This window comes from Mercenaria mercenaria, unplaced genomic scaffold (genome assembly GCF_021730395.1).
Source record: "Mercenaria mercenaria strain notata unplaced genomic scaffold, MADL_Memer_1 contig_1234, whole genome shotgun sequence".
Lineage (NCBI taxonomy): Eukaryota > Metazoa > Mollusca > Bivalvia > Venerida > Veneridae > Mercenaria > Mercenaria mercenaria.
In genome coordinates, this window is record NW_026459215.1 from 1 (window position 1) to 65,992 (window position 65,992).

The 65,992-nt window shown below is 32.5% G+C and overlaps 1 protein-coding gene across 1 annotated transcript; it reads left to right on the forward strand.

Annotated features, from left to right (window-relative positions):
* Positions 1-11,869: 11,869 nt before the first annotated feature.
* On the forward strand, positions 11,870-46,017 carry LOC128551533 (carbohydrate sulfotransferase 15-like). Its single transcript, XM_053532425.1, has 9 exons — positions 11,870-11,986; positions 17,245-17,753; positions 17,997-18,108; positions 18,662-18,808; positions 19,636-19,770; positions 20,133-20,289; positions 20,828-20,996; positions 42,881-43,046; positions 43,520-46,017. Exons 2-9 carry the CDS (start codon positions 17,259-17,261, stop codon positions 43,702-43,704), a joined length of 1,566 nt encoding a protein of 521 aa, XP_053388400.1. The 5' UTR covers positions 11,870-11,986; positions 17,245-17,258; the 3' UTR covers positions 43,705-46,017.
* Positions 46,018-65,992: the final 19,975 nt, after the last annotated feature.

Genomic DNA, 65,992 nt, shown 5'->3' on the forward strand with positions numbered 1-65,992 from the left:
TTATTCCAAGAAAGACTGCAGACAAAGAGCAATTTTGATAAGGCGAGTGACTAATTTCAACAGTTCAAGAAATGAAGGTCTGTCCATGCGTATAAAGTTTTTAAATGCTGTCGGATCTTCAGCATCAAGTTCATGTAACAGAGCGTTATATGCACCAAATTTATCCCTCCTGGCTATCCATGACCTCACCCATTGTCTTCCTATCAAATCATCCCTTCTAATTTGCTTAACAGTAACACAAATTATTACTAAACAAACACACAAAAAAAGGTCTTCTTCAAGCGGTTCCATTGTGCAGAAGGAATGTTGGAAGAAAATTAAATAAAGGATAATGAGTTGCATAAACCATTATTTGCCGTGTATATGTACAAGGTGTACTCCTTAAAAATGTACACTTCAGGATTATACAGCAAGGAGTACCGTCTAGATGGGCCTTTTAATGTCATGCTCTGTATCTATTGGCGCGTTTTTACACACATCAAAATAGTCTAGTCCAGATTTCAATAAATGTGAGAGGTACAGGCATTTTGTTAGTACGTTTTTTAGTATAATTTGTGTATGCTGAATTCAAAACCATATGTTAGCCATCTGACAAATGATTTTTTGTAGGTCATAATGGCGGAAAACAAAATGGCCGCCAAATTAAGATATTTCTAATATAAATATGTAAAAGTACTATAATTATCCAAACATATGTGGGGTTCTTTATCAAAGTTATGTGTAACATAGTAACAGATTAAATTAACAACACTTTTTTCAAAGATAAATAACTTTTAATCCAAATGTGTGCTCCGTTAGGAGATAAAAAGCATTTAAAAACCCACAATAACTTGACAATTTCGCCAAAAAGATGATTATTAAATAATTCACGTTGGTTATAATTGCAAAGCTATTGCTGAATACAGTACACTAATTTTATATTTGGAATGATTTTATAGGACAGAAGCTAAACTGTTTATCATATAATTATTTCAAAATGATATAGATTGAAATATTTGCTTTCACAGTTCCAGTTCATGTTAATGTCATGTTCATTTCATGCCTCGAGTTCATACAGCTGGTAATGCTTTTGTCGCATATACATAATTTATATCTGTGCTTAAGAGCCCAGTCTTTTACATTTACATCTGAGGGTCCTACATGCAGGTGTACACTTGCAAGCAATGAACTCAATACAAGCTTGAGGAATTGGATCACGGGTAATAAGAACTGGCTTAAGTGTGTCATCTGTCACCTTCCATCCCATGTCGGAAGGTGCAGCAGGTCTGCATTGAGGACAGTTGATTGGTTCCATGCCAAGGCTTGATAATGAGCTCTTCTAATGTCAAATGAGTAAGCATCACTGGTTGGAGGTATGTGGGCAGGACTTAGGCCTGCCATAGACCTGCCAAACATTAACATTTTGAGCACTGTCAGTACTTACAGCATCTTGGCCATACATTTTGCAAATAAAATATTCAGTTTTTCATTATTTCATCAGACAGTTGTCCATATCCAAGACCTATCAGTTTTGCACAGGCTGTAAACACTTCAAATACAGATCTTTAGAGATTCCACAGAAATTTGATGTTGTGTCTCAGCCAGTGAGTGCATGAAAGGCAAGTAAATTTCTACGCAACTCTTCAGTTATTGAGGATTTATTTAACACTGTGTTCACTTAAATGTATTTTCGTTTTTTTTTCACTGTTCCAGCCATTATCCATACTGTTGCATTTATTTTCTGCAAGTGGCATAGTTAGAGCAAATACGTCAGTATCTCTGGCAGAAACAACAACATTGTTACAATTTGATCGTTTACTGCAGCGAACAGCATGGAGAATGATTCCTGTGTCAGCTTCCTCGCGTTTAGCCTTTAATTCATCCAAATTAAGTTCAATGGCAGTGGTTTAAACAGTTTCTTCTTCTTAAAAGCTGACGCCAACAACCAACGTCCTTTCTGTAGGCGATTGCATGATCAGCTTCTGATAAAAATCTACTACGTCAATTTTATTTGCAGGAAGTGCTAAAAAAAGGTACACTAGATTTCAAATAATTCATTGAAACCACCCATTCCAGGGCACTGCCCATTTCAAATCCACAAGCTTAAAGTAAAGAGCCTAGTCAACAGTTATAACTGAATGCGACTGTCCCAGTCTTTCTTATATATGCATACATTTTTGAACAACAGTGTCGATATCTCATTCTCAGTAAGATTCAGCGGAATAACATAACCAGTTTCAGGATCCATTGATTCCAGGTTGTTGTTTTTTTCAGCTAAAGATGTGTCTACTCTTAGTATGTCTCTGTAGCTCTATGTATGTCTGCACTATAAACTAGGTTAACTGAATGTTTTAACCTAGTCATCTAGTGCAATGTACTTGCAAGATCTATGTGTTTAGGGTTCCATTTTTTACCATCACTCACTCTATAAACAATATTTTGTGCTTCACTTAATATTTTTGTTTGCCTATCAGATTCAGGATCTTTGTGGTCAAATTCTTCATCTAGAAGCTCTTAGCCACCATACGTTAAATACAGAAACATGAACAGACACTCCGGAACACAGTTTACTGAATCATTTTCAGTCACACTCAGTCCAGAATGTCCTTCCAGAGAGAACAAATTAGCCCTTAATTTAAGTGCTACGTGTACTAATGACAAGAAGTCGTCACTGGAATTATATTTCTGTACTGTCAGCCGTTCATCACTATTACCAGTAATATCATGATGGGCATCTCTAAGCATTGACGCAGCACATTCATATAGAACAAGAAGTGCATTCATTTCATCAGAATATATATGTAGTGGAGTTACAAACTAAAACTGGTTTCTCAGTTTACGTTGTAGGGCTTCTTTGAAAGATGATATTCTAGAATTAAATGACAAAGAATTGTTGAAGAAGTCTCTTCAGTACGTATGCGGTATCTGTTCCAACTGTCTGAAAGTTGCAGTATTTGCTATTTCATTGCAGCATACCCACGTTCATGTATAAGAAACATTATGGCAAGATCTGTATTTGAGTTGTCCGACTTGGTTTTGCGAACTGCGTATCTAAAAGAATTTAAATATTTTTATGTTGTTTGCCCTCTGTTGACACCAGAGAGTCATAATCGCATCCTTTAAAATACTATCACTGACTAGTTATGTTTTTCATGCTTTTTTTTTTTGTTTTTTTGTTTTTGTTTTGTTTTGTTTATCCCGATAGAACATATCCATTTCCCAGTTTAGTAGTAGTATATGATAAGTTTTATGAGGATGCAGCTTTATCTGATGTTTGTTCTATATTAAACTTAGCTTTGACTGAATAGTATGTAATAGTTCTTTGTGGACAAAATTAGAATAACACTTTCTATGGCAACGTATTTTGTCATTTTCATCTATTTTTTCAATTCTACTAATGGCTTCATATTTAGAAAAAAATCTCTAAAAGAAATCTTGATTCAGCAAACTCTTTTAGAGATGTTATGCCTTGAGGCTGTTTAGTTTCAAGTTTTGTCAGATTTTGCCTCCTGACAAATGATGCATCATTCTGTGCTATCTTGAAATGGTCTCTTGAGATGCAAAGTCTTGTCTATTCTTACTTTGGAATATTTTAACACCTATGAAAACAAAATAATATTTATTACTTATCATTCACAAGCAATTATAGTATATAGAAAGCTAGCTTTAACAGATTCTTATAAATGAACTTACCACAGATACTGTAAGTTAAAATAAATACAATATCACCAAATTGTAAAATATAATGAAGTATATAAAGCAAAGCATCTCTAAAAATATTTAGAAATAAAATATACATGTAAATTTGTCCTACCTGTAAAATATCCTTCGAAAAGTCCTGATTTCATGAAGTATTCTTGACACCTCTAAAACTTTAATGATCATGAAAGAGTGTGTTCTTGTCAGAGTTAATTTGCATTGAAGAACAGGTAAAACACAAGAGTTTAGATAAGGACTTTAACAAAAACATGATTTGGCTCAGATTGTTATTGTGATAGAGACCTGGATTGTTTATACTAATTAAGTTCACATTAGCCTTAATCTTAATCCCTGTCACACTTAATTGTCATCAATTATTATGATGCTAAGTATTAAAAAGTTGATTATTAAATAAAATGATCTTACAAGGATAAAATACGTTCTACATGGTATTTTGTTCATTACAAACAATGTCATGGTAATTAAGTTTTAACTTCCCCATTGTTTATTTTTTCTTAAATGACTATTTTAAAACTGCAAAACCATTTCATCAAAAACATCATTTTCTTTTTGACATTAAAATTCCAGCGGAAGTTTTCAATCTAATACTTAGTCTCATTTTTCTATTCTATAAATGATGTAGGGTTATTTTTTATATTTTTTTTCTAAATTGTCTTCAAATTCCCCTTTTTGAACCCCGTAATGTTCACATTTTTAACTTGTGATATATTTTATTGAAAAATGTTTACTCAATCATACTAATAACATGAAATAATTTGTTGAAACATATCTAAAGATAAAGATTTGTATTATAAAGTAATATCGACGGAAATTTTTTTTGTTAAAAACAGTGGTCATTTTTGCCCCCATTTTTAACCCTTTCAGAGGCATTTGCCAGATGGCCAACATATATTTTTGGATTCAGCATACCCAAAATATGTTAAAAAAGTATGTTGGACCAAATACTAACGAAATGCTTGTAACTTCTTAAATAAGCTTATATCTGCAAAATCGGACTACACTGAAGTTAATTTATCCAAGGCCTGGTGTTGTACCTCTTGATTGTATCTAGTACATTTTATTTCTATCATAAACTTTATTAAATAAACGATGCAATGTTGTGTTTGTCATTGAAAATTTATGTCTTTAAACAGTATATAAATTTAAAAGCTGATCCGTTCTTAAACAAGTTTTATTCGAAGTGGGTAATGTTTTACTGGTGAGGTAATATGTTTTATATATGCCCAAAAACAAAGAAAAATATCAAACAGGGAATGCCACGCACCAAAAGCGCAGCCTCCTCAAAACGAACCCCCCCCCCCCCCCCCCAGCACGCAAACGCGTGCACCACACACACACACACTCAAAGCTTACACATCAGGACAAAACGAACAACACACACTCAAAGCCAACACATAAGGACAAGACGAACAATAAGCATATACACACGCGTGCACACAAAGTCAACACACAAGGACAAAACGAACAAACAAAGGAACACAGTGGGGCACCGCCTTGGAACGGTCAGTGGCAAAAACACCACTGGGGAGCTTAAACCGGTTTATGGTGCGCACCCAACCTCACTCTTACCCCCACCATGTTCCAAAGACATGGGACAGTGTAAATATATAAAAAGCAAACCTTAAGAACCAAAAACGTATGTACTCAATGCCTTTTCAGAAGACAGAGCAACAAGAGAAACACCCTTAAGGGCCCGACGAAACAGGCCAGAAGACAAATATCAAAACAGTTCAGTCCTGGTAGGATTTAAAAACTGCTCATCATAGAGTCCTCTCCCTCTTCCGTCAGACGCAATCAAAGAGGGAAGCGTAGTGTCCAACTGTAAACGGGTTGAACACTAAACATGCGGTATGTCTCAAAACAGTTGGGTCGTAACCTCTTTTAATAAAACAGTCTCGTAAAATGTACATGTTGTATAATTCAAATGTATGACTGTTTTAAATATTTCTATAAAAATAACAAAGTCGTATGCATTATTCCGAAAACTTATTTTTTTTTTAATTTACGGATGAACCCATGTATAAGAATAATATCAAATAAACTTCCTTAAATAAGATACTCAGAGTGTGAAGGGATTTATATTAGTTCTTCTTTGTGGCCATACAATCGGCTTAGGTTGCATAAACTTCCATAAGGAGTTTTCCATTATCTATTCTTTTGTTATGATTTATATTAACATTTAAACGTGCACTGATGGTCGCATAAGAACACGCATACTTTGAAACCCTATAATTGACCTAAACATACTTATTGATTCAAGAAATCCAACACCTCTTCAGGGTGGTGTTTTATTACAGACACTTGTGCATTCACTTACTTCGTTTACATTCTTGTAATATTAAAACAATTTTAGACAATTAAACTGTTTCTTTTTTGGTTTTAGTGTTACAGTACTGTAATTCAGTGGTTATCATGTTACAGTACTATACATTTAGTATGGTTTTGAAGTGTTGCAAACCTAAACTTTCATTATGATGTTGCAGTAATGAACTTTGATAATGATGTTGCAGTAATGAACTTTGATTATGATGTTGCAATACTTTACTTTGATTGTCACGTTGCAGTACTATACTTTGACCATGGTTTTCCAGAACTAAAACTTTATGTTGTTGCAGTACTGTGCATTGATTATTATCTTGCAGTACACTGTACATTGTACTGTAGTTTGATAATGGTGTTGCTGTAATATACTTTGTATACTTTAAGTGTTGCAGTACATAGTACTATACTTTGATTATGATGTTGCGATACTATACTCTGATTATGATGTTGCTCTTCTATACATTAATTATGCTGTTGAAATACTATACATTAATTATGGTGTTGCAGTACACTGTACACAGTATTATACTTTAATTAGGGTATTGCAGTACTAAAATTTTATTATCTTGTTGCAGTACTTTACTTTATTATGATGTTAAAGTTATATACTTTGATTATGGTACTGTAGTATTAAAGTTTCATTATGGTGTTGCAGTACTTTACTTTGATTTTGCTATAGCAACTGAACTCAAATTTTCTTGTCGTCAATTTTGTCTCATTGAATAAGAATTTCAGAAATTCTGTAACATACTGATAGTTATGTTGTTATGTAATATTAAATAGCGGCTTATCTTTTGTATGAATATGTGTATCATTTAATCATTTTATAGATATTATATCCTTAATGGCATTTTGTAGATTAACATTAAGCACATGCAAAGAAAACAGTGTAAACGTTATTTCCTATACGCAGCACCACTCTCTATGTAATTAAGGTAGAATTGAATAAACATTATATTGTCTTAATGTAATGAATTAGTTGCATTAGAAATGAATAAAAATAGGTATGTTTAAACATATTTACCTATATAAAGAAAGAAATCCGTGTTTTGTGAAAATTTTCAAATTAACATTTTTTCACAAAAAGTGGGTGGGGTAAATTTACCCCATTCTTTTCACATTATTTACCTAAAAACTTGAAATAAATGGTTTATTGAATATGTATTGCCTGTTAAGTCTTATTATTTACAAGTTATCTTCGACGTTTACATGTATTAGTGTATCTACCGTTATACTACCGATAAAATTCCATTCCCAAATATAACAGTGAAGATTTGATCAAAATTACAGTGTCCTTATTGAAATAGCAATTTTATGTACTTCCCCAACTTTCTGGACAGGGGATTTTTTCCTGGTTATAGTTTAGACATTGTAAAACTTGGAAATACACAAAACAAAACTTTTGCAATTTTGTCTAGGTTAGGTGATTTTTTTGGCTAGACTGATTAGACTATAAGCGCCGAAAATTATGTAATCCATAAGGCTATGTGCTCAGCCTGATCATATTTCGACGCACAAACACATTTTTGAGTGAAAAACTATGCTGAAATTTACATTTTATTCTGTCAATTACTTTGTGACCGCAACCGTTTCTAAAAATAAAATTGACACATCTGACTTTTATGTGTATTGGCCTTGTAATGACATTATGGATTTTTATCATAAATACACATGTTTATTTCAAATCAATAGTGAAATAATGATGTCTGTGTGAAAAAAAGAGAAAATAAAAATTATCTGAAATGTTCGACGCTAACAGGTCTTTTCATCAAATTTATTTAAAAAAAATGATTGCTCGCAGGAAGTCGATCTTTCATCTAGGTAAGTTTCGGTCACAATTTTAGACAGAATATTGCTTGCGTGTAGTAGCTGTCGATTTTGAAAAAAAACAAAAAAACATGACCTCCTTAAAATATTTTTTTCTGTCTTCTGTCCGGATTTTCAGGTAAAAGTTGGCATTTTTTTTGTTCAAGATATATATTTCAAAAGAGAGCTAAATCAATTTCAATAGGCGTTTTATCCATCAAATTTTGTTATTCTTCAGTAAAAACTCGCAAAATGGTAGTAAGGAAAAGCACTAAAATGTCAATATTTTGGCTATAGAATGTACCTTAACTCGAGGACACGACATCTTATCTAGAGAACATGATATTCTACCTCCAGTGCAAAACATTTTACTTCAATTGTATGGCATCCTATGTCTTATTTCGAGAGGACAACATCTTTTATCATACCTCTCTATTGTTTACAATGATAAAATCCCATAACCCGAGAAAAAGATATTTTGACTATCCAAACCTTTTACAACCTTTATAGCATGTGACTAAGCGAAAGTGACTGTTAGGTCATGTGACCGCGCTGATGTTTTGAATATCATATAAGGTTAATTAACTGTTTCAAGTTTTTATACCACTTAAAGAAATTGTTCTTTGTTTCATATAAAATTCAGCTACTTCAGATCAACTATGATAAAGTTTCTAGATTTTCAATAGTAGACATATTTTCCTCAAGATACCCATATATTTGCTTCAAAAAACGAAAAGAAAAAGGGGTGTTGAATAGTATGCAGTGAAATTCAAGTCAACTGAAGTAAAGGTACCCTCATATTGCCGCATAAGAGAAAACGGTTCGCAAAATATATATACCCTACTTTCGTTTTCAAGTAAACTACTGGAAATCATTCGAATATTAGCATGAAATTTGTCATATTTTATGTTTAATCCATTTCGCGAATACACTAATGCGCATCTGGCCCCCGATTTACGCGCAAATGTGCGAACACACGGAGGCACATTTTTTACCGGATTACAGCAATATAACCTCATTTTTTAGCCATAGGATTGCCTCAGATAATTACATTAGTGACGTCACTATTCAATGTGTACACAGGCAATAACCGCGCTAAAGACGAAACTGTTAAATTAAATTAATCAAAAACATTTTTAATCATTTTATGTTCCAAACTTTGTTCGGTATAATAAGATAAATATCATATGACAGCGTATATGGCACTGTTATTGTCAATCCTCGAAACATAATATCACCATTCGCCTTCGCCTCGGGTGACATTCTGCCCTCGGGTTGACAAAAGCAATGTCACACACGCTGCCGTATGATATCTATATAATAGTGAGTGTGCAACATCTATCTCGACAGTATGGCATTATATTTTGAGCGCAAGACATCTTATTTCAATCGCATGACATCCCATCATGCGAATATGGCATTTTATCTCAAGCACACGATATGTTAATTCGAGCTCATGAGATCACGTCTCGATCAATTGACCTCTTATGACGACTGAAATATGTATGATATATGCGATATAGAAAGGCCTTACTACAGAGGGATCGTGCTCTAATATGTTGAAAGACAACCAATGGAAAACTGATTCGCATGCCAGAAATATAAACTGCACCGATCTTGTAAACGTATTTGCATTTGTACAAATTAGACTTAAATTTGTACATAAAGTATTCCTGTGTACCAGTGAAGCTGTGGAAAAGAATGATTTCCTGTCAAGTGAAAATGGGTTCTATGTCTGTGTTGGAATTTTAGTAAAGGTTATAAGGCGACTATCCAGTTTAAGATCCTAAGTGGTCCTCATTGCACTATTTCAAATACCAAAAGGGGTACCTTGATATCTTCTTTACCTTTAGTTTCTTGGCATTGCCTCCTAGTATTACATTATTATCCTCCCTGTCCAAGTTGACCCCCTCAGTCTTCAACCCTCACCCCACAAATCAATTTCCTCCTCCCCTTAAAATTACTTCTTTACTATATTTTAAACCCCTGTATCATAATTAATGATAACAATATTATTATTGTTCATTCATTCCCTTCCCCACCTTTAACCCACCCCTATCACAAGACTCAAATAAACGACATTACCATACCGTATCATTTAAGTTGAAACTTTTACATCTCCCTGTCAAAAGCACTGTCCCTATTTCAAAATAACTGCACTTTTTTTCTTGCGCTCAAACAGGCTCTAGCAAACTATAAAGGTAAGGTGAGCTTTCAAGGGCCATAATGGTCCTCTTATTTCAGAGTGTATAAGAAAGAAGTATATAGATAAATATACATGTTAAGACTGCTGCCGTTAGAAAGAATGCATGTATAACTTCCGCTGGGCTTAAAGCTAATACCACATTATTTTTCTATTTAAGATCCAAGCCTATTACAAAATTGATTATAAATGCATGTCTTAGTTTTCAATAGGCAGTGTCGACATTGAACTTTCATGTTACGACATATATCGGTGTACAAATTCTTGCGACATTTTATGTAAAAATTGCGACTTATAGTGTCAGATGATTTTGCGACAACACGTTTGCTAACGGTGGATGCATCATTTATTTTCATTCTTGCGACGTTTAACTTAACTTGCCATGTCTAAGGCCAGTGCGACAGTTAATGTTGCTGGAGTTAGCAAATACTTTGGGCCGTATATTTTATGCAGGATTCTTCAATTCCTCCCTGACAAATCATATATATATGGGACCACTCATTGGCCACTCATATCTTTTTCTAGCACTTTAATGAATACTGCTTTGTGAAAAATACATCTTTCCTATAAATGTACGTAAATACATATGTTTTGATACTTGTAAAAAATATGGTCATTATATGTCATTCACGTTCGTTATAGCACATTCTAACAAGACCCGATTTATTTCCATATTAAACAAAGAAAACTGAAACTATATATTATAATACGAAAAACAACAACACAGTTAAAAAATAAAGAGCTCTATCTCTCCGCAAAATAGTTTCTGTGTATAAATATTGCCATTTAAAAATAGTTTTATACAAATACAACTGCAAGTGCACCGATGCACTTAAAATTCGCCTGCCTGACACGTTTTACTTTTCAACAAATGCTAGCTATCTGACACCGGTACGTATCCCTGAATTAATTGTACCTACAGTGACGTAATAATCACCCGGGGTCACTGACAGCGACAAAAGCGAAAGTGTGTGACCTCTTATATTACCATACGATATGGTTTTATTGCAATACAAGGCCTCCGGCCAAAAATACAAATAATATTACTTCAGATTTAAGGTAACATTATAAACATACGTACATTAAAACAATACTTCTTGATCAATGTAAATACATGCTATTACATTAGGCGCAATTTTGCTAACCTTTGTAATACAAAATATCACGCAAAACATTGTGATACAAAACATAGCAACATTTGATGATAGTGCAAGTTACAAGTTACTGTCTCTAAGTTCAAACGCATTGACCAAGAATCTTGCCAAAGAGAAAACACTTTCAATTCTAACGTCAGACATTATAGTTTTAAATAAATGTTCACAAATAACTGCTGTAATCCATTCATTTCTAAATTATCTAGCTCTCACTTCGTTATACAGCGGGAAAACAAGCAGATAATGTAGATATTTTTTTATTATATATATCAATTTCAAGTACTCATCAGATCGTTTATGGACACAGAATAAATAATAGTAGAAATGACACAACCTTATTTCGTTCCAATTTTACACTGGAAGAAACCTGTTAGACCGTCCTTAAGTTTTATACAAGATTTTAATTGTTTATACCTAGACTTGAAGACTGAAAGAAACTTACTGCTGTTATTTATACCTTTCCGCACAAGTATATTTTACAGTTGTACGTGGATACAATTATCAAAAATCTTCATATAATCAATAAAGAATATATACACACGACTGTTTTATTTAGAATGATATTTTTAAACTGTTTGTAGGCTAAAAATGGTGTCCATGGTTGAGTAACCACAGAATGTTAAATGATTACTAAGGACTTTCATGAATAGCTTACTCAGACTGTTTACAACTGAGATGGCTCTATAATTGTTCGGATTGGTTTTTCAACATTTTTTGTGTACCGGTGTAATTATACTTCCACACCATTCCGGTGGAATATTACCAGTAGGAAATACTTTATTAAATATTTTGTTTAGATAAGGTAAGATAATGTTTGAGTACTTTTATACATTTCGATACACGTTCCGTCTATATCGGCTGCACGCGCATTATGAAACGGATGCAAACCTTCACATAAAGTATAGGCTGCAAAATATAATTCAAGAACACGTTGAAAAAAGCGAGAACTTTCCAAATTTTTATAACAATATAGCGCAAAAATGAGCCCGGAAGTCAAGGAAATTTTTCATCTGATTTAATTATAAACACATCCGGAACATTTTCAGAAAATCTGAAAAATGCTTTTGAGGAGAGAACAAGTAAAATGTTTAATAAAAAGTGTCATTTTTTTCATCATGCATTCAGGTTTACACGTGTGATAATAAAAGTCTGAAGGAAAACGTTAAATGGCAGACAAAATTAAAATAGACATCAAATCAAATTAATGCTGTTATTTTCTTTTTTTTTTTTTTTTTTTGTGTGTGTTGAATTTTTTGTGATTAACTTATTTTTTTGTCTTAAATACACAAAATTCTTCGTGTAATTTTGATGTACAAAATCTAAAAACGGAAACTAATAAAGCATTCTTTGCCTTAAAGCTATTGAAATTCAAATTTCTAAATTAATACTTTTTGAAATTTACCTTCAAATGAAGAAAAATAAATCGTTTTATTTGTTCCATAGTTTTAACTTCATAAGCATCGTAGTAGATTTTCTTTACGACAAAAATTCTCATGCTGTTGTTTTTGTGTATAACCGTATGCATTAGCAGACAGCGCTGAGACTTAAATAGGAATGTGTTGAATATGTTTTGAATTAAAATGCATAGAGGCTACATGCCTATTTCTTGAATAATATAATGCATATCCTTTCTTACTGTGTTTGTTATTTCTCCTACCTAACAGTTTAAGTCTATCTCATTCTATTATCTTTGTTTCAAGATGTAAATGTGCATAATTAACGCATAACTTGTATAACAAGTAGGTATATCAACATTACATTTTATTACAAGTAGCACTATCAACACTATCATTTATCAAAAGTAGTTGTGAATATATAACAAGTTACCAGCTGTAATATAATACCTGATAAAACTAGATATCATGAGTTCGAAAATGGCTTGTGACACAAGACTGACTTTTGTAAATATTTGGGGTGTTCGCGAACATTCTACTACTCTAGACATGATTGAAAGTTATATGTTTTCATACTAAAAATGAAATTAATTGTCAAAAATAAAATGTAGTTTCAATTTTCCAAGAGTGCAAACGAAAAACGTAGATACATGCTAGTTTGTAATAAACACGTCATCCTGAAGAGATGCTGGAATTCTTGAATTTCTCATATGGCAGCAAAGAAGAACTTACACTTAATCCTTTACACTTATAACAAGTTTATTTGATATTTTTATACATGGGCTCACCCGTAACCTCAACATTATATTCAAATATTTTACATATGTATACAATTGTAAGGATTCATACACAATTTCAAAAAACTACAATTTAATTGTATTTTTGCAGAAATATTGAGATTTAAAATATTCAGATAATGTATTTGTATAACATGAACATTTCATTAGACTTTGGTATGGAGAAAATATATTATTTCACCCGCTAAACATTGCAACTTCGACGATAACTTTTTTAAATACGGATGAGCTTTAAATACGATAACTTGTTTAAAGACACTAATTATCAATGGCAAATATACAATAAATATTTTGAGACATTGAATAACTATATACAGATAGGCAATAATTATAGATGATATAATATTGCAACGCATTACACGCCATATATATTACAAAACCAGGCATAGCATTCAAGCACAAATATCTAATTACATTTTTCAAGATTTTTTTAAAATATAAAACTGGCATACTTGTTCTAAATCAATAATATCCTAATCCTAGCTAGTTTATATTTATTTATTGTCACCGTGGATTGGTCTCCAGTACTGCTGACATTAATTTGTTTGTTTTTATACAGTTTGAACCACATTAACCGGTACAAAGTAAAACACTTGTACTGGTATCAGAACTTTCATATAAATTTAATATATTATGAACAATAGTATGTGAAATGTTGATTTAATCTTTGGTTCCTAACAAAGGTGCAAAGCATTGTAAAGAGCGGGTTTTCATCATCCGCTTCATTTTCATTTCAATCAAAGTTTATATCAAGAACTGTTGAAATGGCGAAAAAGATATGTTTGTAGTCATTGAGGCAGCTGCAAGAGGCTGTTTTGAAATAGTTGTCCTCTTGTTTATGTAATTGCAAGTAGAAAGCTGATTATTATGAATGTTAAGAAATGCTTACAGGAGACAAATAGTTATATTAAACAATACGTTTTAAAGTTTTGGATATTAACTACTTGTAAGGGTTTGACATGATTACTTGTAATAAAACATGTTTGATAGAACTTCTGATATAAATACTCTAAAGCTTTATATACCTTTTTGAACGTAGTGCTTGATAACAGTTAAACAAGAACAGTTAGAAAGGGAATGTATTTCATTCTTCAAGACGTAGGCATGCATCTGTTGTGATTTTTAATTTAAAGCAAATTCTGCACATTCATTTGCTTTAAATCTAAACGAAAGTCTCATTTTTTCATAAATTGTACATAATATAAATGTTGCCGAATGGAATTTAAAAAAGAGAAAATAAACGGGTAACATTTTTTAAATATAATAAATTTTCATATATATATGTATGTTGTATAACTCATAAAATTTAAAATAGAGAGATTTTATCTATTACGGTGATGCATGTTAACTGAATAACAATGTATATATTCGACAAGTCCATAAATCTATGCATTCTGTGATTCGTTTTTTGTTTCTTTTTTTTTTTTTTTTTTTGGTTCTATGTTTAGTGAAACATAAATATATTGCCGTTTTTAACTGATGTGATAACATACATATATATCAATGACGTTAAACATATAGCGATGTACATTTTTAACAACAAGGTTTCTCGGATAAATTGCATTTAGCAAATGTTTCCAACGTCTGCAATTTTCCTGTGGGAGTCAATTTGAATTCTCGAGCCTTGTTGTTTTTATTTTTATTATTTTCTTTTGGTGTTGTTAAATACAATATTAGCAATTTTAACATTTCTGTGACAAGGGAAACTGAGCATGATAGTCTTTTTGATGATAGTATATGATGGCTATGACAAATAAGAGAATACACTTGTGAAACAGCATATGTAGTTTCTTTTTTATTTGAGTGTAGCATAAACTATTGTTTAAAATAGACTTTCTCAATTTAAGATTTCTCCGCTATCTGACCGGCATGCTCTAAACTCATCATCACATTTAATCTCATGATATGAAATGTATAAAAGGTGGTTGAAAAATAACGCTCTTCTCGACATATAACTCTTGTTTGTAGAGTTGTGGTCAGTTATTTGAAGGCTGTCGTTTCTGTTGGATAAAATATATTTTCACTTTGACAACATACTCAACTTAAAACTTAAAGAAATAACTGCGACCAACCCACTACTGGTTTACTTTTATCCTTTAATAAACGAGATTTCATGCTCAGTTTGTCCACTGTGGCGGCCGTAAATAGTCTCCCCGTACATTCAATCAGGGCTGTTATATTTTTATCTTCTCAGATCATTCAGCACGATTTTTATGTCGTGTTATTGGTACAGCTTAGTTTCTCAAAATGACCATTACGGCCTGGGTGGTTCCAATCCTCCCGCTTTCATAGCCTTGGGTATTTTAATCACCCCTTGGATATGGTGCCTGCTTTTTAGTTTTGTCTTTTGACAGTTACTGCGATACGCAGGCTCCATAACCTCAGATCCCCTTCCCAAATTTCAGTTTGTCTAGTTCTGCGCATTGTTTTCTCGTTTGGGGCAAACTCTTTACTTTATCTGGGGAACAAACGTCTCTCTTCATGGAATTAAACGCCTCAACACGGGTATCATTGATGGCTCCACGTTCACCACCGTTTGAACACATCTGCGGATGTCTCTAAATTGCTTTTAAAACATTTAATTGAATCATCAAGGTATCTTGAGGATATTTTAAATACGGACAGCCTGTGTTTTTTTTTTAAAAAACTGGTGAAACAATTTTGTCTTGTATCATAGCTCGTTTTTTTTTTCTTAACAAATTGGGTGCAGGTAATTCGTATACACTGACTACAGGGTGCGGTATTTAATACCCGCACTCTAGTTACCGCACTGTTGGATAGGAAAGTATGCCAGCGTGTCTGGAACAGTAGACAGCGGAGTGTATTTTATTGATTTTCTGCTCTCGCATTGGTTTATTTTACCTGGGCTTTACACATTTGTAATGCAAGGATTTAACGTACTTACTGAACTGATGTATATGGCAATGAGGAACGCCTACAACTACCATATATGGAATGCTATGATACAAAACAGAAAGAGCATTAAAACTCTCTGGTAAACGATTTAAACTCGGGGGCTACGCCCCCTCATACAAATCGTTTACCCTAGAGTTTAAATGCTCTTTCTATTACAAAAACTTAGCAAAGATACTACTTCAGTTTTAAAAGCGTTACTGTGGTACCTACATTTAACAATTGTAAACAAAATATAATAGGAAAGGGTAGATTTCTCGGAAGCACACAGCACCAAAAACACAGCCTCAGAGCCACGCAATTGCAAGTTAGGTCAATGACAAAATGAAGTTGCAATGGAATATATTACAGACGGGTTGCTTCAAACATTTAGCAGGTACATATTATTTTATGCTAAATATAGATAGATGGGGGAGCGGTTATGGGTAAAATCGGCGGTGGGGAGAAAATTTAAAGGGTAAAAAAGAACAAAGATGAATATACAAAGGTAATGCTACTATTTTAATTACAGTGACACTAAAACATAAAGAACTATTGCGCAGACACTCAAGTACAAAAGATAAACACACAACCACACCCAACTAAATAACATAGAAAGATAAGCAATTAAGATACAAGAAAAAATAATAAAGAAAATACAAACGCTCCCTTCCCACCTTGAGATGTCCCTCGAGCAACCTCTTTTGGTATTGGAATATCATTGCCAAACATATGCACGCAGTGGTATTGGAATATCATTGCCAAACATATGCACGCAATGTTTTAAGTTTGGCATGTATTGCCTACCGGGTTGGATGAGTATCAGTCTGGAGAGTTTACCAGAGCAATCGAATTTACAATGCTACACACTTATATATTTTTCTTTTCTGTTTAATTTGTAAACAATTCCAGTTTCTTATTAAAAAGGAAAACTATATAATGATATTATATGATTATACATTTAAATTTCTTTTCAGAAACGTGATCTAACATGTGGAATACTTTAACAGGAAGTAACACAAGAAAACGAACGGTATTTTTAATTTCCGTAACAATATGCATATTTGTGATATATGCACAATGGAGTAAAGCCTTTGGTATATTTTCTAATTCAAAAGGAAATTCCAAACCCGACAATGTAAATCTTTTTTCAGAGAAGCTACGTGCAGCAGCTAACAATCAATTGACCTCCGTAAAGAATGTTTCAGATAAAAGAACCTCACTCCCAACATTACAAGACTCAAACTTTGAACTTAAAGAAATTAACAGTTTTGACATCACGACTTTAACAAATGTGACAAATGCTACAGAAATAGAACAAGTCAATAAGACGCTCACACTCCTTTCAAGACAAGTTGGCTCTGACAGTGTAATTGATTGGAGCAAGTTCCAGCATATTTCGTTCAGACAGAAACCAAAGCAAAACATGTCAGATTTACCATATTTTCTGAGGTTTGAAAAGGCTGCCTATGATATCATGAACATGGTAAGTAACAAATTATGAAATCACTAGGACCTACCACTCGACAAATTGTGAACATATAGGTATGGACAATTTAATAACAAAATTGCACCACTAAGTTAAACAGTCTGTTTGTTCTGATAAATTCATCGAAAAGGGCCACTGGGTTTGAATTTTTGTTTCCTCTTCGACCGAAGAAGACTACGATTAGCAGTTATTTTTTGCCATATATCATTTGCAAATCAATAATATTGGATAATTCTTCAGGAACCAATAACATTTGATCCGGCTTTCAAGAACCCGTGTTGGAGAGGTGGAGACAGTTTCACATCTCTAAACGATGGAAGCCTACACTGTTTGCCTTATTTTTATATCATTGGTAAGTAAAGATCTTGGTCAGGTAAGAGATATTTTTGTTAAAGTTCCTCTTATTATGCAGACTTATTTTATGAGAGGAAGTTTATTGTTCTCCCAAGAAGCCCGCCTCATACAATGTTGCCAGCAGATGTACATCTGTAATTGTCCTCTACTAATGAAGATTTTATGTATTAAAAGTCGACAGCAAGCAGTCAGGGCACAATTTGTTGTTTGACATATGTCTAGTGTTGGTTACGGATTTACGACAATTAAAGAAATGCAGTAAATTTTTGTACCGGTTTCTTGTTAGTGTTGTTTGCTTTTTACAATCAATGGTTTGTCAAAGTGTTTTGTATATTTTCAGGCATTCGTCCATTTTCTTGTGCATATTTAGAATTGTTATTTTTCAATAGATTTTATTTATGCAAACTTATTGTAATACGCTGGATATTCCGACTTTTAGTGTTGTTTACACATTTTTACATTGGTATTTATCATTTTACTATTCAAGTAAATTTATTGCTCAAAATAATCAACATAAAACTGACATAACTATACTTGAACACATCAATCAGGTGTAAAAAAAAGCGGTACCACAGATTTGTACGTAAGAATGAAGAGACATGCGGAATTCTGCGAGCCTTTTCGGAAAGGGTCACAGTGGTTTCCAAGGTTGAGATTCGGCACCGATGTTACTTCTCGTATCAACAACTACGTGCTGTGTATGTATATGTACACTCTTTCTATGATTTTCTATACACATCTTGTTTGAACCATTTTAAATTTTCTCCTTTTGAACATCATTCGATGCAGCTGTTGATCACAATAGTATGGTACAATGGAAACTGAAATAACACGCTTCTTTAGAAGATGTCTTCGCACATACATGCTGTCCTAATAAACCGCAAATCTTCGTCTTGGGGTGCAAAATGTGACAATTGCATATTGACCGTTACATTATTTTATATTTGTCAAAAGCAGATTATAGTGCAATCTGCCTCAAATTAGTATGTTATTATTTTACTTTAAATATGTCATCTTGTCTGTGGATAAAGCCTGCAATATCAAAATGACTGCCAAAATAATTGTCGGCCGCACGAGCTATTCTCAGGCAAGTCCGTTTCGGCAATCAAAGTAACTCGCTCATATGTATCCGTACTAAATTCCTGAGTGTCTTGCATTTTTACATTTGTGTAGTTAATACACTGTGGTCGAACCTATTTATATTCAACGGTAGTTGCAGTAACTTTTAAATACAAAGAGACTTCTAACACTCATTCAGCGTTTTTTTTTTTTTTTTTTTTTTTTTTTTTTTTTGCCGATTGAAGTGTCTCCGGTAGTACTGGCATAGACTTCGTGAGGAGGTGATTTATTGTATGCATTACTGTTCCAGCCATTCAAGGTGGAGCTCTCGTAAAATAAGTAGCCTTTAACTTTTTCACCAATAGAACAATATCTTGGAAACATTGGTATATGACAACTATAAGTTATTGGAGTTATAATGAAAAACTTTATCAAAACAATGAAGGTGAATATCTGGTCCTTTCAGCCATAATACAAAGAGGCTTTGATCCAAGGAAAGTAGAATTCTTTATCTCGCTGTTTGACAAACCAGCCTTGTGTATATCACGGAGTCTATCAACACGAAGAGGCAAGGATCCTCTTCGTTATAAAATGGTAACAGGTAATAACGTAACCATGCAACGTATTTTGAAAAGCTTCTATTTTCTTAATAATGCCTCAAAGTACAGGCGTTTTATCCTTATATTGTAATTGATGTTTGTATGTTTGTCTGTTTGCCACAAATTAGCACCGTAAGCTTTAGGAGGAACATAGAAATCTTAAACAACAATGCGTTATTCTCAGTACAGTTGGTGAAGGTTTTTCATTGTTCGGATGTAGTCCTTGGCCGCATTTTAACTTCTGGGCTAAAAGCCGGTGCCTAGTATGTATATATGAAAGATCAAATGGGCAATTTCTAACTGACTTAATGTACATCTAACTTAACATTGTGCATCCAGAAATAAGAGTTTTTATTCTCTTTAGCTGAAGCTAGTCCATCGACATTTCATATGCATACAAACTGGGAGCGGTTACCAGGCAACGAGAACTTAAACGATCCGCGTTATACAAACTTTCAGTACATCAAACACATTACACCCAACGTTAAAATTATCATCTTGTTTAGAGATCCCACAACAAGGTGAGTATATAAAATAACAAGCTTACATAACAGTTACAGTAAAATGCATGAAAAAAGTGAGCTGATTAAAAAACACAAAAGCCACCAAAAGGTGTACCTGTAAGTACAAATTTATAGGTGCGGGAGCACTGTTTTACCAGTAGGTGCATTTTATGTATACCTGCAATTATATTTTGTTAAGACTTTGTTTTTCTTTTTTCATTGCTCATTGTCTTTGTATTAATAAAATCTGGAAAGTAGATCCCTCGAAAAGCACCGAAAACAAGGCAAACAGTGAAAATTGCAGACTCGGTTTGATTGAGTCTGTTCATGAGCAGTAATGGAAAATGCAACACTGCCCACGCCCCCTAGCACCGGCTTAAGCAGTATTCAATCTTCAAATCTAAATGAGTTGAAATCAATGATCCCGAAGGACCAGAAAATATAACAACACTGAGATGAAGTCAGGGCGACTTTTTTACGGCCGCCACACAACACTTAACACCCGCTGTTGTAAGTCTTAGTTTTATGTTAACTGTAATATTTCAACATTTTTCAGACTTTATTCTGACTTCTTGCACACCACCAGGGTATGGTATGGTAGGTATTCACCTTACGTGTTTCACAGAGATGTTATACAGTTGATAGAGGCTTATAAAAGTTGTTTCCGCCGCTTTTCGCAGAGGAGTTGTGTATATAATAATACCCTAAAACAGGAGCTCCGTTCGGTAAGTCGTCAGAAGTAATGTCTACTACCTGCTATTATCTATTATCTGCCAATTAAACAAATTCATAAGTATACGTTTGTACGCTATTATCTGCCATTTCAACACCATGACAATTCTACGTTTTATAGATGTTAAAGCAGAAGATATATATTTGTCTCAAGACTAAAAATGTGGATCGTTTCAGCGCAATTCAGTTTAAATTATAAATGAATGACATACACTTTAGGCAGGAGAACAAATGCATTTTAGAATATATTTCAAATGCGAGATTTATTTTGTACTATAATATATACAAAATTTTAAAACACAAAAATGCAATTCGTTTAGACTGTAAGTGTTGATTATAAATTTTAAACATGGGAATCAATTCACTTTATACTCTTTGTTAGTATATACTTTTAACACGAGAATTCAATTAACAGTTGCCTATGAATATCGATAATGTACTTTAAATATGATATTTCATTTACTTTTGACAACGATTTCAGATTATATTTTTTAATAAGTGAAATTAATTGCAAATCGTATGCATTTAGACTAGGTCAACTATTTCACATTAACTCCGAAATTAATAAAGATGGTTTCAAACATTGTATTAAGATCTTTCACGACAGAAATACAAATAAATGATTTATTTATCATGCCATTTAAATCAAAATTCTTTTACTATTTTCGAACTTGTATGAACAAAAAAAGATATTCATAACATAAAGTAGATATGGGTAGCCATATTCTATCTCGTTTATTAAGAGCTAACTGGTATTATTACTTCACTTTAATGCAAACAAGCCTGTATGTCGTCGTCATCCCCAAATGAGAATTATACTGTCAATAATATAGTCCTTCGCGGTTCAGCCATTTGCAGTCTTTGTTAGTTATGTACCTAATAGCGAGTAAAGAGCATTTAAGTCTCCTTTATTGGGATTTTTTATATCGATATTATTAGAGCAACTTTATCCTCCTTAGGATTTAAAGATCGTTTATTCGGTGTCATAAGGGGAAATTAAACGTACCTAAACCGCGTTTATACAGTTAAATAAGTGGAAATCACGCTCCGTTCATTCGGTATTGTTAATTCACTTTATCAAATAAATTTAGGGCAATTTACCTGTCATGGGAATATCTTTTAAGTTGAACAAAAACATATACACGTTTGATGGTGAACACAACAACCATTATTTTCTTATATGTAAATAATTCATTGATATGCTATCGTAACATAACAAAAATGAATAAAAATTAAACCGATCTGATTAGCCAAATCATAACAATAAATGATATAATAAAATCTTAAAAAGATTCTTTGAAACGCAACAAAGATGAATACAAATGTACTAGCAGACCCGGTTTGATTGAGTTTGTTCATAAGAGGCCATGAAATGTGCAAAACTTATCACGCTCCTAGCTTTTTTACAAAAGTGACCCCTGACCTCCAATACCAGGTTTGACCTTGACTTATTTTCTCTTCCATGACATTGTCTGACATATATATAGTAAAATGAACAACGATCAGTTACTAAATTTATTTTAATGTATACATGTCAAACAAGGTCAGCCATGTAGATCTAATCCCTATAAGTCAAAGGCGAACCTATTATCAAAGGTCAAATTTGTGCAAGAATTCGCAAGAAATAGCAATTTTGCAATGATTTTTCTTTATTGTGTAGGTTATTTTTGTCACTACTAGTAAAACTGATCATTATTCATTTTAAAGAATATATAACAGACAATATCACTGTTGAAATAACAATGAAAAATTAGTCAAGGTCAAACCTGACATTAAAGGTCAAATGTCATTTTCATGTAAAAATTCAAAATACAGCATTTTTGATTTCTTCTTCGTTAAAAATTATCTTGTCATTTTTTTTCATTGAAAATAACTTTGTCTTATGTTTATTTGTAAGTCAATGTCAGCAATGCAGATCTAATTTCAAAAACAGTGATTGGTAAAGCTTATACCAAAGGTAAAAGGTGAAATATGCGTGAAAGATCGCAAAAATAGCATTTTTGCAATACTTCTCATTGTTTAAAGATATTTTGTCATTATTAGTAACTTATGGTTATTCCTTGAAGTTTCTTACATGTATATACATAGGTCAGTGTCAACAATGAAGATATCATAAGACATGAGTCTAGATCAGACCTGATGTTAAAAAAATTAAAATTTATTTTCGGGTAATAAATTCAAAAGATAGCACTGTTATTTTATTTCTTTGTTCAAACATATCTTGTCGTTATAACTTGATGTTAATTCATTTTAATGTTAACCTTTATTTACTTACTTCCTTACTGCGTTCCATCTTCTTATGGCCGTTTTATATCTTATGATTAGATGCGGCAATAACTGCACCGTATTCTGCATGTCGCTGGCATCTCTCCATAGCTTCGTCTCAAATGGGATGTCTGTTGGTCAAACTTTCTGCCGTGCTTCTACCAGATAGGAACAGCTCTGCAGAATGTGAACCGGTGTTTGTTCCTCTGATCCGCACTGACAATTAGCTGTCACTGCAACACCCAGCTTCTTCATATGTTTTCTCAGGCCACAGTCCAGTGCGCAGACGGAAGACAGTTAATTGGCTGTGCCTGTTTAGATTGTGTAGACTGTCCTGATTTGGCAGGTAGCCTCCATTTATGTTCTTCCAGTCTGACGCAAAGCTGTTCTTCCACAGAGTCTGAGCTTCTCTGTATGACGTTGGAGGTTGGGGCAGTATTTGCCTGGTTGCTTCCTTCGCAAGTTTGTGCGCAGCTTCATTTCCAGCTATGCCCACATGTGCAAGAATCCATCGAAATGCTACATTGTTGTTTTCAGACAGAATATTGATGTTTTTCAAGAGCTGTCTGGTTAAGTTGTCTGATGGACCTGCTGAGAGTGCCTGAAGAGCTGACTTGGAGTCTGTTAGGAATATAATGTCCCTTTTCTCCTCGCTCATACAGTTCGAGTGTCGCCGATGTGAGGGCTTGCATCTGGATCTGTAGTTGGCGCATCTCTTGCCGACTGGATGAGAGAGTGTGAGAGAGGAGTTGTCTGAAAATTTGATGTAGGCACCACTACCAGCATTCTGAACTGCATTTCCCACTGATCCATCGGTATATGCTTGGATCCAAGAGAGTGCTGGATAGCGGTTATTGTTCATTTCTAGCGTAAGAGATTGTTGGTAAGCCTGATGTTGCTTTCCCTTTTCTTTTACTCCTGGCACCTCCAATCTGATCTTGGGAGCACATTGTCTGGGAACCCATTCATTGGGCTCGAGTGGCTCTGCCTCTGTGTCCAGTGCTGCTGCTTTCCCTTTTTGCAGTTCTTTGACGATGTGGTTGAGACACTGTATTTTCAGTCTGTTCTTTGCTCTGCTCTCGAGTTTTGGGTGGAGCGGGTGGGATAGTAGTCTCTTTGTCTTCTCTGCATGCACAAAAGCTTTGTACTCTCGTCTTGTCCCTAATGGCTCAGGGTTGGCTGTCTTTTCCATTTATCTTATTAGAGTTCTTTTCATTGCTGCGGGATTATCCTCAGACCTGAAATTTAACCTTGTCCAGTTTATCTTTATTGGTTTTGGAAGCAGTTACCAATGAGGTTGATGCGTACTCTGCTACTAGCCGTACGTTGCCTGTGTAGACTTGCAGTAGGATCTTTGCATTTGCTCTCCAACTTGTTCCAGCCAGTTTTTTCATAATGACGAGTTTTTTGAAGGCCCCCTCCTTTGACCTTTAATGTCAGATTTGACCTTGACTAATTTTTCATTATTATTTCAAGAATGATATCATCTGTTATATATACTTTTAAATGAATAATAATTAGTTACTAGTTTTGAAATACCCTAAAACAAATAAAAAAATATCATTGCAAAAATACTGTTTTTTTGTGTTTGTTTTTTTGCTAATTGTCACGCAAATTTGACCTTTGACCTTTGATAATAGGTTTGGCTTTGCCTTATTTGGATAAGACTTACATTCCTGACCTTGCTTGACATGTATACATTAAAATAAATTGCTAACTGTAAATTATAACAAGAGCTATTATTTTTGAACAAAGTAATGCGTAAGTATGCTACAATTTGATCTTTTACAAAAAATGACCCATGAGCTTTAATACCAGGTTTGACCTAGACTTATTTTCTCTTCCATGACATCGTCTGACATATATACAGTAAAATGAACAACGATCAGTTACTAAAATGACAAAACAAATACTTTTAAACAATAAAAAATATTACAAACAAGTGATATTATTGCAACATTTTACTTACTTTTTTGACCTTTGACCTTTGATATTATGGTTGACCTTTGATGTTTTGAAATTATATGTTCATCCCAGACATCAACTAATTTTTATATATTAAAATGGACTGATATCGTTGATCAATATCGACAAAATATTATTAACAAAAAGAAAGTTAAAGAGCTATTTTTTCATTCTTTTACTTGAAAATGACATTTGACCCTTAATATCACATTTGAACTTGTCTGATTTCAGACGATATCTTTATTACTGACATTGTGGGACATATATACATTAAAATAAACCACGAGCAATTACAAATAATGATTAGAAATAGCTGTTATATTTCAAACAGGAAGCTATTCATGCAATTTTTCACACAAATTTGACCTTTGATTTTTGTTATAAGCTTTACTCTTGGCAGTTTTGGGGTTAGATATGCTGACTTTGCCTGACATACAGACATTAAAAAGAATTAACTTCAGTGACTAATAATGTGAATACATGTTAAAAACGTTAGAAAAAGTAAAGGTAACATTTTTTCACATTTTTGCATGAAAATAAACTTTGACCTTCAATTATCAAGGTTGACCTTGACGTTTTGCAATAAGATTTGCATTTCTGACATTGGCTGATATATAAACATTACATATATAAAGCTGAGTGACTTATGATAACAAACTCATTTTTAAGAATAAAAATAAATTTCAAATATGGCAATTTTTGTGATTTGTTCATGAATTTGACCTTTGACCGTAAGTAACAAGTTTGTCCTTCATTCCTTTTTGATGAATTTCTTTTTGCTGAAATTGGATGACATATATACATTTACTGACAATCAGATAGCTACTGTAATTAAACAGTGAAAAAACTGGTAGATGTAAACATTACCATACCCCCTAAATTTTAACATGTGAGTTTTACCTCCCCTATCACAAACATATGTAAACAAAATATAGATAGGCACGGCTTTGACACTTAAGAAATGGGTTTTCATGGAGGATATGAAATATTGTTTCCAAAAATGTATAAACTTCTTTTGGCCTCAATTGTTGCAATAAAAGTCCGTGAGCTCTCGGACCAAATGAGTCAGATATATTTTCCAACCATTGTATTTGATAAAAGCGATATACACATTACACTGATAATAAGTGTACCAAAAACTAAAGATATTGAATGGAAGCCATTTTTTTTAGTAACAGTCACCCAAAATAACTTTCAAAGCTAGTCAGTCAGATAAACTTGTACACAAAACCTAGTCCTAACTGAAGAAATAAAGCGAAGACCACCTTTTTGATGATCACATTGAGGAAAAATTATATCTAAAATGAAACAGAAGTCTAATTTGAGTAACTGTGACCTTGATCTTGAACAAGTGACATTAAAATTACATTTTTAGCACCAGTAAAAGGAAAAAAAAATGTCTTTTTAGGATTTGAACCAACGCCCTTGCGTTCCACTGACCATAGTAACTATGGGCCCAACGCTCTACACCACTGCGCGACATTTAAATTTTTTAAGTCTGAAGATTAAATAAGGTATCTAGAACTTCTGCTTGATCTCAACAAACCCATAAATAATCCCAACCTTTTTTTTTGAAAAGGATTGTTTACAGCCTGTTCAGTTTAGCCAAACTTTGAAGTCGGACAACAATTTTGTTCTAACAATAGAAAAAAAAACTTCTTATGCATCAAACAATGCAAAATAGTTCTGAGACAGTGTTTTATTACACATGTTTGTGCAAGCAGGAAATCAAAATAAAACAAACTTAACCAAGTTTGTATTACGTTGAATCAAATTGTTGTTACAACTGCATCACTTCAAGCAGTTGTGGTTAAACATATTAAAAATCATTGCGCAATCTATACTTTTCCGGAGTGTTGATTTAGTTAACTAGCTCTGTAGCTCAGTCGGTTAGAGCGCCAGCCTAATAAGCAGAGACGCACTAGCTTTCCACATGAGCGTTCGGATACCAGTACTGTAATTTTTATTATTTGTTATATTTATTTATATTCTTGTTCATTTCTCTGGAAAATAAGTTGATGAAGTTATTATGCAATATCTTACCACAAAACGAGGAAAAAAAAAACGGTGTCTGTAGTCTCTTCATTCCTATTTCTAGCTATAGTGTAAAAAGCGATTCCGTAATAATGTATATTAACTGTCTATGGCCACATCTGTAAAACCCTATTCTTGCAGTGCTATCAGCGCTTTGATATCTATAAGCTACCTTTAGGCCAAATTTAGGTTAAATTTAATTAGATCAATGCAAACTGAAATTATACAGAGGAAACCATGTTTTTCTTGCAACAATGACATTGATTTCAAGCTTATTGACTCTCATGTGCAGACTCAATTTCTGTTTCTGTGCCAAGTTTCATTTGGATTAGTCATTCAAGTCAGTAGTAATATACATGATGGTTTTAAGCTAATTTGACCTCACTTGACCCTTGTCCCGATTCTATAAGTGCACTTTGGCTTTACCCTTAACTTAAAATGCTAAATCCAGTGCACTTGGTACTGTAAAAATCTTTGTTTAAACCAAACGAAAACCTCTGGTTTAACCGAATGAAAACATCTGATTTGCTGGACGTAAGTGGGTTGAAGGGACCATGGTTTACTTACACAATTAAAAAGAAAAAAAACCCGGAAGAAAAATTCATACACTGAAAAACAATTTATAATAATTTTGTCCTTATTAATTAAAATAGTTTATAATTGTCTGTTGATTTTGTCTTTGATTATGAATATTTAGTATTTTATACAGTAAATCATACAACGGTAATTTGTCTTGTAACCTTTTAATGAAAAATAAACAATAGTAACCGCAGAGTATACTTGTTTTGTCTTGATATTGTATGTTATTGTATTTTACATTTGGGATGTAATTAATTACTTCTTTTGGTGGAGGAAGTCCAAATGGGTCAAAGTACAAAGTATTAAAGTAACAAACCCAATGTGTTCCAGGTCCAACAGAGTCGTCCAAATTTATAATTCCGCATTCATTATTCAACGTTCTTTTTGGTAGATTATTTCTACTAAATACCCTCCCGCCCCCCCCCCCACCCCCCACACCCCTGAAGTTTTTAATACCAAGTCGTTTAACACATTGTTCAATTTCAAAGTTAGAAATTGGTTTGTTTATAAATTTTATTTTATTTTTTTACTATAGGAATTCGTCTGTAAGGTCTTTTTGATTAGTCAGTTTGTATACCTTTACCACTTAACAAGGATGTAATCAAAGGTATTCCGGGATTAGCAGCCAGTATACCTAGGAACCCGCCGTCTTGTTTTTGTTTTTGTATTAATTTAATCACTCCAGATCCTACTAGTTGCTTTCTTTGATTAGGTGTAAGATATGGTGATATCATATTTCCCTTATCATTAGCTACCGCAATCATACCATTTCCAAGTATTTTACTAACACCAGTAATGGCAAGTCCTGACAAAGCTCTCCAACGCCTAACGGTCCTAATATTTTTGCAGCTATTTTTGCAGCTACCGGAAGTACTGTCCGGCCTAGCAGACCAGCCAAAGCTCCTAAAAATCCATCATTTTGACCTTGACTGGACATTTGTTTTTTTGATATTGTAATTTCTAACCCCTCATTATTCCTAATAGACTTTTCAATTCGATTAATTTGTGTTTTTGTTAAAAGTAAAGAGAAGTTTCCACGTAATTGTTCATGTTTTAATATAAAAGTATGAGGAATATTATTATTATAAGCCTGTGCTAAGTCTTTCTTTTGTCCGTCTGTTAGGTTTACTTTATATTCAATATAATTTGATGTCATTATATATTAAATTTATAAAATTTAGTTTTATATTTTATATATATTTTAATTAAACAATAACAAGTTCATTTCCAATAGTATTTATTTTAACTGTTTCTTCATACAATATAATTGCATAAATACGATATCTTGCAGTGGGAAGTGTATATAAACGTAAGTGTAATGTAATATGCTTAGGATCTTCTGTCATTCCTTCCTTTTTGAATTCTAAGTTAAGATGAACAAATCCAAACAAACTTTGAAAATTAAATTTCTTTAAGAGACTTCCAGTAGTTTTATTATTTTGTTTATAATAATAATTAAGAACATCATCATCAATCTTGATATACTTGTATATTCCGTTTCTGGATAAAATACACCATTACCAACTTCAAGACGACAAGATTCCAGCTTTTAATCATTATCTGCTGCATTAGCTTTAAATGTATCTAATAAATGTGATTATGTTCTTCTGAATTACTTTTATCAGGTCGTTGTAAATAAACAAACACATGTTCGGGTTTTGTTACACCAGCTATTATTCTAAAAGTTGTATTAATCTGTTGCGTATCTGTTGATTGTGTTACCATTTCACGAAGATATGTCCAACTTGTTGCTTTCATATATTTTTCAGAAATAAAATTAATTCCATATGGATTAAAAATTAAACGTGGTATCCACAATTTTTATCTAGTTACAATTACCCTACCCGGATCAGCAGCATTAGCTCTAAAAATTAATTCACCATCATTTGTTAATTGTAATGTGATTTGTATTTGACTTGGGGGTAACATGTTTTGTTCCAAACCCTGAAAAAATGAATAATTATTTAACGGAATTTTAGCATTTACCTCATTACCGCCCTGAATTAATTCCTTTCTAAATTTGAAACCTGGATTATATCCAGCTTGATCATTCCTACTCTCAGCAACAGCAGTAGTATCTAAATAAATAAATTCATTTGTTCCAGTTGATTCTGCATAATCCTTAGATAGTTCAACTAAATCCTTTACATTTATTACCTTGTATAAATTATTACAATCATAAACAATTTTTCCATTTTGTTTTACTTTAAGCTGATCAATTATTGAAGCTGCATTATTAATTAAAGCAATTTGATCTCCATCAGCATAATTATTACCATTAGCAAGTTTATTAACTTTAAAACTTACTTCAAAATAACCATTAAACCAATCAAAATATGAGCTTATATCATTAATTGTAAAGTGATACCCACTTTTTTGTTGTTTAACATTATTTCCCAAGACAGAAATTAAAGCTGTATGTAATTGAATAGGAGTTAGTTCGTATCTTTCACAATTTTGTTTTGTTCTAAACATGTATATTATATATATTATTTTATTTTTTTTATAAATTAATCTATTAATTCGTTTACGCTGAGCTGAAGCTGCCGCAGACATCAGGGGACCAAGGTCCGCTCCCGCACCTGACAATAATCTATTTAATCTTATAGTAATATCCTCCTCCTCATTATTTGAATTTGTTTTTTGTAATTCCTTAGCAATTAAATTACCAACAGCAGTACGAGCCTGAGGAGCAGGTTTTTTAAAACTTTTATTTTTTTCTGTAATTTTATTAGCAGCTAAATTCCCTACTTCCGTTCCAATCTTTTTTGTTTCGCTTTCAAGTGCTGCTTTTTCTGCAGTTTCCAGAGCTTTTTTTCCAGCAGTGCTAATTGAAGATGCAACTCCACTTGAAAACAATTTCGTTAAAGTGTCAAAAATACCTGTACCGTGTATAATTTCTTCTCCGGTTTGAGCATCAACATAAATAAATATTCCTTTATTTTTGTCATAAACATTTTTGTACATTATATAAAACTAAATTTTATATTTCTTTTAAAATTAGTGTAAAACTTGTTTCAACCCCATTAAAATAATTATTCTACCAAATTCACCTGTAATATATATTCTAATTGAATTTATAATATTTTTATTAATTTCAGGAGTTCCGACTCTGTTTGGTTATTTTGTAAATGGATAAGCTCTTGTTCAATCTGCAGTACTTAAGGCATAGATAATATAACTAAAATTACCATCAACAAGTGAATTATCAATAAGATCACAATGAATGTAAATTGTATCCACAGAGTTAGTTATATTTGGTGCTGTAGTTCCCCATTCAGCATTTCTCAATACCTTTTTCTCAAATCCAAGCAATGTATGAAAATTTGACATTCTCAAATCCAATATAAAATTATCTTTAATTGAAATTAATATTTTAAAACTACTTAAATCAAATTCCAAACTTATTTAGGCAATGTTTGATTTATCAAATTCAAAATCACCATTGGTTATTAATGTTTCCCTTATATAAGTATTGATGTCCGTATAACTGTAAGAACCATTTGTAAATATGATATCCTTTCATTTTTTTCCATTATTATAACGAACTCGTGTATTATCATATTCATCACTAATATTATGCCAAGAGTAAGTCATAGTGTTATTACTATCCAAACCAACAACATCAGATTTACTTTTATCTAAAATTGAAGAACGACTAAATCTAACTGTAAACTCTCTTGGAGTATTTTTATTATCATTTTTAACAGCTTCAGAACTTAACACTATTTTTTGTTCCATTTTATATATAATTTATTAAACATATTTTTAATAAAAGTGTAATTCAAGAAAAATATTTTTTATATTACATTTCATGTTGTTCTGGTAACAATTTATTCATTTTTAATAGTTCATCAATTATGCTAATACCTTTATTTTTTAGTTCTTTATTATTATTTCCAGCATCAATTGAACCACAACTAAACTCTAAGTTACTAATCAGTTCTTCTGGATTACACGTACAAAGACTTAAATTAAAACCTTCACCTCTAATTACTTTGTTTAAATTTCATGGATCTTTTATTGATAGGTAATCCTGATTTTTCTGTTAATTCTTTAAATATTTTTCTAGAAGGTATTGAATGTTTTTTATTATTGTTACATCTTTTATTAATTAAATCAATTAAATCATCATCTACTTTAGTGTTAATTACTTCTTTTCCTGTTCTTTGATCCTTAGCAACCAATTTATTTTGACTATAAAGTTTATTAAGATCGGTCAATAAATTACCATATTGCCCATTTGGTGAAACTTTATATTTTGTCTTAGGTAAAGTGTAACTTTGTTTTCGATTATTCCTTTTCTCATAATTATTTCTATATTGTTTAAATTATCCGACTTATCTGTAATTGTTTTTTTTTCCTTCTAATTAAATTCTGAGTTTTTTTTTAATCTACTTATTGCACCAGTTTTACTACCCAATTTTTAAATATCCTTTTTTACATTTTCTATGATAATCTCTACTTCTTCCCTAGTCATTTTTTCTTCTGGATCTCTAGATTTGCTGTGAAAATAATCAAAGACTTCTTGTGGTGTGTTATATTTTTTTCTATCTAAAAGATCTAAATCAATTTTTTTATTAAGATTAAATTTGATATTTTTTGGTCTTGCACCTATTTTTTCTTCTGATTCTCCAGTTGTTTCATCAGATGTTTCGGTTCTTCCCATCTTTTCTCTTCCATAATCTTCTATTTTTTTTAAATTCATCTTCAGGAACCAATTCGGCATATTCATCTCCCGAATCTATTGGTGTATAGGGAGCCGGTTTTAAAGCTTGTTGTTTTTCTTCCTGCATTCCTTTAGTTGATTCAGTAATACCTTGTGTCAGATCTTCTGATATACTTTAACGCTAATTGCTCCTTAATTCCAGGTAATGATTTTAACTGACTTGACAATTCTTATTTTTGACTTTTTATTCCTTCAGTAATTGGCTTATAAATTTCATTATACATTTCTTGACTAGTAGCTTTTCTTTTTTTTTCTCTTTTTATTTCTTATCTTTTAGCTGTTACTTTTTGTTCAACTAGGTTGTTTTTTTTCTCTTATTTCTTTAAGTTTTGCTAACATTTATATAATAATGTAAGATATTGTAAGATAATGTAAGATAATGCAATATTATTATATAATGGAAATTCCAAATTATGATAAAAAAGTGATAAATCTAATAACTTTAAACAACATTATCCTTTTATGCCGGATTCAGAATGTTAATATGTGGATCTTCTGGATCGGGAAAACAGATACACTAATGCATATGTTACGGAAACCTCTTATATATTATGATAAATTATACCTATATGCTAAAAACCTAGAACAATCTAAATATCAGGATTTAATTAAAATCTTAAATGAAATTGCAGAAAAAAATAAAATAGATCCAAATGAAATACTTGAATATTCAGCTGATCCCAACCAAATAATTGACGTTAATGACCTTGAATTAGAAAAAAAAAGTAGTAATATTTGATGATTTTGTATGTGAAGAAAAAAAGGTTCAAAATGAAATAACAAAATACATTATTCAAGGACGTCACAAAAACTGTTCTGTTGTTTATTTAAGTCAGTCTTACTATAAAACACCAAAAGATATTCGAATTAACTGTTCACATTATATCTTGTTTGAAAGTCCAGGTAAAAGAGAAAATGATATGATTTGTAATGAACAAAATATAGATAACAAGTATTTTGCTAATGCAACAAAACAAAATATGATTTCTAATATATTGACAAACCAAGGAAGTTTTTAAGAAAAAACTTTACTGGTATAATATAATGGGAGTTTTTAATAATATAGAACAATTAAGTATAAGTAAAGTTAGATTTGATATTGATTTAAGTGATTATGTTAATAGAAAACAATTTAAAAAGCTTAAAAAAGAAATTGACTCATATCTTCATAAAAATAAGGAACTTGATAACACAATGAACAGAGCATTAGATATGGGAGGTAATAAAATAACCAACCTAGGAAATCCAGAAAAAAACAATGATGCAGTTTTAAGACGGTTTGTGTTAAAAAAAATTCAAAGTGTAATAGAAGACTATAATCTTGACGATAACAAAAGCATTAAAGTTATAATACTGTTAAAACTCACCGTTAAAATAAAGCAAATAACTTTGTAGATTTGTAGAAAACAGTCTAATGAACACATTCGCCCGTTATTTAGACTTGGATGGCGAAATATTGCTGAGATACGAATGGATATAAAACCATGAAATATTTAATGATCAGCTGGTCACTAATTCACTCGCCAGGCTTCGCCGAATTCCGTAAACCAACGAAGACAGTGTCACGTGACAAAAATTTAAATACGTCGAAAACAACAATGGCTGACCGGCCGTGATAGAATTTTGTGTAAAGACGGCGGATAAATGCAGAAATTTACAAATATTTTGCTTTTCGATGCCATTTCTACAAACAATGCATTATTGTTATAAAATTAAGCCTGTTTTCAAATAAAAAAGGCAGTTTACCAGAAAATGCGATACGAATGTGCTAGACATGTTGTTGTTTTGTTTCTTAAAATAGATTAGCGTGGCTCTTTGTACGGTCCCGTACGAACAATCATTTAGCATGGCTCGTATTACGGTCCCGTACGTTTCACAATCAATGTGTCTACATCTGCACAGTAGTCCCTAGCTAAAAATTCAGCTCAGAGATGTTTATATAATATGCTGTTACGGATCTCTGAGCTAAAATGAATCCGTACTGACACCTAACCAGGAATCGTTCCAGAAGTCTGTCACGCTACAATTTTATCAAATGCAATGGACTCACATTTTACTATACAATATTTCTAATAAATTTTCCTTTTGATCTGGCATAAATAATCCATGCAACATAATTTGAACACAAGTTTCAAATTGGTACCCCGTCTGCAATATTTTGTCCGTCATTGCAGTTGTCACCTGATCAGGGTACTCGTTTATATAATATGCTTTTACGGATCTCTGAGCTAAAATGAATTCCGTACTGACACCTAACCAGGAATCGTTCCAGTAGTCTGCCACGCTATAATTTTATCAAATGCATTTGACTTACCTTTTACTATACAATATTTCTAATAAATTTCTCTTTTGATCTGGCATAAATAATCCAATATAATTTGAACACAAGTTTCAAACTGGTGCCCATGTCTGCATTATTTTGTCCGTCATTGCAGTTGTCACCTGATCAGGGTACTCTTCATTTTGAAAAACCAATAGGCTGTAGAGACTCGTTATTTATTGACATTGTCTGTGAAATTGTATGTTGTTTTATAGATTTCATGTGATTAAATTAAATTCATAAATAGCTATAGGTAAAATTTTGATACTGATTTTCAAGAATAACCACGTGCTCTGAACTGTTGCATGACATCCTGAGTTTCTCACGAGAGACTGTGCGAGATGTTGCGGTTTGATACTGGTAAGTTAAACAAATGGGGTTTCGCCACAACTAAATGAATGCGACCATCAGAAAATAAAAACAGTGTCAGTTAAGTTATGTTAGCCAGAACTAGATAATCCCCATTGTCAATGACTGTGACTGGGAGGCGACTGTCTGGTCGACACTGATGATTAAGCATTCATTGAAAACACAAATTAGTGTGCAGTATTAAAATCAGCACTATTATATACACCAAACTGGACAGAGGAAATATTGGAAAGATTATGTTTATCAGAACGAATACCTTTAAATGTATGGTTAATTTGAGTTTAATTAAACAAAGTATCTTTGTAATTTTTATGAACTATTGTTTTCTTAACAACATGTTTTTTGATTCCTTTACATTTGTTAATGTAAACTTCATTTTGTAATAAATATGAATACATTTTACTTCTTAATCCAATTTGAGTATAAAAATCAATATAAACTTTTAACCAAGGACTTTCGGCAAAAGTTAATATTCTGTGTATTTTTGTTACTTTAAACCCTAATTGTGTATATAGTTCAAGATTTTTAAAATGAACAACATAATTTCGTTTTTTTTTTATTAAAGTTGGAACTAATTTTTTACATAACTTTTTCCTATTTCAAATTCTGTTTTAATATTTTTACTATAATTTGAAAGCCATTCGTCTGGTATTTTAATTTTTTTCAGGAGCTAAAGGATAATCGCTGTGAACAGTATGTAATTCTTTTGGATATTCAAGAACACAGTAATTATAAAGTTAGTTTTACCTTTTGCAATTAATTTCTTATATTGTTTGAAAGTGACCCATTTAAAATTTCCAGAGGGCAAAGGTCGGCACATGGCCCAACCGTAAAGGTTATTGGCATCAAGGTACATAATGTATTTAGATTCTAATTTAGGATCGTAATCTTTCATATATTTATTGTTTGCTTTGCTATATCTATATGAAATATAACTTATTCCTCAGTCCCTTTTCAATAAAAAGATACATATCAATATCAGTTATTAAATCCAGATTTATTATTATTCCTATTCTTCAAGCATTTTTTCAATAAATTTATAAACTGCATTAGGACCACTGTAAACTTGTGTTGGTTTAGTATAACTGTTATCATAACAACAAACAACTTTATAACCGTAACAACAATCTATATGTTTTTGATATGGTTCAGTGAATAAAGATTCAGGTGATGGTAAAGCTGTTAAAACTTTCTTGGTTATTGATTCAAAATCAGCATAAATTACACAAGGTACTGCTAAACCCTTATGATCATTTTTAAATTGTACTTTATTTCCCTCTTTTGGCATTTTTACACCTTGAACACCATTAATAGCTAAACAATTTGGAATATGTTCATTTAATATGTTTTCTTGAGAAAAATTTTGTAAGCATGATTTACAGAAATGTTTTTTATTTATATGCTTTGTTTTGTTAAACATTAATCTATTAAAGTCTTTTATCCAAACATAATGTTTGACTACAGTCCTTGAAGACGGTTTCTTTTAACCCTCGGGGGCTTTAGCCCACTGACAGTCATCATCAGTTATTTCTTTATTATTAATTAGCAACATGTCACACCTTTCGGAATACTAATATTTTGAAATGTACAATGGATTAATACTATTTTCTTCATAACCGAATATATTAAATGAAATATCATTCTGAGTTTCTATTTTAGGTATTTGATTTAATGTAACAGGAAATTTTATTCCTTTATAATTGAGTTTTTCTATATGTTTTTTTTAAAATTTGAAACTCTTTCAGAATGTTTTGTTTCAGGAAATTTATAAGCTAAATGTCACCATTTAAAACATTCATAATCATCATTCTTTATATTTAATAATCCTTTCATTGGATGTTGTAATGGTTTTTGTAATTCTAAATAACTAGAAGCAGCTAATGCATTATATTAATATCTATTTATATTATGGGTATCAACTGACTCTATTCTCCAGCCACTTCCTTCTGAAATCCAATTACCAATTCTATTTATTATTTTATCAAAGGCTTGGCTTAAAGTGTTTTTTATTTCCTTTGTATTAATAATAATTAAAGCCTTTGATTGTAAATAAGCTGATTTATATATTGTATCTGTTTGATGCTTGCACTGCTAGCTCCGCTTGCACTCATTTTTACAAAAGTCATTTTTAGTACAATATTTATTTTTATACCTTTTAAAGTATTAAGTTCAGATTTAGGAATAGCAAATGAGTCTTCTATATTTAAATATAATTGATTTTTCGGATCATTTCTATATGTAATTTTAATTTCAAATTTCTTATAATATTGTTTTGTAGATCTCTCATTTTCCATCTATATATTATAAAAATTCGTTAAGCAAAAAACAAAAAAAAAGTAAAATTTAAGAAGGAATAAAATATTTAAATTTATATCTTTTTCCATTAGTTTTTGATATTCCACTTTTTACTCTGTTTTTCTCTCCACAGCACATTTTTATTAACCCAGAATTAATATTAAGGTCTTCAGATGCTGCATAAATACTTTTATATGTTTTTTCATTATTTGTATCTTATTCAGTTGCAATAACTTTTTGGGGTTTGTTTCGATGATTATTTGGTCTGGGACAATCACAAAATCTTACATTACTTTCCTCTTCTAACATTAAACAACCACAGTCCTATTCAAATGAATTCTTCTCAAAAAGATAAGGATCTATAACATTTTGTAATTTATCAATCACATGATTTTTATATTCATCGCTAACTATTTGATCAAGTTTAGATTTAATAACATTTATTCTTTTAAGAACTTTTTTATATGAATTTATACCTTCATTCATTATTTATCCTAAAGTGCTAGATAATTTTGGCATAATCATTATGTCTACTTTTCCATTAACCATCTATATAACATGCTTATAGAAAAAAATTCTTTAACAACGCACATAAAGAACATTTAAAAAATAGGTAATATTATCTATATCTTTTGAATAAGATTTTAAAGTTATTTTTTTCTTAATTGTTATCAACTGTTAAAATTTTAATACCTTCTTGAAACATTCTGTTTAACCTTTCTTCGTTAATTTGTGTAGTTTTTCTAAATAATCTAAACCAACTCTGTTTTCTTCAGTTCTGTTTCTTTTTTGAAGTCTTTTAAAACATATTTCTGGGTCGGTTTTAACATAAACAAATCCATCAATTGGCTGTTTTCCGTATGTTTTTATAATATGATCAGTTAAGAAAAGATTGTATACTGCCCACTCGGGGTCATTTATAACACCGTTGTCGTGATGTTGTTTTGTAAAAACGTTACTGTTAGTTAAATAACACCGTTCGAGGACAGAAACACCATCAAACTGTTTAGCAGAAGATACCATTTTTATATGACTGTTTAAAGTTGTTAGCTGAAAAGGAAATAAATATTTGGAAGGTTCCTGAGCAGCAAGTTCAAAAAGGTTATATGAATTATAACTTGGGTCCATAACATTTTGCCATTCATGAATTGGTTCTGAAATTAAATTAAAATTAGGATTATATTCTTTAATAATATCTAAAAACGTACTTTTTCCTGATGCAATGTTACCTTCAACTGATATAATTTTTCTCAATTTTATCAAATACTTATAGAAAAAAAATATCTTTAATATAACTCTTGTTCTTTTTTATTTCTATATCCATTAAGTTTAAATTCCTTCATATACGTTTCAAAAGGCATTGAATAGTTTTCTTTTTCTTTCTGCATTTCTAACAGTATAGTAAAAATATCTTGAATAACTTTTTTCTCTTCTTCTTTATTTACTTTTCCAATTCGTGCTTTTGTTATAAGTTGTTTTATTTTGTGGTGATGTAATTTTAAAATAGCTTTTTTGTCTTCAACTTTTAGTCTATTAATAAATATAGTAATAATTGATGGAACAGCGCCAGCAACTGCTACAAATATAGGAATAGCTGGAAAAAGTGCTAATGCAGCCGAACAACTAAAAATACCTGCTGTAATTTATAATCCTGTATTTACTCTTCAACAAAATTTATAATTTCTGTAGGCAGCATCAAGTTTAGTTAAGTGAAAAATTAATTGATCTGTTGTATCTATTTCAGTAGAAATTAGATTTTTATTACTCATTTATATAATATATTTTTTTAATTAAATTTCTTCCAATTCACTAAATGGTACCCAACTATTAAATTTTTAATTGTAACCTTTCCATTTTACTAAAGCTTGTTTTTTCTTGTAGTCTCGTCTAATAACTTTTTCTGTTCTAAAAACCTCTTGTTTAGTAGGTAAAAGTTCCTGCTCATAAAATAAACATTGAATTATTTTATTATTTAAATCTTTTTTAGTATATGTTCTGGGATTTGTATTATTAATTTTATAAATTATAAATATTTCCTCTGTCCAGTTTGGTGTATATCCTTTTTCAAAATGTCTTTTAAGTTTGCTTAAGCGAACTCGATCACCAATTTTAAATTTTGGTTTACTCTTTGGTATCTTTAAATTACCATATAAATTAAAGTAAACAGTACCTTTGTTTAAGTTTTTACTGGCTTCAGTCGGTGTCATTTTTATACTAGAGTGTTTTGTTTTGTTATATTTATCAACCATTTCCTGTAACTTATCTAAATAAGTATAAGTATTATTTGCTGTAAAATATTTCCACATTATTCTTTTTAAACTTCTATTAATGCTTTCAATTATTACAGCCTTTCCTTCATTAAATGTATAATACATGTTAATCTTATTTTTATTGAAAAATGATTCAAACTTTTTATTATAAAATTATTTTGCTTCATCTACCCATAAATTTGTAGGAGTTCTACCTTTTAAAATTATTTTATTAATTGCTTCACTAACAGATTCTCCGGTTTTATTCTTTAATGGAATAGCCCATGCATATTTGCTAAACACGTCAATAACGGTTAACAAGTACTTTACTCCTTTATTATATTTTGAAAAAGCTTGCGTATCAACTAAATCAGCAGACCAAGTATTATCAATGTCACGGACAATCACTCGTCGTTTCGTAAATTTTCGTTTTATCGGTTTATGTAATTCTTCTGCTAATTCATCACTCCATGTTATTTCCGGGTCTTTTTAGAGTGAGCTTGTATTTACCCCCTTTTCCCGTTTTTTGACTTTCGTCCTAGCCCAAGTTTGTATTTTGTTTTAATTGCAGGCTTTACAACTAAATGTTTTGCAATCTTTTCTCCAAATGTTTTTGATTTAGTGTTATTTAAGTTGGAAAGCATTTGCTTATCGCATTTGGCCTTTTCAAATCCGCTGGCATAGCAAAAATCATGAGTTTTGCATACTGCATCCAGTTTATTGACAGGAGGTCCATTATCTAAAGCATTTCCGGGCCCGCAATAGCGAAAACCTGGCAAAAGTAAACCTTTCTTAGGTAATAAAGGTAACATTGCTTTGTGAATATAAATTGCTCCTCCGGCAAGTGAATCTTGATCCCCGGTGGCTTGCCGCCGCTTCGCTGCATCTCCAGAACGTTTAACAAACTCTGTTTTTATATTACCGCAGGATGCACACTGAGCTCTTAACATAAGTCTACCATTTTTTGTTGTAACATATTGAGGATTTATACTATCAGTAAATTTCCTTTCTTTTACACAATATATTTGTTTTTGATTTATTTATATTATATGTATTTAAAATTATTAAAATCGAACTTTTACCAAACAAAAATTTGTTGGTTCCAGCGGGACTCGAATCTACGCCTTCCTAAAATTGTAATTAACGGAATAATGATAGTAATTGAATACTCTTTACTATAGGCCTAATACCTTAACACGGTTTATGTCGTATACCATTATACATTGATAACATTACTTTTATTATTATAATTATAATTTCGTCTGCTAAATAGTCTAGTGTGTATATGCTTACGATAAAATGGAGTTATAGGTTATAGAGTCAGTATATGAACGGGTAAATATCTTTTTTATATTCTTTTCTTTTTTATAACATATTAAGAATTTAAGACGTTGGTTTGTTTTAATTATTCCCTTTAATTATTGAAGGTAGTCAGTGGTGCAGTAGTTAGCAGGTTGGACTACAACGCCAGCGGTTCGGGTTCGATTTCCGGTCGCGGCTGATATCCCGACTAGTGTTCAGTGCTGGGTGATATGCTTAAATTGGTACTGTTTCCAGCAGTATCGGCCTAGGCTGGATGCTGGGGAGGTAAATATGACACCTGCCATGGACTCGTCTGGAAATATGTTGTTCCATCCATTCCAGGTGGGGACTTTCGTCGACTACCCACGTTAAACAAGAAACTTTACTTCAAGGTTTAATTATACCTGACTGATGATAATACACGTTGGATCGCTTCGGAACAATATATTTTATTTTTAAAATCAATGTATTTTAAAGTAGAAAATTATAAAAAAAGTGCAAAAGCCACGTCTGCTACACATTACTTTTAACCCCGACATCGGGTAATATCAATTATGTGCGCGCCCGATGCCGGGGTGAACATTCAGCCGTTCTAAAGCAACCTCGCCTGTCGGTTCGCCTGAAATGAAGCATTGGTCCCTCTTAAGCCGTCCCACCTGTTGGCTCACAGCAGGATCACCTTCAACCCCATTGTTCGTTGCCTCTCGAACCTTCGAAACAGAGACAAGAACGAGGTAAGGCAAGCCCGGTGGCTATTACAGATTATAGGAAGATATCTATTATGCGCACAACCTTCAATCTGTAATAGTCTCAGCTGCTGGCATCAAGCCGGTGGAACAGACCCAATACCGGACCTCTGAATCACTCAGGCTGTCCTTAAATAAACAAAGTAGGGTCATACTAATCCTACTGAACGTAGCATGTAACAACCGCAACCTACTTAAAGTATTTAAAAAAATTCCTTAAATATTTAATACTGCCTGTTGTGCAATCCGCTAATCAATAAGGTAGTAAAGGTTATGTAAATACCACGCGTAAATCAATAAGGACAAAATTATTATAAATTGTTTTTCAATGTGTAAATTTTTCTTCCGGTTTTTCTTTCTTTTTAATTGTGTGAGTGGACCTTGGTCCCTTCAACCTACTTACGTCCGTCAAATCAGATGTTTTCATTCGGTTAAACCAGAGGTTTTCATTTGGTTTAACCAAAGATTTTCACAGTACCAAGTGTACTGGATTTAGTACTTTAATTTTAGGGTAAGGCCAAAGTGCACTTATAGAATCGGGACAAGGGTCAAGTGAGGTCAAATCGGCTTAAAACCATCATGTATATTACTACTCAAGTCATTGAACGGAGAAAACCCGCCCGCCCTGATAACGACATTCGGAAATCAAATAACCATTTTTCATTATTTCAATTTAATTATTATTTCTAAATCTTTGTTAAAACATATTGTCAATGATCTCCATGCATTTTCACATCTTTACAAAACCCAGTTCATTCTTCAACAGCGGGATAACCGCCATTGTTTTATTAAATATCCCAGCAGCGAATTAGCGTGGTCAGCATCAATATGTATAGTAGTCCAGATATGTTGCGTTTACATCCTTACTTTTGATTTTTTTTTCAAAATTTCGATCAATAAATGTTCTGTATTTTACATTTAGCTAGAATGTGTTAGAAGTACCTTAACTCTGTTTTCAGAAAGGTGTAATCTGTATTTTACATTTAGCTAGAATGTGTTAGAAGTACCTTAACTCTGTTTTCAGAAAGGTGTGATACTGGCTGAAAGTTTTAATGCCGGATTTTATGCCGTGTATATGAAGGAGTTGTTAGCTGTGTTTGGAAAAGCTCAGCTTTTTCCAATTTTAATGACTGATTATATTACAAAGATGGAGAAGACACTACGAAATGCATTCAGCTTTCTTGACATGTGTAAGTAGCATTAATAATACTTCTTTGTCACGGAATTTAGTGCTTTTTTATATTTTACTGGTATCCTTGATTAAGTTGTCTAACCACGCCGTTGTTTTCGTTTAATAGAGTTCCTGCCTCTCAACGCAAACTCCTCAGCGAAATCAACTCCATCTTCGTTTGCTTCTTAACCGAGTAACAGGATATATATACCCTAGTTATAATGTATTTTGTATCCTATTTATGAAAGTTTGTAGAAGTCATGATTTTGGATACTTGCAAATATTTACTAAAATGCCATTGAAACGCTTTCAAACTTGAAGTAGCTGATTTGAATCCCGGTGTGAACGGATTAGGCCGCAGTCTCTACATTTCCTGATTAAATCGCAAATACTGGCTTGGAATTCAAGAAGACACATTTTCTATCAAAAATATAACAGAAAACGATACTTATCATAAACCCTTGTAAATATTGCACATCTCATCTTTTTCAGCCTCTGTGAGCTCAAGAACAATGCGAAGAATGTTAAAAATTGGTCCGCAAAATGTTTCAAATAAGAAAAAGGCTGGAATAATGCTAGTCGAGACCAGAGATATGCTTTATGAATTTTATAGACCTTACAACGAAGATATGGTTACGCTTATGAACGACACCCAATATTTGTTTCCAAAGCCCTAGCCTGTTGTAACCATGAAAAGGTGTCATTATCATCAGTGCATATTGTTTCAATGCAGTGTTTCCCTTTAAAAGTTTTTATTTAATAACAACGCCGTGTATAAGTAAATGTATAATTTAGTTGATACATATTTTATTGCTAACAAATCAATACATGTTATAGTACTAATAAATACTAATAAATGATTTTAACATAAATTAATGAAAAGTAGAAAAACATGTTTAGTGATGTATACATTGAATTCAGAAGCAAAAGGGTTGGGCCACAAGTTTTCCCAACATTAGCGACGGCCCTTCCTCAAGAGTAGGTTAAGGTAACAGATGGATATAGAATCTAGTATAAACATATATTGTTATACAGAGATTGGTTATACCAAATAAAAAAATAAAAAGATAGAAGTATAATTTGATAAAGACAGACAAAAAGCTGAAGAAATAAAGAAAAATAAACAAATGAAGGTTTTAAATTTTACCACCCCGATTCTCGTGCCACGTGTGCGCCCGGAGTTTACTGTTTTGATCAGCGAATTAGTTCTTACTAGTATGGAAAGGTGCATAAACAAATTTAGTTATTGGACGTTTCAAAGCGTTTGATAAATTTAATAAATCGCTGGACTTCTTTGAAACGAGTAGAATTTTCTTCATCGCTTAAATTATCAATACCAAAAAGCAATTTTTTACTGTTAAGGTGATGATGTTGTCTAATATTGGTAAACAGTTGGATTATTTGGTTTATGTATAGCGGACAGCGAAATAAAAAGAAATGTTCAGCATCTTAACAAAAAATGCCGCACGAACATTGTGGATTATCGCGTATGTGATTGTTGAATAAGTCGTTGTGTAAGCTATTGCATTTATTTCGTATTATTGCATGATGTACTTGCAGGAAACGGTCTCCTACGAGAAAATATGTTGAAAAACGGGTGGGTTAAATAGTTGTATTAGCTTTCTTTTACATGAGGCGAGAGTTTCTGAATTTTGAATTTCTATATCTAAGTCATGCCAAAGCTTAATAGATGATGGTAGTACTCAAATTGTACGAATTTGTAACACTAACAATACTAGGTAAAAGTTCATTTAAGCAGCTCACTAAATCGCCATTTCTTTGCTTCTTTGAAAATAAGGATTAGTTTTTGCAATTTACATCTATCGAATAATGAAATCCAGGCAATTTCCTTTATAAGGTTATTTATGGAAACAGATCTTGCTAAACCGGTAACTGTTCTAGCAGCATAATATTAGATTTTCTCAAGTAATTCTTTTTCATGTGTTGTTCAATTGTCCCAGATAATAGAGGCATACTGTAAAATTGGCCTTACGTAGGAGATGTAGATTTAATTGAGAGTTGCTAGTTTAGGTTTATTTTTTTTTTAAATCATTGTCCCTAATACTTTAGATGCTGAAGAAGCTATGTTAGAAATATGTGCGTGCCAAGTGCCATCATCACAAAACGTTACTCCAACGTGTTTGTGTGTTTTACAGATTTTATTAACCCTTTCGCTGCCGAGGAACCAATAACGTCATGTACACTTATTTGCCAAGGCACTTTCCTGGAAATCACCTTGGTTTTGACAGAATAGTTTAGAGGCTTTATTGTTCACATAATGTATACAAAACCTATAATTTTTAGAAAGAAAAATAATAAATGCATACAAATGAACAATTTTATTCTACAAAAATTCTTGTTTTACTTTAAAATATGCTGACGTAAATGCGGGACGGGTATACCCGTCCTACATGTAGACAGCGAAGGGGTTAGATGGGGAAGAATCACTGTAAACAGCTAAAAATATTTGAAAAATCTGCTTAGTTTGTAAACCAATATTTAGAAAACAAAGAAATATAAAGTACCTAATTCCCTTATAGAATCTTCGACCTTTTGAGGAAATATTGGAGTTGTTTTCTCTATTTTACCCAGCAGTTGAATTGCCGTCCGCCATTTTGAAATGTGGAAATTTACAAGTCACTAAGGTCATTATGGACTTTCCGATGTACAGTATTCTAAAAGTACTGCAGCAAACACAGATGGGAAACATTCTTTTGATATGATTGGTTGCTCTGAGATAAATTCATGTGACGTCATTTGCATTGTTTATAGATTGGAATGTTGGGAAATCCCAAGACGGATAAACCCGTCTTGTAGGCAAATAGGCTGACATAGTAGTGGACGGGTATACCCGTCTTGTAGGCAGCGAAACACATGCATAATAGTAATATAGTTAATGCTCAACTAAAATATTCACTGTTGAAAAGACACACTTAATAAAATCTCAGAAACAAAAGCAATACACAGATATCTGAATTAGATCTTTCGATGTAAACTGAAGAAATTGCACAATGCTATCATGTGCACAGAACTGCGGAAGTGGAAGAAAATCAATATAAATATATGTCAAGATGATTGATATAAACAAAGTAATTAAATATAATAATTTCATAACATTTAGACATATCACGAAATATCGTAAATATCATTTGTAGCATTGCATTATTTGATTGAACAATATTTACATTTGTGAATGCGGTTTTCAAACAAGTAAAAATAGTCCCATGAGAATAAATTGTGTACCCCTTGTCGCAGGTTTGTTTTTATATTGTTATGAAAGATATTTTAATAAACTACTCAATAATTGATAGGGGTCACTTTTGTTATCTGTAACTAATATTGTTTTGAATTACATACTAAACAGTTTATGATATATTAAGTTTTATCATGCCATTACTATAACAACTGCCTGATAAAGCCTGTCTGAGAAAAGCAGGTTTTCTCAGGACAGTGGCTTGAGAACACTTTGCACTGTTTAAACCTATGATTAAATCCAAGGACATCAGATTGTGTCCATTTTGCATTTAAACATTATTACGCCCTCATATGACACTGAAGTAGGTCTTTAAAATCCCAAAATATAAAATAGCGGAAAAAAAAAACAAATGCTAACCTTGTGTTTCGTAACCGACATCTCTGTTCTGCTGAACACGAAAGAATAATTTCAATTTGTTGCCAAGTGAAATTTTATCCGAAGTTCAGTTGCTAGACGGACACCCATTCTCACCAAGCAAACGTTTGAAGTGAATTAAATACACACGCCATAACGCCGCTTGGCAGAAAAAAAAATAGGCAGTACCGTTTCATCTACCGTTGATTTTATTCCATAACAGTCCATTCCAGATGCAATATTTCATTATGTATGTGCAGTGAGCTAAAATCCTGAAGAACGCTTTGCATGAGTCATTTTCCGTTTTCTATGAGCGTTTCCGTAATAAAAACTTTCTTGTGGTAATTGCAAATATGGTAGGCATACACTATACATTAGTGTCATGGTCTTACGTACGGAGGGGCACCTGGGGTCTTCCTCCACCATTAAAGCTGGAAAGTCGGCATATGACCTAAAATTGTGTCGGTGCGACGTTAAACCCAACAAAATATATAAATAAAATTGAAGGAAAAATAAAATACAAAATGAAGTCCAGCAAAACAGCGAAATTTAGTCAACCTCTAGGTCTACATTTTGCTCTTTATTTCTATTAATGGTAGGATAAAGTTGTTAATAAATTTATGGCATGATTAATAGAATAACAGGTTACTGTCTTTTGTGAAAGGAATTTCTCAGACTCGACTAGATATGGTCCGGAAGGAGCTTGGCAAGCCTCGATCCGTGCGGGACCATATCTAGCCGAGTCTGAGAAACACTTTCTCAAAAGACAGTAACCTGCTATTCTCTATTTTATGTATTGTTTATTTGTAAATTAGTCATCATTACTTGAATTATTGTACTAGAACGTAAGTGTAAAGTCATCTAAGCGGGAACATTTAAAAATTCGTAAGTAAGCGGATAATTTGTGACGATTGCTTCGGGTCTGAACAACAATATATCGGTATTGTGCATGTGTTGCGCACTTAGAACGGCCGCTGCAATGAAAATGTGATACATTTCCGTCGATATGGAAACGATTCCATATGTGTCGAACAACGCTGTGGGCCACATTTAATGTGCGGGCAACCTGCCTCTGGGACACGCCTGTCTGCAAAATACTGACCGCATTATTCATCTTGTTAGGTGTAAACCGCCTTCTTAGGTTTTGATTCACTATATTGAATGCTCACACAAACGCTGAATTGCAAAGTTTTAACAAGAACATGGGAATTCAGACATGTACACTTAGAATACATGCCGTCAAAATCTTGATTTTCGAAGATTACGAAATCCCCGCGCTTCGTGTGTCGCCATATGTGTACAAACCAATAATTCCCTTATATGGAAATAAGGCCAACACTATAAACGTTTTTTGGCTTAAATTTATATCCATGCACATCTTAATAACGCTATCATCGGATAAAACAGTGACCCTTGTCAAATTTTGAGTAGTATATGTTGAGCCTTTCTCCAAATAAACAGACATACATTATATCTGCATTTAATATCACATCACCATATCTGGATTATATAATAGATACTGCTATTTTGCTCAATAAGTGGAAAATACTAATCTCCGTTTTTTCCATTTATACTAAATAAACAATTTGTACACTGCGTTTTCATTTTTAGATTTGCATCTCTCTATTTATAAAAGTACAATACCTACCAACATTCATGATAAGACGGATGGTTTTGATTTTAGTATTGTACATATTCTCATTTGGATACGTCAGGCAAATATACTGTGTAATATATTTTACTCAATTCATTCTGTTTGCGTGACTGTGTAGTTATGTTGAGGATTTCAATAACCGTAATCGATTTGTTATTAGAGAGTTTAAGATTTCAACCTTCGCCTTCCCCTTCAACGTCTCTTGCGAAGTTAACGTATGTAGTTGAAGTTCGATTAAAATTTCTTGAGATTTCAAACTTTAGAATGAACATTACTTCTTTTAATCCGATCATTCAATTTATCCGTAATCATGATAGTTTCTTTTTTTTTCTTTTTTCGTTCATTTTGATATCAGTTGTCCGAAAGGTCAGTGCTTTTACTTCTCGCGCACGGTAATTGTAACAATAACATGTTAATGTTATCATTGAGAAAAGGGGAATCGGGTAGTGAAACAATTATCCGTGACAAAATAGTTGTACTTCTTTTGAATCGTATTGACTATAAAGAAAACCCTGATTAACCATGAAGTAAATCCTGAATTACCTATAAAGAAATAATCGACTGTTCCGATAATGTTTTCGACATCGTTTTCTATTTATACAAGAGATTTTAAAATAAATGAAAATTAAAACAAAACATTTCAATTAATGCAATCATCGCATGGATATTAGTGCGATTACGATAAAAAAAAAAGACGAAACGATGTGAACAATGTAAAAACTCGTCGGTGTTGCTCCGAATATTTAGGTTTTATATAAAATAATGTAAATAATACATAAGAGGAAATAAAGATGATAATCATATCAACGTACTTTAAGTGGCAGGGGCCAGATTCGCATTTGGCCCGGGTATGTTTTTTAAATAAAATAGACAGATGCACTTTAAAGGCATTTATATTCAACTGGTTATTTATGATGCTTATATAACTGAGGATTCCTTAGTAAGAGTAGTTATTGTGTACAGCAAATATGTGCTTGAATCGATTTTCCTAGCTCCGTGTAGACGACCGGGTCAAAAGTCTAACCTGAGGTAACGGAATTCAGACGAAATGGAAACGGTCATCCATCCATCCAGATTGAGCTCAAAATTGCGGAAAAAGTAAATGGTTATGAGAAACTTTTCTTCTCACCATTATTTTCGTATGGCCACATGTATACATGTGTTTTAGGTCAGTCATTTGCAGATAATACGGAACAGGTCGCGCAAGGCGTGCATTTTGTGCCATTTTGGCCTCAAAATTTAGTGTCCTGAAACCTGCGTTTCACTCGTTTTTATCACAGAAGCAACAAAATCGGCAGGCTACAAATTTTACATAATGAAGTGTTAAGTCTGTGCAATACATTTGCTTAACACTTGCCTTGAATTTATCACAATTGGATTTTTCATGATTTTTTTCGCACTGGTATCAGCGCAGATTTGTGGAATTTACAAATCTACTGTCCCTTGCCCCCATTATTGTTGATGGTGTTCCTGGAAGATAATACAGATTGGTTAATATTTTTTAAACAAAAACATTAGACACCAACTATTACAAATGCATTTCTTGATGTACTTTGAAGTTAAGTGAAATATATGCGATGAAGCAAACACAAAAGGCATGACCATAAAATATAAAGGACAGATTCATCCGTCATGCTGTAGTACCATTTTATGTTTATAATTAGAACGCAATTGTCATATTAAGTGTCCGACAGAAACAGATTGATTTTATTTGGAAGTGAAAATAAAATGTTCCACCAAATGATAATCGCGCGTTATTATTCATTTTTCAAGTAAAATGACTGACATGCCATTTGCCTCCATTTTCAGTCTTTAATGCCGAGTATGTAGACAGAGTAGATGTAAAAAGACTGAAGTTTTGACTTTCGTGATATCACATCTTCGAACGTTCAAAACTTCACTTCATACGACAAAAAGGCCCATCTGGTATAATCGATATCGCCTGGGGACACAAATGTGCCGTAAAAGTTAAAGTTTGAACTAAATATGAAAGTTTCTCAAAATCAGTTGATAACTTCATACTTCCAGTTTCAATTCAATGTATTTAGTTAAAATCATTAGCCCTACAAAACTTCATTATTCTTATATTGATTGATAGTGTTTCGCATCAAATTTAGTCTAATTATACATATGGATAATCGAATAATTTAATAAGCAGAAATACTGAAACTAAGCTTTTTATTTCAAATAGTAATAAAGAGACATCTAAGGCTTACTTGAAATTACATGGAAAACTTTAGTAGCAACGTCTGATATAAATGAAATACACGCATATCCGTGACGTTTTACCCCAAATATATATAAGAGACGTTTAAGGGGAAGGCGAAGGTTGAAATCTCAAACTCTCTATTAACAAGTTTCTTCATCATTGCTACCGTTTTTACAGAAACCTAAATAGGTTCCTAAATGTTACTATAGTAATTCAGATTTGGTTCTAAAATTTAAGTTATTTAAAGACAATTATGCGAAACTCATTTTTAGGGAGGATGTTGTTTTAGAAAATTTTAATATTCTAAAATAAAGTTTTTTTCTGCATTTTTTTTTTTTGTTTTTTTGGGGGAGTTTTAAAAAAAACGTACCCCCCAAAAACGTTAGCCCCCCCACATGAACAACCCCAAAAAACAAAACCACACACACACACACACACTTACACAAACACAAACACACCACAAAACACACACACAACACACGTTTTTGGAAACGCCCTTTCCCTTTTCCATATAAAATTTTAAACAGGAAATGAAACCTACTTTCTGCTTGTTTCTCGAATAAAATTTTTTTAATTTTGGGGAAAAAAAAATAAAATTTCAAAGGCCTTTGTGGGTTGTAAGTTCTTAAATTTGAAGAAAATTCGGGAAATTTTTTTTTACCATATATCCAACACATGATAAAATTCCCACAAATGAAAATAAATACAGTAAAACACCCCTTTTAAATTAATACCTTTTCTAAAACCATGCATTACTACATAAAATTTAATGAAATAAAGTAAAAAAAAACAGTTTTTCTTAACCTTTGTGTAAAAAGAAAGAAACGTCTGCAAAAACACGCTTTTTTGATTTGGTTTTTTTACTACTAAAAATAAAAAAAAACGGGTAGGGGGGCTTATTTTTTAAAGAAACCTTAAAAATCGTTCTTTGAATAGTCTAAAATTTGGTTACCGGTCGGTTTGATCAGTTTATTTTTTCCTGGGTCACTTTTTTTAAAAGGGGATGGTACGGTTTTAAAGTTTTTCAAAGGAGAGGGGAAAGGGAAGTTTTTTTTACGGCCGGGGAAAGCCCAAGGTTCCTCAAGTGTCAAAAACCCCTTTTTTAATTATTTTACAATGCATCGGTTTGCTTTGTAACTTGTTTTTAAAAGGGAAAAACCAGAATGAACTTATTTTTTGAAAATTTTTTCAGCCCTTTTCTCGTGCTTGTTTGTATAATTTTGTTTTAAAAAATGAAAGGGGCAGAAAAACCTGAAATTTCGTACATAAAAACCCAGTTTTGATTGGGAAAAATTAACAAAGGGAAACTCCCCATAAAATACCGAACACAAAAGGAAAATAAATATTTCCCGGGGACAACAGAAAAATGGTAAAGCAAAAAAACCATCTCCGCTCTTCTTGGAGGGGCTTTTGGGTTGGGGATCCCGAGTTCCATGTTATGTCCCAAAGGCCCTTGAACGCTTACCCAATAATTGGGTTTTGTATCAAAAATTTTTGTTTACGTTAAAAAATTGTCATGGGGCCCGGTTTTCCCACGCTAAAATTTTTAACTCGGCCAATTTTCAAGGGTTTTCTGATCAATTTCTCAACGTTGAAAACTGGCCTTGTCCCTTTTTTTAATGACCCCACACGCGGGGAAATTTTGACTTTTTAAAAAAGGATTAAATTAGTCTAGTCGAGTTATATTTCCACTTTAAAGAATTGCTCTTTTTTTTTCCGTTCAAAATTGTTTGGGACCTATAGTCGGGTCATTTTTTAACGTTAAAAAATTTTTGATAAAAACTATTTTTGGGGGGCCCTTTTTTTAAAAGTTGAAAATTGTTTAAAGTCGGGTTTTTTTCACCGTTGAAAATTTGCCAAAAAATTTTCTTACCACACGGGTTTCGTAAATTTAAAATTTTTGTATCGGGCTTTTGATAAAAATTTCTTTTAAAATGTTGGCCGAGTCAAACCTGGGGAAAGTTTAAAACGTGTTTAAAAATTTAATTTTAAAACCCGGCTTTAGCTGCCCCGAAAAAAAAAATCGGGGTATGGGGAATAAGAGAAATTACGGGCGTGTATGCAGACCGCTTGCTCGCTTTGTTTAAAATTTGGGGGGTTGTTTTCATCGTACGTAGTACAGCGTTTACGCACGGATAAGAAATCCCCGGGTGAATATAGGCTTTTTGGGTATGTTTCAAAAGAGGGAAAAACTGGTGGTTTTTTGCTGACACTAATTAAGTGATTAGGAAACCCTTAAACCGTGGGGGACCCTCGTACTTCTTTGTTTTTGCACAAAATTGGGTTTTGGCCCGTTTTTGGGTCTTTGGGGCCTTTTAACCGCATTTTATTGTTTGTTTTTCCGTTGTTTTTAAAAAGGTTTATGATACCCCAAAATTTTTCCTTTTAATTTTTTCCCCGTCGGGGAAAAGTTTTTATAAAGTCTTGGGCCCTTTTACTGGGGTTTTTTAAACCCTTTGAGGGTGGGCGTAAATTTACAATACGAAGCGTTGGTCAATTGGCTTTTTTAAATAAAATACTAGTTTTTGATAAAATTTTCAACGTTTCGGGGGGAAAATTAGCATGTGAAAAAAAGGAATTTTTCATTTATGCTTTCCACATTAAATTTTATAAAACTCGTTGAAAAAATTTTTAAATAAAATGCTCGACGGAGCCTGGGCTTTTTTTAACTTTTTCATTCTACTCTTTAAAAAAATTTCAATTTGAAAAGACAAAAAAGGGTTTTCCTCTATCAGGGCCAGGAGTGTCTTAATTCAAAAGAGGTTTTAATCGCTTTTTTTTCAAAAAAAAAGGGAAAAAAAGGTACATTTTACCTTTCCCCGGGGGAAAGGTTTTTTGGTTTTCTTTTTTTTTTTTGTACTGTGGAGAACTGGTTTTGTCCTGGGATTAGGTGTGGGAAAACCCCCTCCCGCCCTACCCCGGAAGTAAATGGGGAGGCCCTGAGTGGAAGGAAAGAAAACCCGGTAAAATTTTTCTTAATCGCGTTCGACCGTTCCGTAATCTGTCCGTTTACAGTTACTGTTAATGGGACGCCGGCATCCAGATTCTGACTGTGTGGGCCCCGGATTATAAGCCCGTTCAAAATTTTTTTTCCAAAAAAATTTGGAAGGGAGAGTATTTTGTTACTATTAATGGTGAAAAACATCTCGAAGGAGAGACCAAATGCAAAATGGCCCACCCTGGTAATTTTTGGCACAAAAAACAAGGACAACTGTTTGCTGCAGAGGCAAAATTGGGGGAGGGCAAAAAAAAATTGGGTAGGATCTTAACTGCCCCTTGGTTTTTTTAAATTTTAAAATCAACAGCAAAAAAGATTTTGGGCATTTCCCAATTTAAACAATTTTTCCAATGGCATGGGGTCTTGCGTTGAAAATTTTAATTGAAATTGTATGGGAAAAAAAAATGAACTTCAAATTTTGATTTTTTTAATTTTTTTTTTTTGTTTTTAAAACTTTTTTTTAAAAAATTTTTAAGAATCTCAGTACAACTTAAAAGTGTATTTGGGGAAAACACGATTGATTCGAAAATTTAAAACTAGGAAACTCCCTTTTTTAAAATTACGACACACACCACGAAATTCACTACTTCTAGGGACAAAAGTAAAAGGGTTATTTTAAAATAAAAAACCCTGCATTTTTTGGGGATCCCCCCCCCCCCCCCCCCTTTTTTTTGGATTTTGATTTCCCATTTTTTTATCCCGGTTTTTAACTCCCCCCCAAAGCATTTCAGGTTTAAGTGCCCTGAAAAAAAACTAAGGGGCTATATAAGTAGGTGGATTTTGCTTAAATGTTTATAGCCGAGGCCAAACTGGTGCACCTTTTGGTTTAAAATTTAAATTAATTTTAAAAAGTAACGTTCTTTAGTTTTTTTTACGCTGTTTTGGCCCGGTCGTGTTTTTTTTTGATGTATTTAAAAGGGTGTTTTGGGGTTTTACATGGGGGTACCCCCGTTTATTGTTTCTAAAGATGTTTTTTTTATAATTTGTTTTTTACCTTTCCCTGTCTGAGTCACGGTGTTTTAAAAAAGGGCAAAAAGCAGTGAAAAAAATTTGACGCCCGGGCGTCTTTTAAAAAAAAATAGAAGACGTTTTTTTAAAATTTGGCTTTTTTATAAGAAAATTTAAAATTTTTAAAAATTAACTTTTCGAGGGGAAAATTTAGCATCTGAAAAAAAGGGAATGTTACTTTTGTGACTTTCCCATTAAATTTATAAAAACTCGTTGAATAAATTGATAAAAATGCTCGACAGAGCCGTGCTTTTTACTTTTTCTTTTTAAACTCTTTTCTTTAAAAATAAATTTGGGAAAAGACACTTAAGAAATTTCCTTAAAAAGATCAGAAAAAATTTTTTTTAAATTTTATTAATACACACACGAAATGCTACGGGGGAAAACATAAATGATTTTTTTAAACACACAAAAAGGGAACTAAAAGGCAGAACACATTTTTAATTTTTAATTTACTTTCACTTTACACGAAATAAACATTCACTCCCTAAAATTTTCTTTGACTTTCAGAAATGAAAACGTTTTTTTTCTTCCAAATTTTTATGGAAGTTTACCCAAAAAATTTACATGGGTAATAAACCCCATTTTAATAGGTCAATTTTCTGAGGGTTGTATAAAAAATTTTTTGTATGAAAAACTAAGGGGGTTTTTTGGGTTTTAAAAATTTTTTTTAAATCTTTTATAAAAAGGGTTTTTTTCCCCTACATATCGGCGATACGTAACATGTTCAATTTTTAAGTGCCTTTGAACGTATGTTGCATATAAAAGGGCGTCAAAAAATCGGGTATTTTTAATTTTAATAAAAATTATAATAAGCACCCGTCCCCCGGACTCTGTAATATGGGGAAAAAGCTTTTGCTGTAGAAAAACAATTTCGGGGTGTTGCCCTTTTTCGGGCACGCCGTAGGTTTCCCCTTTTTTTACTTACTTTTTAAAAAGACAGTCGCTTCCATTTTCTAAAGGGGGAAAAATTGGCAAAAAACCCGATTTTGCATAGTTTTTTTTGGGTTTCCCCGGGTCATCTGCTTGATCAGAAAAGGGCCGAAGGGCCACTTTCAGTGAAAAAAGTTAGTGTAAAACCTGGGTCCCCCAAAAAAAAGCAGAAATGGTCTTTTTTGTACTGTCGGGGTTTGTACAGGTTTCCCCCGGAAAGGGGTTTTCTTAATCGCTACTTTTTTCAGAAAAAGGGAACTTTTTACCTTTCTTGGGTAAAAGGGTTTGGGTTTTTCTTTTTTTGTTTTTTATGGGGGGGGAAACTGGTATGCCCCTAGTTTAGGTGCGCAAACCCCCCCTCCCCTACCCCGGAAAGGGTAAATGGAGGCCCTGAAGGGGAAAGGGGGGGAAAATGGTGAAATTTCTTCATCGCAGATCGCCCGTACCGTAATCTGGCGTTTCCAGTTACTGTTAATGCGGAGCCGGTGTAAGGGTTTTTAAAGGGGCCCCCATAAAATTAATGCCCCCCGGTCATTATTTTAAAAAAATTTTGGGCCCCCTTTAACCCTTATAAAAAACTGACCCCCTTATAAAAATGACCCCCCCCCCCCCCCCCCCCCATTTTATCTGTAAAATTTTGACCCCCCCCAAATTGTTATTTAACATACTGTTTTTTTTTATCAATGAAAAATCACAGTTGTTTATTTCCCGGCGTTTCCGACGAAGCGGGGGGGAGCCGGTAGGTGACTTCGGGTTTTTCCGTCCGTCTGTCTGTCCTGTGCTTTTCCCAAATTTCCCCCTTTTTCCGTTACCCCGGGAAAATCTTGAAATTTGGCTTGGGGAAAAAGTGTATTTTATTTTTTATTAGTTATTTTTAAATGTTTCCCTCATGTTTCTTGATAGCGGAGGTACCCCTTTAGTTTTTTGGGTTTAACGAAAATAAAAACTTTCAGAATTTAATTATGTTTTGTTTTTTATTTATATATTTATGAACCCCAAAAGGGTCACCTGCTTCATCGACTTCCGATTACAGGACCCGTATAAAAAAAACCTGTCCAAAGGAAAGAAAAACCTTTTTGCTGTATAAGCACATCGGTTCCTGATTATTTTAAACCGCTTTGGGGGCGCTACAAATTTCAAACTTTAAAAGTAACACGAAAACTTCTTTTCTTTGACGCTCCACGAGCTCTGTTATTTTTTTTGAGCAATAATAGTTTTGTGTTTTGGAAAGTTTAAAAAAAAAACCTGGGATTATAACGGGGTTTGGTATTTTGAAATAACAATGTGGTTGTTCCTCAATGTTTTTGGGTCAAAATTGGTCATGATATTTTTGGCCGGGGAATCTAAATTTAGGGCCCCCGTCTTGATATGAAAATCCGTTTCTTTAATTTTTTTCCCCCGTCTTAATATTAGGGGTTTGATATTAACCTTTTAAATTTTTTTTTTGGGGTTAAACCTAGTTTAGACCCCCATCCCCCTTTTTTCCCAAACGTGCCCCCAAAAGATAATTTGGTCTTTGCTAGGGAAAAAAACCCAAGTTGGTTTTAAATCCAGGTTGGGCCCGTCAGCCTGACAGCCCTTTTGGGCAACCGCACTAAAGCACGCCCATGCCATTCCCCACTTTCTCCTCCCCCCCTTATTCCGGGGGGAATAATTCTTTTGGGAAAGTGTCCTTAAGCGATTTCGGTGGGGGTTTTGTTTGGGATGGGTGGGGGGGGGGGGGGGGTCTTTTTTCTTTAGGAGATCATTTTTTACGTTTTGGGGATAATAATATTACGCCCCGTGGTTTCAAAAATTATTATAAAGGGGGGGAGCCCTTTTTTCAAATTAAAATTTAATGCCCGGGGGGGTTCATTATTTTATGGGGTCAGTTTACAAGTTAACGGAATCCGATTCGGGCTGTGCTACGGCGATTAAAAGCCCGTTCTTCCTTTTGTTCCAAAAAATTGAAAAGGGAGCTTTTCTTGTTACATTAATAGTGAAAAACATCTCGAAGGGGAAGAGACCAAATGCATATGGCCCTTCCGGGAAATTTTGCACATAAACAAGAAAAACTGTTTGCTGACAGAGGAAAACAATGTGGGGGCAAATAATTTTGTAGCAGTTTTTTAAACTGTTCAACTGGCTTTTTTAAAAATTCTTAATAAAATAGCAGAAAGATTTTGCCCTTCCTTTTTAACAATGTTACAATGGCACCCGGTCTTGTTTTTGTAAATAGGGACTAGTTTTGGGAAAAACAAATGAACTTCATTTTTTTGTTATTTTTTTATTGTTCGTTTATAAAAACTTTAGTTTTAAAATGAAAGGGCTTCTCAGAAAACCTGAAAAGTCGCTACTTTGGAAAAACACACTTTGGGATTCGAAAATTTAACTGGGAAAAACCCCCTACTTTAAAATTCGACACACAAACAAAAATCATTTCTTCTGGGGGACAAACAGTGAGTTATTTTAACAAAAAACTTTCCCCGGGTCTTTTGATGCGTTGGGTTTGGATTTTGAGTTCCATTTTATTTTTCCCAAAAGGGGCTTTAACCCTTTCCCAAGTTTTTCGGGTTTTAAAGCTGCCCGTTTAGTTTTTTAAATTTATAACTTGTCTGCGTCGCGGTGTGAAATTTAAAGTCAAAAAGCAGTGAAAAAATTTTTTTGAGGGTGGGCCCGTCATTTCCCAAAATAAAAGACTTTTGTCAAATTTGGGGTTATTTTTTATTTAAATGAAAAAATTTTTCAATTTTTTTCGCGGGAAAATCAAACATGTGATTTTTCGAATTTTTACATTTATGCCCTTTCCAAAATTTTAAAAATATGAAAATCTTTGGGAATTTAAAATTGAAAAAGTGCTCGACAAAAGGGCTTTTCTTTTTTCTTTTAATGTTTAATAAAAATAATATGAAAAGACGGGTCTTTTTCCCTATTTTTTTTTGGGAAAATTTTTTTTAATTTACACACCAAAAAAAGGGACTACAGGCGGGAATAAAAATTTTTTTAAATTTTTAACCACGGGGCGAAACTTTTAAAAAATTTTTCTTTCATTCTACACGCGGACATTAAATAATAAAATCATGACTTTTCAGAAATTTGAAAACTTTTTATTTTTTCCACCCAATTTTTTTTGGAAGTTTAGAAAATTTTAAAAAGGGGTTAACCACGCATTTTAATTTGTCAATGTTCTTGTTGCGGGTATAAAAAAATTTTGTATGAAAAACTAATTGTGTTGCGTTATGAAAATTTGTTTAATTTTTAAAGTCCCTTTTAAAAAGTATGTTGTTATATCACCTTTTTCCCTTGCAAAAAGAGCAAACGAAACGGAAACCCAATTCGGCAAGTGGGATAGGGCGACGAAATGGGTTTTTTCACCGTCGAAAAAAAATAGTTCACACGTGAAAAGTGGCGATATCGGTTTTCCCCTAGAGCTAAAAAAAAAACCCCCCCACGGGGGGCAAAAGGGGGGGGGATTTAAAACCCGGATTTAAGTCCCTTTGGGGGGGAAAGGTTTAAACATTTCGATGTGCATACATGAAAAAAATTGGTTTAGTACGGGGGAAAAAAAACAAAATTCCCAGTCTGGTTTTTTTTAAAGGGGAGTTTTTTGTTTTAAATGTTATATTTTGTTTACGGGGACATGGACTGATTTTTTTTCAAATTTCCATTTTGGAGGTTCGAACTTATTTTTTAAAATTTTAAAAAAAAATTTTAAAACTACGGGCAAAAGAAAATCGGCGGAAATTTTTTATATGTCAAAAAAAAATATGTATATGATGATGGGGGTTTTTTAAATTTCGAAAATTTTAATAAGTTGAAGGGCCCTGATTTTTTGGGTTTAATGATTCTTTGTTGCGGGTAAAGATATTTATTCCCCTTTTTTTTAAAGTTATTTAATAGGTTTTTTTCAGATTGGTTTTTTTCCCTTTCGCGCTGGTCAAAAGGTTATGTTTTCCCATTACACAAAAAAAGGAAGTTTAAAAAAATTTGTAGAAAAATTATCGGGGAAAATTACATTTTTTAATTGTTTAGGAAAGCTTTTTACTTGTGTTTTAAAAAAAGGGGGAAAAAATGGGGGCCCCCCAAAAGTTATAACGTTTATATTAAAGCCCCAAGCAGGTTTTAGATAAAACATGAGCACGGGTTGATAATGTTTTTGTAAAAATGGTCTTATTTCGCATTTTTTTTAAAACCAAGGGGGGTTGTTTTTTATTTTTGTTCGTTGACTAGCAAAAGCTTTGATTATGGGGACGTGATAATTTGTGGTAAAAGGTTAAAAAAAATTTGGGTTTCTTGGGGGAAGGTTTTTTTTGATATTTTTAAAAATCGTGTATGGGTCCGTAAAACAAGGGTAAGTATTAAAATTAAATTTAAAGTGAAAAAATTTTCATGACACTTGGGGAAAGAAAAGTGGAAGGGTTTATCCCCTTTTTTTTATTTTCTTTGTTAAAAAAATTTTACTTAAAAGGACGTTTTTCCCTTTGCAATTTAGTTGGAATGATGTTAAATGTTAAAATTTTTATGTTTTTATAGGGCAGATGTATTTTTATTTTTGCTTTAACCGCTGGGGGAATTTTACAAAAAGTATTTTTTTATTTTTTAAAATTTATTGTAGTTGGGGGAAATTTAAAGGTACAAAAACCCAAGGTTATGATTTTTAAAAAAAGGGGGCTTTTCCCTAGAAATACTGTGTTTTATTTTGATGGTCAATTTGTTGAAATAGTAAATAAATTTATTTTTTTTGGGGTATTTTTATTTACGACTGGGGGATCTCAAAGTACAGAAAAGGGAAACATTTTCAGGTCAAGCTCTTAATGCAAGTTTAAATTAAACAAAAAACTTATATAAGTTTTCTTTTTTACCACCCAACATAAATTAGAATTATTTTTTAAATTGTGTAACCCAAAATTGAAATTTTTTTGCGTTAGGGTTTCGTGTTTTGGGAAAAGTAAATCAACTGAAAAAAAATTTATATGCAGTATTTTTAAAAAGTATGGGGGGGGGGGAAGGAAAAAAAAAAAACCCAATGTTTTTTTTTATGGGGAATTTGGGGGGGACTTCATAAAAAGTAATCCAAAAATTTTAAATTTAAGTTTTTGGGTTTAAAAATTTTTCAGACCAAACAAGAAAAAGTATGTGTACATTTTTTTTTCCAGCTCCTTAAAAAAAGACATGGAAATGTATCCCAAAAAAGTTTAAATTTGGGGTACGTTATTTTAAAAATTTGTTATGTTCACTTGGGGTAGTTGCGCTTGGATTTTATCAAAGGGGTTGGGAACGATTAAAATTTTTTTTTTTTTAGTTAAGCAAAGGTTTTTTAAAGACCAATTTGTCCAAAGTTGAATGAACGATTGAAAAAATTCAAATAGAGCTTTTTTTATTGAAAAATCGGTCTTTTAAAAATTTAAAACCCAAACTAGAATGTTTTAATGTTGTAAAATTTTTCCAAGTCTTGCTCGGTTTTTGGTATCACCCCAAAAGGTTTTTGATTTAATTTGGGGGGCCCGGGTGGTAAACGCGCAAACCCAAATTCCCCATGGGGAAAACGCTTAAATGGGGGTTTCGCAACGTTTCCCGGGGTGGTGTTTCGCCCAAAAATGATGGTTTTAGGTATGTGAAGTTATGATTTTGCTTTGTTTTTAGACAAGAATAAATTTTCTCGAAAAAAAAACAAATTTTCCCATTCACACAAAAATTTATAAAACATATGTGTAAATTTTTGGTTTGTAAATTTTTGATTTGGGGTTATTATCACAAAAACTCAGGCAACCCCGAAGCTTTTTAAAAAAGTATGAAATCAACAAAAATTTGGGAAATTTTGACCTCATATGCCTTTTGAGGGAAATCAGATTCTTTTTATGAAAACTCAAATGTATCGAAGTAAAAGGGAAAATCAAAATTTTATTGCTTCAAAACTGTTTTGGGGGCATAATTGACAAAAAAAAATCGGGAAAGGGGGTTTCGCCCGGGAAGGGGGTTGCTCGTATACATCAAAATTTTCGCGAAAATCCAAATTCCCCGGGGGGAAAACCCCCCTTTTCCCCATTATTTTTTGCCAATGTTTCCCCCAAAAGGGAAAATTTTTATTTTAAATGTATGGAATATTCATGCTGTTTTGCACGTAATTTTTATCCATTTTGAAGGGATCAATTTCCCCGAAAGAAGGGACAAAGGTTGAAAATTTGCTTTTTTTTTGATTACAGCATTTTTGACAGTTCGAGCCCGCGTTTTGTTTATAAAAGAGCTGTTTTAAATTAATTTAAATTGGGATTTCAGCATATGTTTTATTCTTTTTGGTTTGAATGCATTTTTTCTTTTTTTAAAAAAAAAAAAACAAATCGTAAAAAAGTGTAAATTTTTTACAAAAACAAAAAAACCCCCCTACCCTTTATTTTGATATTTTGAGGGAAAAAACCCGCACCGGAAAGTCGCGCAACCCATTTTTAGCGTATTCCCAGTGGGGGTTTTGGTTTTCGCGTTTACCCCCCCGTGGTAGATGGCTAAGGGCCCCCGAAATACACCTTTAATGATAGAAAATGTCAAAAACTGTAATAAATAGTAGACGAAACCCCCTTTTTAGGGTTGGGTGTACATTTTATAAGATTTAAAAAGAAAATATATACCCCAAAAAGGGGAATTTGTTTGGGGCTGAATTTAAAATTGTTGAACTTATTTCAAAAGGGAAAAAAAAGATTTTTTTGAAAAAAATTAGGGGGGGTTTGTCTATAAAGGGATTTTGAAAAGAAAAAACGACATAGGGGTAACCCCTTGTATAACGTTTTTTCTTAAATTTTTTAATTTTATGTTTTTTATTTGCAATGTAATAAATTTAAATATGTTTTGGGGTTTTCTGTTTAGACCCTTTTGTTTCCCATTAGTTTTCGTATAAGGTCAGGGCGAGATTTTTTAAAAAAATTGTTAAAAATCTTACGTTACTATTTTATAGTTAAATAATTTTTATAACGGTTTGAAAATATGTATTTTGGGGCTTTCGTTTCGTTTTGCCCAAAAAATACATAAATGATGAAAAGGGTTTTTAATTCAAAGGCCCGAAGGGCCTGAGAGTCGGCTAATGATTTTTTGGGCTGGTTGGGTTTTGTCTACCAGTTTCAGTTTGGGTTTTTTTTTTTTTCCCCCAACTGAACAGGATTTTTTTTAAATAGATGAAAGGGGCATTTAATTGTTTCCGTAAAACTTTTTATTGCATTTACAAATATTTAAACCCCCTTTTATTTCCCTAAAAATTTAAGAATGGTTCGCAAAAAAAAAAAAATGTTGGGAAAATACAAAATTCAATTTGACAGGTGACATAAGGGTTTTCCCGCCCCCCGGATATAAAAATTTTTCCAGTAAACATTTGCCTCCGGGATTACCAAAACAGGCCAAATTTTCGGCTGGGGAAAATTTGCACATGTTTTTTTGAATATGAAAATTTATATATTGAAAAATTTTTTAGCGCCCGGGTTGCCAATACCCAATTTTTTAACGGAAAGGGCGGGAAAAAATTTTTTCAGTTTTTTTACAGATAAAGGGGCCCGGGAATAAAAGTGTCACACGTAGGGGATTGTTCAATCATATTATAAGGGGTGTGAATTTAAAGTTACTTACTTTGCGTTTAAAAAATAAAGTAGTGTCAAGAAAAGTTTTCATGCAGGAAAAATTTCGATTTCCCCCAAACCCCCCAAAAATTTCTCGGAATAGAATCAAAAAATTTCCAAAAAGATAACCCCCCAAAATTTAATTAAATTTTCAGTTCCCTTTTTTGTTAAAACCCTCATTTATCTTTTAAAACCTGTTAAAACCCCTTAAATAAACCTTTTCAAATAGTCCCCAAAGTTTCCTTTTTTACCCTTTTCCAAATTTTTTCGTTTTGAATTCATTTTTGAAAAAGGACAGGCCCGACTGGGCTGAAAAAATGTTTGGGGCCATTTTTCCCCCTGGTCCCGGTTTGGGGGGTGGGTTTTGGGGAGGGGGGTTCCCTTCCCCCTATTTTAACTGCGTAAGGGTTTTTTAAAAGGGCCATTGGGGGCTGGGGGGTAAAAGGGCAAAGGGATCAAACTGTAAAGTGGCTATATGGGGGGAGGGTGTGGGAGGATACCCCTCCTCCCAATTAGGGTTTGGGGTATCACCCAAGGAAATTTTAAAAATGTAGACCCTTGATACAGCCTTTGGTGCGATTTCTAACTGAAATTTTATGTTTCAATTTCTAAATATTACCTCTAGATTCTTTTTAGTATTAAAATATTAAAAAGTATGAATGACTGTCACTTCTTTATTTTACTTTCAGGTCATGCCTCAGCACTAGAATATAAGTCTGATATTGTTCTATTTTATGTATTATAAAATAAATTCTGAATCATTTCTGTTTCAAAAAATATCTATCATGGCTGTTACTTTAATGTTTAAAATTTCATAACACAGCTCGATATTTACCCAAAATATTATATCCGGATATGATTACACTTTCTTTTTTACCGCCAAAATCTCAGTTTAAAACAGTATGTTTTAAAAATTGTGATGATATGAAGACTTTTTTGCAGCAATTGGCAGTATCTGACATTGAAGTTTACGGTGTAATTTATTTAAATCATTTCATAAAAAAAATTTTTTTCGTTTCGTCAAAGCACTCAAACATAGATGATTACTTTCGATTTCAAAAACTAAAAGAAAATACAATTTAATTTTTCGCCGCTTTGTTTATTTCTCGAAAAATAAGAAAAAAATTTCATTTTTGAAAATCAGTAGAAATTTAAAAACAAATCAGTAGAGCTCTTTCTCGGGATAATTTATCCGCTTACTGACTGCAAAAATCAAGCCATGTGTCATCATGAAAAAGCAGAATGGGTGACGGTTTCATTTTTTTGCGAAACCCGAATCGTAAGCAAATTATCCAAACCAGTCAAAATTCCAGAAAGGTTACGATCTAGATTCTTTCTAGTATTACAATATCCCAAAGTATGACTGTCACTTCATCTTTTTTTCTTTCAGATCATGCCTCGGACTAGAATTCCAGTCTGACATAGGATTATATGTAGGTGAAAAAAAATAAATTCTAGAATCATTTCTGTTACAATAATATCTGTCATGTATGTTACATGAATGTTAAAAATTCCTAACACAGCCGATATTTACCCAAAATTTTATATCCGGATACGATTACACTTTTTTCCCTTTTCAACAAAAATATTTTACAAATTGTGATGATACGAAGCATTTAGCAGCAATTGGCAGTATTGACATTGAAGTTTACGGTTAAATTACCTCTTATTTAAATCTTTTTATAAAAAGTTGTTTCGTTTCGTGAAAGCAGCCAAAAATAGACGATCTACTTTCGATTTCAAAAAAATACAAGAAAATACGATTTTTAATGTTTCGCCGATTTGTTTATTTCTCGAAAAATAAGAATTAAAATCATTTTTAATATCTGTAGTAACTAAACAAACCAGTAAGAGCTTCTTCTTCCGATAATTTATCCATTTACTGACGCAAAAATTCATGTGTGTGTGTAGAAACCCACGCAACGTTTATAGAAGTCATACGATGCGTGTATACGTTCAATGTGGGAGAAATTAAGGTGATCGGGATCGGGGTATGTTACCTAACGCATCCGACCATTCAGATTTTGTTTTTTTAAAAAAGCATTGTGTGCATTTCTGTAATTTTATATACGTTTTATACGCTTAGAATTATTAGAAATGCGTATTGCATTATTTCTATTACGTAATTTACGCTAATACGCATTTATTGGAGCCCTGTGGAACTTTTTTTTGTTTTTTCGCCCGGATGTTACGCAAGCTTTGTAAGCCTGCGCAATTCATAAAATGCACATTTATGTTAATGAGTTACATTCGAGTATTGCACAATTACAAGTCATAAAATATGACAGATTACATCGTATATTGGTCATAGCAAAGAGATTCACACAACTTAACTTCATTCATGCAGTGAACTGTTTGAAGTTTGAGAAATCTAAAGGAAAATACATCCTTCACTGTGTTATTTGGTCCATTTAGACTTAGAGAATCGCTGGATAGCAAGGACTCGTCAAAACGATTTCATCGTTTAGCCGACTCAATAAATGATAATGATAATAGTAATACATTTAATTTTAAATTTCGTATATTGTCAATACCCGTCATTTTTTTATAGTATAGTAAAAATGGGTTTTGTATGGTCGTTTCATTGTATTGTCTAGATATAAACTATTTAGGTATGAAATTTGTTGAAAAATATAATTATGTTAAAATGTTACAAATAATAGTAATGTTAAGGACCCTTTTCCTGTCTTTAGTAAAGTTAAGTGATTTATATTAGCATGATATTATTCTGCTGTATTCACACTGTCAGCATTAGTTAATATCATGTCAACATGGGCTTGTTAGCCTAAATGGAAAGAAATGTCTGTCTGTCTGTCTATGAAAGGGCGCTCAATAAATTGGTATAATAATTAATAATAAATTTAAAAACGCATCCCTCGCCTGACTGTAATATGTGACAAGCGTTTGTCTGTATTTCAACAATCGTCAGAGGAGGAAAGGGTCTGTTTTACTACGGGGCAGGGAAATTTTAAAGTT

Bases quoted from the DNA above. Each gene is read 5' to 3' on its own strand.
- LOC128551533 (XM_053532425.1), top strand. From the start codon at position 17,259: ATGTGGAATACTTTAACAGGAAGTAACACAAGAAAACGAACGGTATTT. The intron at 18,809-19,635 runs GTATGTATATGT...TGGTCCTTTCAG, and splicing joins TATCAACAACTACGTGCTGT to CCATAATACAAAGAGGCTTT. The intron at 20,290-20,827 runs GTGAGTATATAA...AACATTTTTCAG, and splicing joins TTTAGAGATCCCACAACAAG to ACTTTATTCTGACTTCTTGC.